The sequence below is a fragment of the Adiantum capillus-veneris genome, chromosome 14 (assembly GCF_014529385.1).
Source record: "Adiantum capillus-veneris isolate H3 chromosome 14, ASM1452938v2, whole genome shotgun sequence".
In the NCBI taxonomy this organism is placed as follows: Eukaryota; Viridiplantae; Streptophyta; class Polypodiopsida; order Polypodiales; family Pteridaceae; genus Adiantum; species Adiantum capillus-veneris.
The window spans coordinates 154,559,798-154,631,886 of NC_140944.1; the positions used below are offsets into that span (position 1 = coordinate 154,559,798).

Sequence of the window (72,089 nt, forward strand, 5' to 3'; positions counted from 1 at the left end):
TTTGTCTAGTCCTACTCGTTCAAGTTCTTGCCATACATCTTATGCATCATATTGTTATGCTTTGGCTTTGCCTAGCTTACATGATGTTGAGGAACCTCTATCTTTTTTTGAAGCACAGAATTCAAAAAATTGGATGACTGCCATACAATCTGAATATGATGCACTTATAGAAAATGACACATGGACTTTATGTGATTTGCCTCCTGGCCAAAGGGCCATTGGTACGAAGTGGCTTTACAAGTTGAAACGCAGGCTGGATGGTGAGATTGATTGCTATAAGGCTCGACTTGTTGCAAAGGGTTATGCAAAGCAGAAAGGCATAGATTATGAAGAAAATTTTTCTCCCATTTGTCTAATGACTACTGTACGTTTTCTATGTGCATTGGCAGCTCATTTTGGTTTGGATGTATATCAATCTGACATTGTTACTGCTTTCTTGAATGGTGACATATTTGAGGAAGTTTATGTAACATAGCCTTGCAGTTTTGTCAAGAAAAGACAAGAGGATAAAGTGTGCAGATGTAAGAAAGCTTTGTATGGGTTGAATCAATCTCCTCGTTCTTGGTATGAGAAGGTTGACACTCATTTATTCAAACGAGGCTTTCGTAACAGTCCAACAGAAAGCACATTGTATGTAAAGCGTGAGAGTGATGTACTGCTCATTGTGGTTCTCTATGTAGATGACTTGCTGATCATTGGACCAAATGAGAGACATATTGTTGAATTTAAGGCTGATTTGAATGTTATGAAAGATTTGGGGTTGTTGCATCATTACTTGGATATACAGCTTAAGCAGTGTGATGGTGGTTTTGCCTTGTGTCAAAAAAATTACATAGAGACATTGCTATGTAAGTTTGGACTTAAGGATTGCAAACATATTGCCACTCCCATGGAAACAGGTTTGAAATTGAGTCTTCATGATGTTGGTAATCCTGCCGATGTCACTGTTTACCAAGCTGTTGTTGGTTGCATTGGCAGGCTATCAAGAGGATTTTTCGCTACTTGAGTGGCACTATACATCTTGGCTTGTTTTATCCCAAGGGGAGATCATTGCTGCCAGACTTACATGCTTTTTTCGACTCAGATTGGGCTAGTTGTTTTGACACACGAGTGTCCACAAGTGGTTTTTGTTTCATGCTTAGCAGTTCATGCATATCATGGTTGAGCAAGAAGCAACCTACTGTGGCCACTTTCAGTTGTGAGGTTGAGTACAAACCAGTCTTCACAGCTAGGGTTGAGTGTGTATGGCTCAGATGCCTTATGGCTGATTTGGGTGTGGGGCAGGACACTTCCAACACTGTCTTCACTGACAGTCAGAGCGCATTGGCAGCTGCGAGGGGCCCAGTTTTTCATGCTTGCACGAAGCACATTAAGGTGCATTACCATTATGTCAGGGAGAGGCTCTCAGCAGGAGAGATCATCTTGGCTTATGTGCCAACACAGGACAACCTTGCAAATCTTTTTACAAAGGCATTGTCTTGTGAGAAGTTCGAAGCTTTGGGCTTACTCCCCTTTGTGGATTGATCATGTCCTCACAGGGCATGGCACTTCCCTCTACTCTAGGTGCCAACTCTCGTTCAGGGCATCACTCCTAAGGGAGATTTGTTACCATATAATGTGGTAGTGATGTGTGTGAACACACTTAGGACTGTCGAGCCATTTTTCCCCTCACTAGGAGGTTTTTTCCACGTGCATTGTATAGACACCCATCATTCTAGGGCTATCTATCTTTCCATCGCACACTAAGTAATATACTCTCTGTTGTGTGCCTTGAGCTTCCTTCGTCTTCTCCAAGCTGTGTGTGTTTTCCTACAACCTTAGTTCCAACAGCGTTTAGGGTTTAAGAAGGAGGGTTATACTATGGAATCTTGAAGAACGCCATCTTCTTGATTCATGCAAGACTTTGCAAGAGCACAAACATGTACTGTAACAAAGCTCTCTTTTGAAGAGGATTATAATATAAGAGTTTTTGGAGAGAGGACCCGCTCCAACTAAATCGGGTCCTGATTGAGTTATGAAAACAACCTATAGTCTCCTCTCTGTCTTTCTCTTAAGGGAAACTGTCTCATTTCAAAGTTAAATTCCGATGAATCGAAAAGTAAGAGTTAGATTCTCTCACACCAGGTTTTTCTCATGGCATGCTACATTGGCATTATCTTCCAAAACAAATCTTGATTGCATCTACCCGAAGGTGAATTTTTTGCTTCTAAAAGTCTTTTGAGCTTTGTTACTTGCCTCTCGTGCAATTCTAGGAAGCAAATGTAGAGAGAGACTCTGGATAGATGGATTATATTGCCATCTTTCACAATATATTATGACCAATCGGACAAACTGAAAGATGTTACTTGCTCTATTTTGAGTGTCCTCAATGACTCATGATGCTTGAGAATGGTGAAGAGTGTGGCGATTGCAGCCCACAACCATGGCTAGGAGAGAAATGTATGTAGGGAATGCTTTGAGCTGAAATTTTGAGGAAAGCATGCTTCCAAAGTGATCAGATGTTGAGTACTCCATGAAGGTATGATAGCAGACAAGAAAAATGGTCATAATATGTAGAGACAAAATATATTGAGCTCAAGTCTATGGAAAAGTTGTGGAGTACATGGAAAAGACATGCTAAGGCTCTATATTTACAACTTCCTAGAGTTGATAAAAAACAAGCAAAAAAGGTCAAAAGATGCATCACAGAGACAACATATTGTGCTTGCAAGTGGCTTGAAAGTTTGCATGCAATACGCGTGATTCATGATGCATCACGAGCGCCCATAATGAATGAGGATTTTTCACAATGCCCATGTATTCCAATGTGGGAAATAGTTGGAGCTTTCACCTTGCACAATACACGGTTGCTTCTAAAAAAAGTTGGTTCTTATCTGAGAGAGAGAAGATCGTAACCACCTATACCTGCTTGAGCTTACAATTTGATCCACAATCTGCATTATGGTAGCAATCCCACATAGGTCCCACTCCCTTTGGTGTGAGACAATTCGGACACTAGAAAAGAGTCCCCTTATCTATGCACATTGTCCCTTGTAAATTTAGCTGCACATGAAGAGCTTTGGCACATCTTTATCATCTTGCTCTTGCACATCTTAAAACTCTTGCCAAGTGGAGTAATTAAAACTACCACCCCATATATAAGTACAAGAGAGACCAAGTGGTGAAAAGATATTTCTTGAGTGTCCAACATTTTGTATCTCCTCAATGATACATAACTTAAAATGCATCGTAGGGTCTCTTTCCAACTTCAAGCCAGCACATAGGACATCATGGCATTTTTCATTCGATCGAAGCTCAAGTCCTCAAAACTTTTATCACTTTGTCTCTATATTTGTTAACAATTAATGGTTTCTCCTTGTTGACAGCTCACCCACATATAACCCTTGTTTTTAAAGCATTCAACATCAAACTATGAGAGCAAAAGTGTTCAAGCACAATCAAGACCTTTGTGCATCCTCTAGAGTATGAGCCAATAGCAATACATCATCAGCATATAGCCAAAACTTGATGAAACATTACAAATAAGAACTTTTAATATTTTTCGGGTGCATATACTCAACCATGAGGTCATTCAAAGAGAGTTGGTGAAAGTGGCACACCAATGTTGCTTGAGGAGAATTTATGAAGTTTCCCCTTCCAATAGGATTTGACATATCACTTTTGTTGTTGTACATACATTCCTTATTTCATGCTGATCACATCCGATTGTGTCAATGCTTTCTGCCTTCATCGCATGGTCATTGTCATATTTGCTCATTCATTCTTTTAGAGCATTCATAACAACAAGAGCATGTCTACCTTATTTGACTTCATCCACAAGTTGCATTATACAAGCTTTTTTTTTTTTTTTTTTTTTGTGCGCGGGGGTGGGGGTGGGGGGGGGCACAACACAACATGCAATGTTGTGTCATGTCCCAAACTCCAGAGTACTCAATTGTTCATGAAATAAAAGAACTTCAGTGGTGATATGAGCCCCCAAGTGGCTTCCATATGCTCCTCTTGTTAGCAGTATTTGTTGATACCTTTGGCAAGGATACATTATGTTACATCCCACAACATTAACCACCAAGGCAAATGCTTAGTCCTAAAAATACACAAAAGAGTAGAAGTAAATAATGTTGATCTTGGAATCCTTGGGGACCCAATGAAGAAAGCCTAAATAGAATCTTACCCTATATTTGATAGTTGTACTTGTTCAAGTAGTACAGGTCTCAATCGTCATGACAATGGCACCCACAAAAAGTGCAAAGCACCACATACTCACCTAAAATGACTGTAGCATGTATTGCCTCCGTCCACAATCTAGAAATAGTATAAAGTGACGCTTGAGAGCTTTCAATCGACTAGATGTCGCAAGAAACAAGATTTATGAGCTCATTCTAACAAAGATGCTTAATATTGATCTCAAATGCAATCCTTGGTTGGTGGCTATCATGGTCAACTTCAGAATGAATCTTGGAGAGCCCACCTTCTCATACGAAAATATACCATGTGCATTCATCAAAAGGGACTTTTGAGAAGAGAAAATTTGCATAAATTTACCTAAAATAACTTGCATGATGGGTGTTTAAAAAAAGATGCGCAAGTTTTATGAAGAAAAGGGCGTTTCCTTGCTTGAATTCATCAGTAAGGGAATATTTAATTACCACTGAATGACATGTTGTATATGGGCCTTGTATTAGCCTCAAAGGATATGAGGTTGTTAAGCTCATATAGGCAATTACACAACTGGCACAAAACTTTGGGCACACCATAATCATACGCCGGGAATCGCATATGTGCATTAATGAACACAAACACACACACATCTTCTCGCAATACACATATCTACCAACATGCCTATAAGTATTCTTAGATGACAAACTTGATCAAAATAAGGTTAGTACAAGTAATGTATAGTAGAATTGAAATACATGGTTATGCTAAAACACCAAAGTGATCATACTATGACTAAAATTCTCATTAGTTTATTGTTGATGTTTTTACCCTCACCTTGTGGACGTTAGACATACATGATATGATGGCCACGAAAGGAGACAGGGCTTTTAAAATTTAGACTACAAAGAATTAGTGTACATGTGTGGCGCCGGGGCATATCACTTGAGGTAAACTGCTGTACAACCATAATTCATTGGACTTTCTTGTTCAAACTTCAACACCAAAGGATGTCCTTTCAGCCTCTCTAAAACTGCAGCTCGCAGTGCTCCTGTTCCTTCCCCATGTATAACGAAAAAGATGGAGGAGCGTCTGTGTTTGAGAAATGCAAAGTCAAGATTCATTAGAGCTTCATCCACCCGCATTCCTCTCAAGTCTACACTGTTCCGCGATGTCTGGAGGACAAGTCCACTCCGCACCTCCTCTTCAGGCGGCTCAGCAGCGACCCTTTTCATCCGTTGTTGTGGGCCCACCTGCTGATACCATGTGATGAGCAATGAGGACCACTGCTACAAGGCATTTACTTAGCTCTGAAAGAATGTATAGAAATCTGATTAGAGAAGCCGCTAACATGACACCCTCGACGGTGTAAGCATGCGTATCAACACGTGACACTGCAGTGGTTTTTCGACCCCTTTGTATCTTGTTTTGCCTCCCAGATTTCTGTACTATATTTTCGCAATCATTAAAATACACCATCTCATCTAGTAGATCACCTCCCTTTACCTTGTATTCTTCATTACTGCTCTAACATTACTCTCACCGTCTGTAGTGCCTAATCGCACGCTTGCAATTAGTAGTGGCTTCAGGGAGCAGCAAACTGCGCAGACATCAAGAGCAAAGTTCAAACACGGGAACTCCACTATTTGCGTAAACCATTGGCTGCAACAGTGCATTGCCTACAACTGTGTATTTACAACTGTGCACATGTACAATGGTTCCCTTAACGAACATATATACAGGGGGTAGGTGACGGGGAGGATGGTGAGTGAGGGCCACACCGTTGGGAGCTTCGACGCATTGAGGGAGACTTTCAGACAGCGGGGACTGCTGAGTGGGCGTCGGCTCATGCGTATCTGACGGTGGCAGTGCTACGCCCCAGACCCACTGTCGGCGTTCGCCTCGGTGGACATGTCTAACGTTGATGCGTCGTAGGCAAGTCCCAGGGAGGTCCTCGCTGTTGTCGGAGTCTTCAATGTGGCGTCGAAACACTGGATGTGTCGACGGGATAGTCGCCACGTAGTACCTTGCCGAATCGCTGCCGCGAAAGAAGATACTCCTCCAAACAGAAAGGAACACGAAACCATCAATGTCTTTCTACCTGGAGCAAACCTAAAGTCGAGGGTTGCGAATTTACCCCGGGGCCAATTTATTGTACAGTGTGATGATGTGGCATTTTTTCAGGGCGCCCCCATTTATCTAGGCCATAGGTTGTTTACTTGGGTCGGCGGGCAAGTCAATAGAAAAATCATTCAGAAATTTGTATATCTTTTGCTAAATTTAGATCTACTTGCAATTTATTTTCCTTCATTAAGTTGAAGGGTAGCCACATAAGCAGCTAATGAGTAGTCACAGGTTATGGTGGACCCAATCAGTGGGTTAGAACATAGATAATGCACACTCCCACCTAGCTAACCAAAAAGGGACGTTGGGCTAGATCCACCCGAACAAACAGTTAAAATCAATAAGCTGGCATGATGTCACGTGACACATCCAACCCCATGTGTCCGTGGACAAGCTACAGCATGGCCAGGGTTCAGTTCAATCAAGTCAGTCTAGAATAGGAAGTGATCTGGCACTTTTGTGAGTCTGTTCGCAGAACGTGCATGTCCACGCACTTAGAGTAGATGCATATCCTCTGGTTGCACACAGCATGATTATCAAATTTCCATCAGAACCCATCATGAGCATTTTTACAATGCATAGACCTATTTTCCCTATTTTTGACATTTTTCACTTATTATTTTTAAGTGACTTTTGTTGGGAATTGGGTAGGGCAATTTTGCTAAGCTTGTATATAAGAAAACCTAGCGCTAGCACTTTCTGGCAAAAGAGGCAACAGGAGCACTTGCTCAACAGGCAACTTCTCAGCAGAACCCCCAAGAGGCCTAGCGTTTTCGCATCACAGCAGAAGGCTAACGTTTTTGGACAAGATCAGCCAGTGTTTTTGCTCTTGCAGATTCCTGGCAATAGCAGACCAAGCAGAAGCCCCAACGTTAGCAGATTCTCCACAGCCTGACCATTTTCAGCCCTAGCGTTTTCGGTTTGCAGATCAACCTCAACATTTTTGCAGATCTTCGCGACGGAACCAGCCCTAGACTCAGCGTTTTCAGTTTTCAGCAGTCAGTACCCGAAGTAGAACCCCCGAACCTCGCAGATCTCACCTTCCCACAGCAGATCCTCGCCGCACGGTCAGATTCCGCAACGTTTACAGATTCACCCCGGAAAACACAGATTTCAACATCTTCGTTTTCAGCGCGTCGTCGTTGCATCGTCGTCATCGACATCGTTACCGACATAGAGTCGAATTCAGCAGATAAAGATTTGCAGATTTCAGCCCTTAGCGATTTCAGATTTCAGCCCATCTCCTCGTCGTCCTCATCATCGTCGACATCGTCGGCAAGTCCAAGTGTCACGTGACACATCCAACCCTACGTGTCTGTGGACAAGCTACAGCATGACCAGGGTTCAGTTCAGTCAAGTCAATCTAGATTAGGAAGTGATCTGGCACTTTTGTGAGTCTGTTCGCAGACCGTGCATGTCCAGACACTTAGATTAGATGCATATCCTCTGGTTGCACACAGCAACCATATGATCCCCATCAGATCCCATCAAGAGCATTTTTACAGTGCATAGACCTATTTTCTCTATTGTTGATATTTTTCACTTATTATTTTTAAGTGATTTTTGTTGGAAAGTAGGTAGGGCAAGTTTGCTAAGTTTGTATATAAGCAAACATAGCACTAGCACTTTCTGGCAGAAGAGGCAGCAGGAACCAGTGTGTTCACATGCAACTTCTCAGCAGGACCCCAAGATCCCTAGCGTTTTTGCTCCACAGCAGATGGGCTAGCGTTTTTTGGACAAGAACCCAGATCAGCCAGCGTTTTTGCTTCTGCATCAGCCTGGCGACAGAACCACAGCAGATCAGCCTAGCGTTTTGCATTGCAAGACAACCGGCTGCAGCAGAAGACAGAAACCAGCCCTGGCGTTTTTGGATCAGCCTGGACCTCAACGTTTTTGCAATTCCGGCACGACAAGGTAACAAGAAGACCAGCGTTTTCAGTTTTCAGCAGTTAGCACCAACAGTAGAGTCCCCGAACCTCGCAGATCTCACCTTCCCGTAGCTGATCCTCGCCACACGATCAGATCCCACAAAGTTTGCAGTTTCAGCCCAAAAAACGCAGATTTCGCATCTGCGTTTTCAACGCGTCATCGTCGTACCGTCGTCATCGACATAGAGTCAGAATTCAGCAGATAACGATTTGCAGATTTCAGCCCTTAGCTTTTTCAGATTTCAGCCCGTCTCGTCGTCGTCCTCATCGTCGTCGACAACTTCAGCAAGTCGAAGCATTGTAGAGATTTGTGCAACATAAGTAGACCGCTCTCGCCATAGAGAGTGGGGCCTTCGGAGGAGGGTTTGACAACATCTCTGGTGTCGTATTCTTCTCTCTCTATCTCTCAATCTCATGCACCTTCATTCACAGTGTTCACCACTTTGTTTGTGTCCATTGCACTCTCTCACTAAAGGAACGGAAGGCTCTCCCTTTCGTAAGTAAAAGGATTCCTTGAGCACAGTTCGGAGCACTCATCTTGAGCAAAGCTCAATATTCATTCCGTTGCACCTTACATTGGTATCAAAGCTTTTGCAGTGTTCTGTATCACTCAAGGAAAGAACCACAAGAACCACATATTTTTTTTGCTTGTTGAGGTCGCACGAACCCAAGTTCACTTGGGTGTGTTGATTCCAAATTGTGTTTTTGAAGAGTGACAGGAAACCCAAGAAAGAAGGGCTTGTTCAGCCTCCCCTTGTGCCTCTTTTCACTCATTGAGAGCAGACCATGCACTTAGCGACCGGCCAATCGACGTGAGGTGGGAAAAAGCAACCTTGGTGTGAGCGCAAGGCCGCCAAGAGGTGCGCCCGCGGAAAAGAGCAGAACTCGGGTGAACAGAAGATCCTTCTCTAACGCCGATTGCAAGCGAAAGAAGAACCTCAAGAACCTGAAGAACTCAAGACCGCTAAGAACCCAAGAACCACAAGAACCCAAGTTCCTCGTGACCCAAGACTTCAGTGGATGGTCATCACCCGAAGCGGAATGGATACTTCGCATGGAGGTGGTGAGCACGGGAGTGGCAAAGAAGAGTTTTCTCCACCAGGAGGTTTTTCCGACCCTCCCCCTTTCCCATGTACGACAAGGATTGCACTTGCCACTAACTCCTATGAAGGCTTTCGACAAGATGATGATGCACAGTAAGCTAGAAAGCGACGAAAGAATAGCAGCCATAGAACATAAATATGAAGAACGAATGGCAGCCATAGCACGTGAACGCGAAGAAAGATTGGCAGCCATCGAGCGTAAGTACGAGCAAGCACGCTTGGAAGACAAAGCAAGACAAGCAGAATTTGATCGCGAGAACAAAGCAAGAAAAGAAAAGAGCGACCAACACATGAAAGAGTTCTTGCGACTCTTTTCTATTGTGCAGGCGCAGTTTGCACAGAATCAGGAACAGGAGACTCCCTCAGTCTCTTCTTCTCCAAAGCATGACACAGGATTTGCATGATGATAAGCATGATGATTTGAATGATAATGATAAGCATGCTGATTTGAATGACAATGACAAGCATGATGATTTGCATGATGATCACGATGTGATTTATCACAAGCATGATGATTGGTAGGAAGATGATGTGATTGTTCACAAGGATGATGTGTTAGTTGATACTTTCTTTAGTGAAGCTAACCTCATTGCAGATTCGATTAAACACGAAGAACCAATCTTGACTCTCGAGCCTAGGTCCAAAGAACTCCCACAAGAAGTATTATGTGTTCAAGTGATTCGTCAGCACGCATTGTTTGAGTGTTTCATTCGTAATTGTTTCCTGTATTTTAGTCACCGTCTTTATGTGATCCCTTTTCCTACGCATGACATATTGTTCAATGAGCACGTTTCACTCATGAATGAGCACGTATGTATGCGGATTATTCATGAAAAGCTAAAAAGTATGCACCCAAGGAAGTCACATTCCATGTCTCTTCCTGGGCACGACACAATCGTAGAAAGAACACAAGAAAGTATGAGCCCCAAGCATGGGCATTTCCGTTGTGAATTGCCACAGTTGATTGATTTAGATCAACAAGACAAGATTCGATCTTATTGTTTGCATGTGTTTCATGAACGGTTTGGCACTCCGTCTCTTTGTTCATCTACATTGCATGCACAGTCTTTGAGGAAGACAAGATTTTTTCCAGTCACTTTACATGGAATAGGTATGTTCATGTTTTTGTGTTGGAAGTGGTTTCATAAATTTTCAGCCATGGAGATTCTTGAAGAAGGAAGAAGCATGACTCTAGACAAAGTTGAAGCATCAAAGGAGCCACAGAAGACTTTGTGTCGCTTTCGGCGCGGCCCAAAGAAGCAAGCTTTGCAGACCTTCATGAAGTTCAACTACCGCACGACCCACACATCAGAGTGGGCCGGCGAAGAGTCCCTTCCAGGATTTCGGATGCTATTGGCGATCTCCCTCGACGCCATACAATTCGGTACCAGTACCTCACTTTGAAAAGGAGGGGATGTCATGTGACACATCCAACCCTATGTGTCTGTGGACAAGCTACAGCATGACCAGGGTTCAGTTCAGTCAAGTCAGTCTAGATTAGGAAGTGACCTGGCACTTTTGTGGGTCTGTTCGCAGACCGTGCATATCCAGACACTTAGATTAGATGCATATCCTCTGGTTGCACACAGCATGTCACGTAACACATCCCAACCCTATGTGTTCGTGGACAAGCTACACCATAGCAGGGTTCCCGTCAGTTCAGTTAGTTAGATTAGCAGTGATCTGGCACTTTGTGAGTCTATTCGTAGACTGTGCATGCCCAGTCACTTAGCATAGATGCATATCCTCCGGTTGCACACAGCATGATTATCGGAATTCCCATCAGAATCCATTAGCATCAGTTAGGGAAATTTTCCAGTGCATTTAGCCTATTTTCCCTATTTTTGGTTATTTTCACTTATTATTTTTAAGTGACTTTCCAACAAAAGTAGGTAGCGCAATTTTGCTAAGTTAATATATAAGCAAACCCAAGTTAGCACTTTCTGGCAAAAGAGGCAGCATGAGCTTCCCGCTCAACAGGTCACTTCTCAGCAGTACCCCCCCCCCCCCCCCCCCCCCCCCCCCCCCCCCGGAGCCTAGCGTTTTGGATAAAGACCTCAGCCGGCGAGTCCTCCTGCAGTACCTCGGCAACACCAGATGCCCGCATCCTTTCCCCCTTGCATCATCGCCAAGACCATCAGCATTGTGGCGTTATTGTCTCAGCATTTCAGCGTTTTCATCAACAATCACTAACGCTAGGAGTGTTGCCTATTCCAGCGTTTTCCACAGCTTGGCACCTCAGCATATGCAGCGTTTACAGCAGGTGCAAACCTCTCTAAAAACGCAGACAAAGAAGTCCTACAGAGCCCAGCGTTTTTGGCAAGAACAAGACAGCATCAGCGTTTTTAACTTTCAGCCTTTAGCACATCAGATCCACAGCATTTCTAGCACTACGACGCAGTAGAAGGACCACCCCAAGACGGTTGCAGATGTTCCCCCATTTTCAGCCATAAAAACGCAGCCAAAACAGTCATTTTCAGCCACTGAAACAGTCCCAGAATTCAGCGATTAGAAGATCTCAGATTTCAGCCATCAAGTCGTCGTTGTCGTCGTCGTCATCGGCATAGTCCAACTTGCATTTGTCCATTGCATTCGCATTGTACATCTTTGTGCAATCAAAGTAGACCACTCTCGCTGACGAGAGTGGGGCCTTCGGAGGAGGGTTTTACAACCTCTCGGTGTCGTATCTCTTCTCTCTCCTTCTCTCAGTCTCATTCACTTGCACGCACAATATCCACTCACTTTGTTCGTGATCACAGCACTCTCCATAAGACGGAAAGCTCTCTCTTTCCCTAAGAACTAAAAGGAACCTTGAGCAATAAAGATCACTAATCTTGAGAAAATACAACATTCATTCCGCTGCACCTTACATTGGTATCAGAGCTTGGAAGTGTTCTGCATTACTCAAGGAAAGAACCACAAGAATTTTTTTTTGCTTGTTGCGATCGCACCAACCTAAGTTTACTCGGGCGTGGCGATTCCTAATCGTATTTTGTTGAAGAGTGACAAGAATCCCAAGAAAGAAGGGCTTGTCCAGCCTCCCCTTGTGTCTCTTTTCACTCATCGAGAGCGGACCGTGCACTTAGTGGCCGGCCAATCGACGTGAGGTGGGGAAAAGCAACCTTGGTGTAAGCGCAAGGCCGCCAACGGGTGCGCCCGCAGAAAAGGGTAGAACTCGGATGAAGATCCTTCTCCATCGTGATTTGCAAGTGAAAGAAAACCTCAAGAACCCAAGACCCTCAAGACTCAAGAACCTCAAGAACCCAAGATTCTCACGAATCAAGGACCTCAAGACCCTCAAGAACCCAAGTTCCTCGCGAGCTTAAGACCCCAAGATCATAGTGCATGGTTGTCACCTGAAGCGGCATGGATACTTCGCATTCAGGTGATGAGCATGAGAGAGGCGACGAATGATTCTCCCCACCAGGAGATTTTTCCAACCCTCCCTCTTCGCCATCTACGCCAGACCCTATGGAGGCAATGATGAAGCAGATGATGGCCATGATGGATAGACAGGAAGACAAGCGCCTTGCTTTAGAACACGAGCGCGACGCAAGAAAAGAAAGAAAAGAACTAAGGAAGGAAGAAACGGCAGCACGAAACACAGCATTGGAGGCCGATCGCGCCGCTCATAGATTGGCTTTGGAGACCGAGCGTGAAGCTCGTAGATCGGCTTTGGAGACCGAGCGTGAAGCTCGACGAGAGCTACGCACTCAAGAATTGATTGCCCAAGTCCTAGCCTCGAAGACCGAACCACCCAAAGATCGTGGAAGTTCGTCAAGTGGCACAAGCCATGACGCGGATTCCAACCATCCAGTTACAGAAAAGTTGATTTTCAGCAAGTATGACGGTAAGATGGATGCTACAGTTATTCAGTCTTGGTTGCATCACGACAACTAAGAAGACAGGAAATAACAAAGTTTTGACGGCAGCTATGTACCTTGCCGGTGACGCCATCAATTGGTACCACGTATGGCAAGAGGCACAGCTAGCCGCGCACATAGAGGCAGCCGACGATTTCACGCCCCTCTCTTTTAGCTGGGCTGATTTCCAAGACAAGCTCAAGGCGCGGTTTATGCCACCTCAGTACCTCGCACGGTTGAAAGACGATTGGCGCGCTCTCAAGCAAAATGGTATGCCGGTTATGTCTTTTTCTAATCGTGTTTTGCAGCTAGGTACCCAACTACGCATGTCGGATGAAGAGCGCAAAGAGGCTTTTCTCTTTGGATTGGACGAGTATATCAAATACGATGTCGAGGTACTCGATCCAATCGATCTCAACAAGGAGGTAGCGATTGCTCTCGCACAAGAGATGAAGCACAACAAGGGAAAGCCTAAGGAGAACAAGACTTCCACAAGTACCTCGCAGACTCCTCAGAACGGTAAGAATGGTAAGAATAATAACTCTTCTAACCAATCTACCAACAGTATCTCATCAAAGAATTCTTCCAATGAATCTAAGGATAAGGCTAACACAATTGCTAAACCTAAGCTTACTCCTCCAGATGAAAAGATAGCACAAGGAATTGTAGGAGGATACATCACTTCGGAAGAACAAAGCACTTATTCTAAGGAAGGTCGTTGTTTTCATTGTCACATTAAGGGTCACATAAAACGAACATGTCTTAAGCTTGAATCGAATGAATCTAAAGACCCCACAGCACCCACTATATCTGTCAATGCAATGAATGATAACACGATTGTGCCCAAAGTTTCTCAGGACCCTCCCATTGATGATTCAGTCATTAAATGTTATGGTCGTACGTCGGGGCACCGTTTTGTCATATTGTTTGACCCAGGTAGTATGCATGATGTGATCAGCCCCTCTCTTGTTGAAAGAGCCCGCCTCGAAGTTAGTCCGAGATCTCCTATCGAGGTCTCTGGCTTTCGTCCTGGTATGGACGCTCTCATCACGAAGGAGTGCCTTGATGTGTTGTTTGCAATTCAACAGACTGCCTTCACTAGAAGATTTGTTGTTTCTCCTCTCTCAGGATGTGATATGATTTTAGGCATGAAATGGTTTCGTGAAATAAACCCTCTCGTTGATTGGGAGGCTAACACTTTTAACTCTCAATGCCAAAAGTGATTCTCCTATTGTTTTTCATGGAGTGGACACTGCTCCTTCTCCATCTCTCATTGCTAATATGCAGGACAAGGTTGAAAGGATTCGAGATAAGGAGACTCTCTCAGTCTCTTTTTCTCCATAGCATGACACAGGATTTGCATGATTATGAGAAGCATGATGATTTGATGGATAATGATTTGCATGATGATTTGGATGACAATGACAAGCATGATGATTTGCATGATCAAGACGTGATTTCTCACAAGCATGATGATTTGCATGATCAAGATGTGGTTTCTCACAAGCATGATGAGTTGCATGAAGAAGATGTGATTGTTCACAAGGATGATGTGTTAGTTGATGCTTTTTCTAGCGAAGCTAACCTTGTTGTAGATTCGATCAATCACCAAGAATCGATCTTGGCTTTCGAGTCGAGGTCCACAAATCCCCCACAAGAAGATTCGATAGATCCCAAAGAACCACTCTTGGCTCTCGAGCCTTGGTCCAAAGAACCATCACAGGAAGTATTGTGTGTTCGCATGATTGATACGCACGCATTGTTCGAGGGTTTCATTCGTGAAGGTTTCCTGTATTTTAGTCAGCATCGTTATGTGATCCCTTTTACTAGGCATGACATATTGTATGTTGAGCACGTTTCTCTCATGGATGAGCACATATGTATGCGGATTTTTCGTGAAAAGCTAAAAAGTTTGTATGTAAGGGAGTCGCATTCCATGTTTGAAACCGGCCCGTAGGGCGGAAGGCGTTGGCTTTCACCCGAAATTCTTTACTTTAGACACACACACAGAGCACTTTGAAAAGGAGACCTGTAACAGGAATTAACACTTAATCACACACACGGCTCGGAAGCTAGAATACTCCGAGCAGACACCGACAACCAGTAGGCCCCAAAATTGGCGCCCCTTTCTGTATTTCTTTATTCTTTATCAAAGGGAATAAAACCTGTGATCTCCCACAAGCTGCCCCGCACAATCTAGGCTAAGAAACACTTGTTCTGGGCCGATTTCGGCAGCATAACTGTACTAGGACACTTCACAGTCAATATCCCCACGCAATAGGTGACTTTCCCGACGCATATGGACACTTTGCAAAACCTGGCGAGAATCTGCAGCACGCGGAATTCTCTGTTTTCTGCCTCGAAAATGCGCCAGTTCACCTGTACAACGGTCCCCTTGCGTCCCCGAACCTCTTGGGGGGATTTGGGTCCGTTTAGGGCCGAAACCCTAAACCTGCAAAAATACACAGCAGGCTGTAATTCCCTGTTTTGGGCTCCGTTTCGTGTGCCGGTCGCATCAGTAGCAAGACCTCGAGCTCCCGCACCTGTAGGGCTACTTGCCCTTTGAATCGGACGAGATTTCTAGCGTGAAACCTCTCCGAATTCACCTGTACTTGCGGGGGATTAGCTGCTAGCTAATCCAGTACCTGTGCAAGAGGCTCTTGCCTCGGCAATCGCGCATGAACCCACATAATTGTACATTGGTCAAATGAAAAGCCCACTAGTGGGGCATAACATATTGCTCGTAGGGGAGAGAGAGGGCAGTGCGTAGCGTGCAGGGCATCACTCCTGGCACCGCACTGTACATAAGAGGGAAAGGAAGCACTCCATAGCTCTTAACCTGTGAGACAGAGAGTGAATGAGGCTCCTCTCAGCTTAAAATTCAGCGCCCATTTTTCCTTGCATTGGAAAGTGCACAGAAATGTGCCACTTGGCGCATTTACAAGCATTTTCCCGTTTCGGGTTCGCCGCTTACAAATATCTTGACCGGTTGCCCAATTGACTTCGCGGCATAGTTGTAAAATGTTCCCCTAGTCATACCGGAGGTAATGACGCGAACACATTTCTCGGCCCAAAATAGCAGTTCCCTAAATTTTAGGAGATGCTTCCGTTGGGCTCCCACTGGTCTTCTGACCATCTATCCTCATTGGGACCGCATCCAAAAATGCAATGTGGCCCAACTATCGGATACTTTCAGTTGGTAGTCACACCTTGACGTTAGGCCTTTATTGAGTTCACTTCCTAGTATCCACCAACTTGCTAAGTGCGACGGGGGGACCTATATGATCTTGCTTTGAGCCTAGACATCTTCTTACCATACGAATTCCAGTGCCGACCACTTTCCGTCTGCGGGTGAATGTACCGTTCACATTGGCCATACAATGTCCGACCGTTTGCTACTTCAAAAAGAGGGTCTCAAAACAAATAAAATAAACCCCATTGGAAAGAAACCAACAACCAAGGTTAGCAATTGCCACATCTTTGTGACATGGTTAATAACTGCCACGTCCTCGTGACATACCCCCCTCTTGAAATCACAAACGTCCTCGATTGCATACAATAAATACACGCCATTGATGATCTTGTGCTATTAACACTCTTTTATCATCGCATGTATCTGCAAGAAAGGTCATAACATACATAAATACAAATGACCTAATGAGACCTTCATACTTTTGCCATTTCCATCTATGGCATTGAATTCATATGTACATTTGATGTACTAGCTCTATCATTACCCCTCCTATTCACACGTTGGGTTGGGGCATAAGTAGGCTGTAACCCAAAGGCTTCAAGGTAAAGCTGCAATACATTTGGTGACTCTGACAATTCATGCTCTTCCATCCACTTTGCATCCATAGGCGGATAGTTCTTGAACTTCACCAAATAGCGTCTTGCAACTTGTCCTTTAACTTTTCTGTCCTTATGTGCCAAAACTTGCTCAGGTACCAGGATCTCATCAAGTTCCTCAACTTCTGGCTGATCCTCATCTGGCATATCTTCTGGCACATCACCCACGAAGGGTCTTAGAAGACTCACGTGAAACGCATTATGAATCTTCCATGCATCAGGCAATTTCAGCCTGTAAGCCACATCGCTGATCTTGTCAAGCACTTGAAAAGGCCCATAGTAGCACATGCTGAGCTTAGGAAACAGCCGTTCCTTGCCCTTCATCTTCTTTAACCTTGCCTTTTCGAACCTTAACACAACCCAATCACCAGGTGATAGTAGCAATTCACAACGGTGATGATCAGCAGCCTTTTTTTGCTTTGCTTGAGTCTTCTCCAAGGCAACTTTGATCTTCTTATACATCTCATCCATGTTCTCAACATATCGATCTGCCTCAAAGATCTTGTCCTTTGTATGCAAAATGGGAGGAACCTTTTTGCCGCCTTCAACAATTTCAAAAGGTGCTTTGCCAGTAGACGAATGCACCGTATTATTGTATGCATACTCCAGCATTGGCAAATACTGTTCCCACTTGCCCTTATTATCTGACACAGCATTTCAACAGATCTAAGACAATAGAATTAGCCTCTTCTGACTGTCCATCAGTTTGTGGATGAAACGAAGACGAGAATTTGAGCGTAGTGCCCATGTTCTCAAACAATCCTCTCCAGAACAAACTGGTCATGCGAGGATCACGATCACTGATAATCGATTGTGGCATACCATGGTACTTAAACACATTGTACATGAACAAGCGTGCCATCTGATTCGATTTTATCTTCTTCTTGACAGGGATAAAATGGGTCTGCTTGCTGAACCTGCAGATAATGGTCCATATACCATCACTCCCTGTTGGCGTCCTTGGAAGATCAAAGATAAGTCCATAGCAATGCTTTCCCATGGCTTATCCGGAATCGGCAGTGGTTGTAACAACCCTGGTGCCTTTTGCCTGTCAAACTTGACCTTTTGGCAAACTATGCATGCTTTCACAAAGGCATCCACATCTCTCCTCAAGGTAGGCCAATAGAAGAACGTCTCTACCGCTTTAACTATTGCATCAATGCCACAATGCCCTGCATACGGTGGGACATGACTCTCTTCCATGACCTTATGTCGCAGTGGCCTAGTGACACAAAGTCTGCCATGCATCATCATAAAACCATCTCTAACCATCTCTGAGGAGGTAGTGCTCGTGATGTTGCCCCTCTTGTAACTGTTCAAAGATCCTTGCAAAATCTTCATCAGCAGTATATTGTTCCTTCATGTCATCTAACTCATGATGATAAGGAATTGACACAGCTGAAATTTGTGGCTTTCTTGATAACGCATCAGCCACAACATTCTTCTTGCCTTCCACATGCATAATCTGGAAGTGGAACATGGAAAGAATGTTTGCCCATCGCATATGCTTTTCGGATAACTTTGACTGTGTCAAGAAGTATCGCAAGGTTTGATGATCGGTTTGGACAACAAAATCAGCACCTAAGAGGTAGTGCTTTCAGCTAGAAAGCGCATGAATCACGGCCAAGAGCTCTTTCTCATAGACTTGCATAGTCCTCTCTAGCCCTTGCAAAATTCGTCTTTCATAAGCTACTACCCGTCCATCTTGCATTAGCACTGCTCCGATGCTACTGCCACACGCGTCACACTGGACCACGAATGACTTCCTTAGATCTGGCAAAACAATAACTGGATCTGAAGTCAACTTTTCCTTTAAGAGACTAAAAGCTGAAATCTCTTTTTGGGTCCATCTGAAAGTGACCTCTTTCTTTTGCAATGCGTGAAGAGGCGATGCTATCTCTGCAAAATTTCTGATAAACCTTCTATAGTAGGAACACAATCCCAAGAAGCTTCTGACATCGTGCACAGTCTTCAAGTCTGGCCATGTCTTGATAGCTTCGACCTCTGCGGGATCCATTCTAACACCATCCTTTGAGACTATGTGGCCCAGAAAGTGGATCTCTTCGAGGAAGAATTCACTTTTCTTAGGATTGACAAGTAACCTGTGACTGCGCAGCTCTTCAAACACAATGGTCAAGTGACGCCTATGCTCCTCTTCATTCTTCGAATACACTATCATGTCATCGAAGAACGTTCCAACAAACTGTTGATGCGAGCGAAAAATCCGGTCCATCATTCTGTTGAACGTGGCAGGAGCATTTGTTAGCCCAAACGGCATCACTAGAAACTCATAAAGACCAAATGTCGTTCTAAACGCAGTCTTGTGCACATCCTCTGGCCTTATACAAATCTGATGGTACCCACTCTTAAGGTCTATCCTGCTGAAAATTGTAGCACCCTCTAAACGATCGAGAATATCATCAATTCTAGGAATAGGGAACCTATTCTTGATGGTATTCTTATTCAACGCACGGTAATCAATACACATGCGCCATGAGCCATCCTTCTTCTGCACTAGGAGCACTGGGGAGCAAAAGGGTGAAGAACTAGGCTGAATCAGTCCCTTCTCTAATAACTCCTCATCCTGGCCCATAATCTCTTTCTGCTGCGCCGCACTAACCCTGTAGGGAGGTCTATTTGGTGGGCTACACCCTAGCACCAAATCTATCCGATGGTCCTCAGGTCTCTCTGGCGACAATTGTGACGGTAATGAATCAGAAAAACAGTCACTAAACTTTTGCAAAAATGCTGACCTTTCTTTATCTAACACAGATAAATTTGACTGATCACTATCTGAGACATCACGTGCAAAAATCAAGTACACAGAAAGATGATTCTTTATTACAGAAGTGATAGCAGAAGCAGATACAATAGGGACTGACTCTCCTTTAAGCTTTACATCCAAGATGTGAGTTTTGCCCCTATGCTGTACAGTGATCTTTTTGTTGTAGGCTTCCAAGACTCCATACACTCGGAACATCCACAGGATCCCCAACAAGGCGTCACAACCTTCCAGCGGCATGATGTAAAACTCTTCAATGTCCACATACGACTGAATATGCAGACGCAGTTTTCCAATGATGGGAGTAACACACTCTGAGTGGCAAGGACATGCCAACCCTGCCTCTGCTGTGTACCCCATCTCTTCAGCTCTGATGCCCAGCTTCATAGCTAACTCTCGTGAGATAAAGTTGGCTTTGGCACCTGGATCAAAGAAGATGTGTGCCGTCTGATCCCTAACTTCACCCCATGCCCTGCATAACTCACTAGCATCTTTGTTGGGCCTGTCACCCACCATGTCTGGCACTAGACCTGCCGTGGGTTTTGGCTTCTTACCTTTCTGGTTTTCTTTATCCTCTGAGTCAGCTGGCCTTTTCCTTTGTGGACAATTGATAGAAAAGTGACCAAGCTGCTCGCATATAAAGCATTTGTTCTCAGCCACTAGGACCTTCTTTTCCTCGAGCGACTTGTGCACAAAAGGCTTCCTTTTCTGTTTCTTTACCTGCGCTCCAGAAGTGCCGACTGAATCCTTGTCTTTGGTGGCCTTTTCTGACCCCTGTGACGCATCAGGAGCCGTTTTCACAAAGGGCTTCTTCGCTGAATTTTTCTTTTGCTGCCCTCCTTTGTCACTGCTCGGAAATCCACTGTCCTCTCCTTTCAACAAGGCAAGACCAGTGTTCGCAACTTCCATAAGCTGAGTAAGAGTAGCCACTCTGTTCTTTGTACAGTAATCGCAAAGCCCTTTAGGCAGCCCACAACAGTAGTTCTCTATCTGCTCTATCAGTGGCACAAATTTGTAGGTCACTGAGAGTAATGCTTTACAAAACCTCCTATTGTACTCCAGCAAGCTCTTGCACGAAGCTGAAGTAAGCTGGTGCCAATCTGTCAGGACGTCGGCTTCAAATTCATTTGATAGCCAAGCAGATGCAAACATTTGCTTGAAGCAAACCCAAGTGGCGGGTGCCTGTCCTTGCATTAACAATGTCGTCCACCATGTAAGTGCATTGTCCTTTAAGAAAGTGGTAGCTTTCCTGACCTTCGAGGCCTCTGTAAAATTCCCTCTCGCATAAGCTGTATCAAACTGCTGGAGGAAAGTGAGGGCCTTTGTCTTATCCTCAAAACCACTGAAGGTACTGAACTTTACCGCTACACCACCTTCTTTGTAAGCCTTCGGCTTCTCTAGTGCCCCCAAATTGTCATACGGAATGGTCTGCAACATGGGCACTGTAGTAGGCATGATCGGCATGCCTTGGCCATTCACATTTTGCGTCAGTGGTGCGATATCTGGCTGCTATCCAGAAAAACCAGCCATGCCAAAATGACCCTGTGGCACCCCAAACTGACCCTGGTTGCAGTGGAAACCTTGCTGCATGCCGATACTACCATACATGGGGTTTGGCATGATGCCTTGCATACCCCCGAACACTGTTCCTGGCATGTACGGCTGACTTCCAGGCGCATAACCAGCCATACTTTGGAACACTGATCCACCCCCGAAATACCCAGGATGTACCGTGGGTGGTGGAAAAACTGAGTGCATTGCCTGATATCCAACTCCCTATCCATTCAAGACAGCATGCTGGCTCTGAAAGGTGGCGGGCTGAACTGGCATAACCTGTGGAATAGGCATTCTAGCCACCTGTTCAAGCACGGGAGGAACCTGCTTTGGAGCCCCCGACTCTGCAACATGCGAGTGTTCCCTTTCCTCCTGTGCCACATGAAGTACCTGGGCTTGAGCATCAACAAGCTCCGTACGTGGCGTAGGTTGCCTATTTTGCTGTTGCACTGGTGGCGCTTGCAAGAATTTCATAAACCTCGGATTCTGCACCAGCTGCGAAAAGACATTCACCGCGGCAACTAACTGAGTCTTGAACGCGTCATCCTCAAGTTGCCCTGTCATAAAGCCCTCTACTACTAGAGGGACATTCACGTTGACAGGAGGTACAGACTGACGTGGCCGTGAGCTCTCGCCAATCTCAAAAACCATAGGAATCTCCTGCCTGTCCTTTGAAGAGGAACCCTCTTCCATAATTCCCTTCCCCTTGTCGGCCATAGTGTAATCCCCACGTTCCTGCACTTTGTGTTTTTACCCTAAACAATCCAGGCTCACTCTTTAAGGAAAAAGTGATTGATGTCCCCGCGATGGAACCATGAAACCGGCCCGTAGGGCGGTAGGTGTTGGCTTTCACCCGAAATTCTTTACTTTAGACACACACAGAGCACTTTGAAAAGGAGACCTGTAACGAGAATTAACACTTAATCACACACACGGCTCGGAAGCTAGAATGCTCCGAACAGACACCGACAACCTGTAGGCCCCAAAATTGGCGCCCCTTTCGGTATTTCTTTATTCTTTATCAAAGGGAATAAAACCTATGATCTCCCACAAGCTGCCCCGCACAATCTAGGCTAAGAAACACATGTTCTGGCCCGATTTCGGCAACATAACTGTACTAGGACGTTTCACAGTCAATATCCCCACGCAATAGGTGACTTTCCCGACGCATACGAACACTTTGCAAAACCTGGCGAGAATCTACAGCACGCTGATTCTCTGTTTTCTGCCCCGAAAATGCGTCAGTTCACCTGTACAACGGTCCCCTTGCGTCCCCGAACCTCCTTGGGGGATTTGGGTCCGTTTAGGGCCGAAACCCTAAACCTGCAAAAATACACAGCAGGCTGTAATTCCCTGTTTTGGGCTCCGTTTTGCGCGCCGGTCGCATCAGTAGCAAGACCTCGAGCTCCCACACCTGTAGGGCTACTTGCCCTTTGAATCGGACGAGATTTCTGGCGTGAAACCTCTTCGAATTCACGTGTACCTGCGGGGGATTAGCTGCTAGCTAATCCAGTACCTGTGCAAGAGGCTCTTGCCTAGGCAATCGCGCATGAACCCACATAACTGTACATTGGTCAAATGAAAAGCCCACTAGTGGGGCATAACATACTGCTCATAGGGGAGAGAGAGGGCAGTGCATAGCGTGCAGGGCATCACTCCTGGCACCGCACTGTACATAAGAGGGAAAGGAAGCACTCCATAGCTATTAACCTGTGAGACAGAGAGTGAATGAGGCTCCTCTCAGCTTAAAATTCAGCGCCCATTTTTCCTTGCATTGGAAAGTGCACAGAAATGTGCCACTTGGCGCATTTACAAGCATTTTCCCATTTCGGGTTCGCCGCTTGAAAATATCCTGACCGGTTGCCCAGTTGACTTCGCGGCAGAGTTGTAAAATGTTCCCCTAGTCATACCGGAGGTAATGACGCGAACACATTTCTCGGCCCAAAATAGCAGTTCCCTAAATTTTAGGAGATGCTTCCGTTGGGCTCCCACTGGTCTTCTGACCATCTATCCTCATTGGGACTGCATCCAAAAATGCAATGTGGCCCAACTAACGGATACTTTCAGTTGGTAGTCACACCTTGACCTTAGGCCTTTATTGAGTTCACTTCCTAGTATCCACCAACTTGCTAAGTGCGACGGGGGGACCTATATGATCTTGCTCTGAGCCTAGACATCTTCTTACCATACGAATTCCAGTGCCGACCACTTGCCGTCTGCGGGTGAATGTACCGTTCACATTGGCCATACAATGTCCGACCGTTTGCTACTTCAAAAAGAGGGTCTCAAAACAAATAAAATAAACCCCATTGGAAAGAAACCAGCAACCAAGGTTAGCAGTTGCCACATCTTTGTGACATGGTTAATAACTGCCACGTCCTCGTGACAATGTCTCTTCCTTGGCATGACACAGTTTCCGAACGAGCACATGATAGTATGAGCACCACGCATGGGCATTTCCATTGTGATTTGCAACAGTTGATTGATTTCGATCAAACAGAAAAGATTCGATCTCATTGTTTGCATGTGTTTGATGAACGGGTTATCATTCCATTTCTATGTTCATCTACATTGCATACACAGTCTTTAGCGAAGACAAGATTTTTTTTCTTCACTTTACATGGAATGGGTATGTTCATGGTTTTGTGTTGGAGATGGTTTCACGAATTTTCAACCATGGAGATTCTTGAAGACGAAAGAAGCAGGATACTCGACGAAGTTGACACATCGAAGGAGCCACATAAGACTTTGTGTCGCTTTCGGCGCAGCCCAAAGAAGCAAGCGTTGCAGACCTTTATGAAGTTCAAGTACCGCATGACCTACACATCAGAGTGGGCCAACGAAGAGTCCCTTCCAAGATTCCGGATGCAGTTGGCGATCTCCCTCGACGCCATACACTTCGATACCAGTACCTCACTTTAAAAAGGAGGGGATGTCACGTGACACATCCCAACCCTATGTGTCCGTGGACAAGCTACACCATAGCAGGGTTCCCGTCAGTTCAGTCAGTTAGATTAGCAGTGATCTGGCACTTTGAGAGTCTATTCGTAGACCGTATGCCCAGTCACTTAGCATAGTCACTTAGCATAGATGCATATCCTCCGGTTGCACACAGCATGATCATCAAAATTCCCGTCAGAATCCATTAGCATCAGTTAGGGGAATTTTCCAGTGCATTTAGCCTATTTTCCCTATTTTTGGTTATTTTCACTTATTATTTTTAAGTGACTTTCCAACAAAAGTAGGTAGGGCAATTTTGCTAAGTTAATATATAAGCAAACCCAAGTTAGCACTTTCTGGCAGAAGAGGCAGCAGTAGCTTCCCGCTCAACAAGTCACTTCTCAGCAGTACCCCCCCCCCCGAAGCCTAGCATTTTGGATAAAGACCTCAGCCGGCGAGTCCTCCTGCAGTACCGCGGCAACACCAGATCCCCCGCATCCTTTCCCCCTTGCATCATCACCAAGACCATCAGCATTGTGGCGTTATTGTCTCAGCATTTCAGCGTTTTCATCAACAATCACTAACGCTAGGAGTGCTGCCTATTCCAGCGTTTTCCACAGCTTGGCACCTCAGCATATGCAGCGTTTTCAGCAGGTGCAAACCTCTCTAAAAACGCAGACAAAGAAGTCCTACAGAGCCCAGCGTTTTTGGCAAGAACAAGACAGCATCAGCGTTTTTAACTTTCAGCCTTTAGCACATCAGATCCACAGCATTTCTAGCACTACGACGCAGTAGAAGGACCACCCCAAGACGGTTGCAGATGTTCCCCCATTTTCAGCCATAAAAACGCAGCCAAAAGTCATTTTCAGCCACCGAAACAGTCCCAGAAAGATCTCAGATTTCAGCCATCAAGTCGTCGTTGTCGTCGTCGTCATCGGCATAGTCCAACTTGCATTTGTCCATTGCATTCGCATTGTACATCTTTGTGCAATCAAAGTAGACCACTCTCGCTGACGAGAGTGGGGCCTTCGGAGGAGGGTTTTACAACCTCTCGGTGTCGTATCTCTTCTCTCTCCTTCTCACAGTCTCATTCACTTGCACGCACAATATCCACTCACTTTGTTCGTGATCACAGCACTCTCCATAAGACGGAAAGCTCTCACTTTCCCTAAGAACTAAAAGGAACCTTGAGCAATAAAGATCACTAATCTTGAGAAAATACAACATTCATTCCGCTGCACCTTACACAGCATGACCATCAAATTCCCATCAGATCCCATCAAGAGCATTTTTACAGTGCATAGACCTCTCTATTTTTGACATTTTTCACTTATTATTTTTAAGGGATTTTTGTTGGAAAGTAGGTAGGGCAATTTTGCTAAGTTTATATATAAGCAAACCTAGCGCTAGCACTTTCTGGCAGAAGAGGCAGCAGAAACCAGTGTGTTCACAGGCAACTTCTCAGCAGGACCCCAAGATCCCCAGCGTTTTTGCTCCACAGCCGATGGGCTAGCGTTTTTGCTTCTGCATCAACCTGGCGACAGAACCACAGCAGATCAGCCTAGCGTTTAGCAGCAAGACAACCGGCTGCAGCAGAAGACAGAAACCAGCCCTAGCGTTTTTGGATCAGCCTCGACCTTAACGTTTTTGCAATTCCGGCGCAACAAGGCAACAAGAAGACCAGCGTTTTCAGTTTTCAGCAGTTAGCACCCGCAGTAGAGTCCCCGAACCTCGCAGATCTCACCTTCCCGTAGCAGATTCTCTCCGCACGGTCAGATCCCACGAAGTTTGCAGTTTCAGCCCGGAAAACGCAGATTTTAGCATATGCGTTTTCAGCGCATCGTCGTTCTACCGTCGCCATCGACATCGTCATCGACATAGAGTCAGAATTCAGCAGATAACGATTTGCAGATTTCAGCCTGTCTCGTCATCGTCCACATCGGCAAGTCCAAGCATTGTAGAGATTTGTGCAATCATAAGCAGACCGCTCTCGCCATAGAGAGTGGGGCCTTCGGAGGAGGGTTTGACAACATCTCTGGTGTCGTATTCTTCTCTCTCTATCTCTCAGTCTCATGCACCTTCATTCACAGTGTTCACCACTTTGTTTGTGTCCATTGCACTCTCTCACTAAAGGAACAGAAGGCTCTCCCTTTCGTAAGTAAAAGGATTCCTTGAGCACAGTTCGGAGCACTCATCTAGAGCAAAGTTCAACATTCATTCCGCTGCACCTTACACCAAGCATTGTAGAGATTTTTGCAATCATAAGTAGACCGCTCTCGCCATAGAGAGTGGGGCCCTTGGAGTAGGGTTGACAACTTGTCTGGTGTCGTATTCTTCTCTCTCTATCTCTCAGTCTCAGCACAGTGTTCACCACTTTGTTTGTGTCCATTGCACTCTCTCACTAAAGAAACGGAAGGCTCTCCCTTCCGTAAGTAAAAGGAACCCTTGAGCACAGTTCGGAGCACTCATCTTGAGCAAAGTTCAACATTTACTTCCGCTGCACCTTACATTGGTATCAGAGCTTTGGTAGTGTTTTGTATCACTCAAGGAAAGAACCACAACAATTTGTTTTGCTTGTTGCGGTCGCACGTAACCCAAGTCCTCTTGGGCGTGTCGATTCCTAATCGTGTTTTTGAAGAGTGACAGGAAACCCAAGAAAGAAGGGCTTGTCCAGCCTCCCCTTGTGCCTTTTACCGTCCTTATGTGATCCCTTTTCATAGGCATGACATATTGTACGTTGAACACGATTCACTCATGAATGAGCACGGATGTATGCGGATTACTCATGGAAAGATGAAATGTTTGCATCCAAGGAATTCACAGTCCATGTCTCTTCCTTGGCATGACACAATATCCAATAGAGCACAAGAAGGATTGAGCATCAAGCATCGGCATTTCCATTGTGATTTGCCACAGTTGATAAGGATAGATTAGAAAAACAAGATTAGATCTCATTGTTTGCGTGTGTTTGATGAACGATTTGGCACTCCGTCACTTTGTTCATTTGCATCGTATGCACAGTTTGTTCGAAGGAATAGTATTTTTCCAGTCACTTTACATGGAATGGGTATGTTCATGTTTTTGTGTTGGAATTGGTTTCGGGAATTTTCAGCCTCGGAGATTCTTGAAGAAGGTAGACACATGGCTATAGACGAAGTGGAAGCATTGAAGATGACTTTGTGTTGCTTTCGGCGCAGCCCAAAGAAGAAGGCATTGCAGACCTTTATGAAGTTCAAGTATTGCACCAACCCACACATCAGAGTGGGCCGGCGAAGAGTCCTTTCCAGGATTCCGGATGTTATTGGCGATCTCCCTCGACGCCATACAGTTCGGTACCAGTACCTCACTTTGAAAAGAAGGGGATGTCACGTGACAAATCCAACCCTATGTGTCCTGGACAAGCTACTTCATGACAAGGGTTCAGTCCAGTTCAGTCAGTCTAGAATAAGAAGTGTTCTGGCACTTTGTGAGTCTGTTCGCAGACTGTGCATGTCCAGGCACTTAGATATCCTCTGGTTGCACACAGCATGACCATCAGATTTCTATTAGAACCCATCAGGAGCATTTTTACAATGCATAGGCCTATTTTTTCCTATTTTTGACATTTATTATTTTTGAGTGACTTTTGTTGGAAAGTAGGTAGGGCAATTTTGCTAAGATAATATAAAAGCATGTCACGTGACACATCCAACCCTATGTGTCCGTGGACAAGCTACAGCATGATCAAGGTTCAATCAGTCCAGTCAGTCTAGATTAGAAGTGATCTAGCACTTTTGTGAGTCTATTCGTAGACCGTGCATGCCCAGTCACTTAGTGTAGATGCATATCCTCTGGTTGCACACAGCATGATCATCAATATTCCCACCAGAATCCATCAGATTCCATCAGGGGAATTTTCCAGTGCATTTAGCCTATTTTACCTATTTTTGACATTTTTCACTTATTATTTTTAAGTGACTTTTGTTGGAAAGTAGGTAGGGCAATTTTGCTAAGTTTGTATATAAGCAAACTAGAGTTAGCACTAAATGGCAGAAGAGGCAACAGGAGCCAAGCTCAGCAGGCAACTTCTCAGCAAGACCAAGCCTTGGTGGTTTCCCTCCAAGCAAAGAACTTCATCCTCTAGCGTTTCCATCAAGCATCATAGCCTGGAGTTTTGCACCAGCACAATCGCCAGAAGACAACAGCAGATAGCGTTTTTGCATCAGATCTCCCCGCAGCATCGCACAACTTCTAGAGTTTTTGAAGAAGCAGACAAGCTAGCGTTTTTGACATCAGCAGCCCTAGCGTTTTTGAAGATCTCCGCATTTGCAGATTTCAGCCTTCGCCGATTTTCAGCAATAGAAGAGTAGCAGATTCAGCCCATAAAGAAGTAGCAGACTCGGGCCGGAAAGACCATCAGTTTTCAGCCTAAAGACACCTCAATTTTCAGCCCTAAACTTGCAGATTTTCAACGTCAAAGACCCACAGAAAACAGCCCCCAAATCAGCGTTTTTGGACTAGTAGCAGATTTCAGCCCATAGCGTTTTTGAACAGCAGTAGAAAGATTGCAAATTTCAGCCCTTATGTTGACTTCGTCATCCCCGTCATCATTGCCGCAATAGCCTAGACTTGCATCAATCTCTTGCATTCAGTTTGTACCAGATTGTGCAATCATAAGTAGACCACTCTCACCGACGAGAGTGGGGCCTTCGGAGGAGGGTTTTACAACGTCTCTGGTGTCGTATTCTCTTCTCTCTCTATCTCTCAGTCTCATACACTTGCATGCACAGTGTCCATTCACTTTGTTTGTGATCATAGCATTCTCTCATTAAGAACGGAAGGCTCTATTTTCCATAAGAACAAAAAGGAACCTTGAGCACAGTTCGGAGCATTCATCTTGAGCAAAGCGCAAACATTCACTCCGCTGCACCTAACAAAGCAACCCAGAGTTAGCACTTTCTGGCAGAAGAGGCAACAGGAGCACTCGCTCAATAGGCAACTTCTCAGCAGAACCCCAGATGCCCTAGCGTTTTTGCTTCACAGTAGCCAGATCAGCCAACGTTTTGCTGGCGACAGCAGACCAAGCAGAAGCCCCAACATTAGCAGATTCTCCACAGCAAGACCATTTTCAGCCCTAGCGTCTTTGCATCTACAAGACACTTCAGCGTTTTTGCAGATCTTCGCCATGGAATCCCCACAAGCATCAGTGTTTTCAGTTTTCAGCATTTAGAACCCGCAGAAGAACCCCCAAACCACACAGATCTCACCTTCCCACAACAGATCCTCGCCGCACTGTTAGATCCTGCGTAGTTTGCAGATTCAGCCCGGAAAACGCAGATTTCAGCATCTGCATTTTCAGCGTGTCGTCGTCGCATCGTCACCATCGACATCATCTCCGACAAAGAGTCAGAATTCAGCAGATACAACATTTGCAGATTTCAACCATTAGCATTTTCAGATTTCAGCCCGTCTCATCGTCGTCCTCGTCGTAGTTGACATCGTCGGCAAGTCCAAGCATTGTAGAGATTTGTGCCCAGAAAACGCAGATTTCAGCATCTGCATTTTCAGCGTGTCGTCGTGGCATCGTCACCATCGACATCGTCTCCGACAAAGAGTCAGAATTCAGCAGATACAACATTTGCAGATTTCAACCATTAGCATTTTCAGATTTCAGCCCGTCTCGTCGTCGTCGTTGACATCGTCGGCAAGTCCAAGCATTGTAGAGATTTGTGCAATCAATAGCAAAGACCACTCTTGCCATCGAGAGTGGGGCCCTTGGAGGAGGGTTTGACAACTTCCCGGTGTCGTATTCTCTTCTCTCTCTAACTCTCAGTCTCGTGCACTTCCACTCACAGAGTCCATTCACTTTGTTTGTGTCCATTGCACTCTCTCACTAAAGGAACGGAAGGCTCTCTCTGCCGTAAGTAAAAGGAACCTTGAGCACAATTCGGAGCACTCATCTTGAGCAAAGTTCAACATTCACTTCCGCTGCACCTTACAAATCATCCTTCATATGTCCAATTTGTCCACACTTGAAGCATCTTCCTTCGCTAATGTAGGTTCTCAATTCGGCAGGAGAGGTATTTCTCTTTCTTGGGTTGATTTGGCTTTGCTTCTGCATCGGAGGCGGTTCTTTTCTTCTTTTGAGAAGAAGTGGAAGTAGGCTTTTCATGGAGAGCCTTCCCCTTGGCATGATAGGTGCTTTGCTCCACCTTCCTCGGAGTACCCTTGTCATGTATACCGTCAGCTATACGAGCTGATTCAATAAGTATCTGCAAGTTACCTCGAGGGTAAAGCATCATAGCCTTTTGCAAGGCTTCATGCAATCCTGATTCAAACTTGCGTATCTTCTCCGAATATTCAATCTTCTTGCGCGGGGTGACTTTCAAGAGAACGTCCCAAAACCTATCCACATAGCGTGGAACAGTTTCGTTCTCTGACTGTGAGAGTCAATCCCATTCTTTCTTTACTTCTTCCTCGTAGTCTGGAGGAAGGAATTGTGCATAGAACTCCTTGAAAGCAGTCCAATCTTGGGGCTTGCGTTTTTCTAGGATCAGGGTCAGCCACCAACTGTTGGCGGTGCCTTTTAGGTACATACTGACATGGCGAAGCTTGGACCTTTCCTTAAAGTTCCCTTCTGCAAATGCAACTTCAAATTGGCGGAGGAAAGCCAAAGCTGTCATTATCATGCAGTCCATTGTAGGTGTCAAATTTTACATTTTTGTCACCTGACTTGAATGTTTTCTGCTTGTGATGCTTCTTCTTACGATGCTCCTTCTTTCTATGCTTCCCTGTAACTATGAGATTCAAAGCGAACCGCCAAAGTACCTACGAACCTCGACGTCTACCTCGCGCTCCTGTCTACGAGCTTCAGCTTCAGCCACCAATCGTTCCTCTCACTCCACCGCTTCCACGCGCTCTACTCGACATGCTTCTTCTTGCCGCATCATCTCCATCATCATCCACATCATGGAATCCATGGAATTTGGTGGCAAGGATGGAGGGGTAGGGGGAGGACTCATGGGAGGATTTGTAGGTGAAATAATGATGGCGCCCCTTTCGATATTTCTTTATATTGCTTCAACACGTTACAACCTCTGTGGCTCTACTCTACATTTGCCCCGCAATAGAATGCCAGAGAGAGAGAGCCCACGATTCAATTTAAAGGTCCCAGGTCTTCTAAACGCAGTACATATGAAAAGCATCGAACTCAAAAGCATCTGGTCCAAATGCTGGCGCTGGAAAGCTGTTAGTGCAAAATCCAGAAATCTGTACACCCCGTCGGATGGGGTGTCATAAGTTGGGAAGACTTTTAATATTTGGCCCACTCCGTGAGGATCTGTAAGTTGGTGAGAATTTTGTCTTCTTCTGCTTTTGCTGGGGTTTGGGCCCCTTGCTTGGGATCTACAAGTTGGCTAGGGTTAGGCTCGGGGAGCCCTAACCCGTTAGGTCTTAACAGACTTGACACGTAAGCAGTTTGCAACACACACCCCCCCCCCCCCCCCCATTCCCGTCCTATTCGGGACCCTCCTGTTCCCATTCCACGTAACTTTGACATGAGGAGGAAGAGCATGAGCCGATGCAGGACCTGAAATGCTAATGTGGCAGCTGTAATTTGGATGGTCACGTCAGCTCGGAGTATGGTCCCACCATAAAAATTTTGCAAATCTTCTCACTAAGCCTCTACCTCGACCTAGATTGGATTATATTCTTTAACGTATGGAGTTGGACTGTCACAAATGGATGATGTGCCATGACCCTAAGGGACCTAAGGAGGAAGAGCATGAGTCGATGCCACCGAAATGAAGGACCCAAAATGCTGACGTGGCAGTTATTAAAGCAGTTGACTTTCAGAGCTTTTGGGTGCGCCAGTTTTTTAAAAACTATAGACTTTCGTGCACTTGTATTAAAGGGCTTTGAATATGTGCCTTGGGGGAGTTATTTGCAATCGTTGTTTGGACGAGTGGCTCCTCTCAGCACTTGTTTCTAAGAAGATTAATAATAAAGAAATACCGCACGGGGCACCTGGATAGGTGCCACTGCATCTTGGAGAGGAACTTCGCCACTCTATGTCTAGTCTCAAGTGTGAAGTTTTTTTTCGATTCAAGTGCTTAAGTGTTAAAAAAAAAGGTTATGACAAATCTCCAACACTTTCCCTTCAAGGCTTAATGGGTGGTCCATGTAACCAGAAGGGCACCACGTACCAATTGAAAATAGCAACGGGAACATCTTAGTCCAGTTTGGTCTATTGTTGTTGTCCTTTCCTTTTATTAATCAATTGACCCTTTCTTCATCCAGTTGCCCAATTTTCAGATGAGGTGCCTTTTTATGCCACTTGTCATTATGATGTGGCACTATTTTGATCAGTCAGCCCTAAAACAAGGCACCCCCTTTCTATAGGACTCTAGGTCACTAATTAGAAAATAATTGATGTCTACCCCCTCATTCTCATTCATCCAGTTGTATGGGCACTCTCTTAAGTTATTGAGTTACTGCTCTTAGGTCATTATCTCTCTCTGCCTCTCTCTCTCTCACTATTTGTCTCCTCTATCTACTCTCCTCTCTCGACTCCTTCACAAATGAATTTTGGGGATCAAACAGCAACCTGTACGCAGCATTGACAGTCCTATGTGCCATGATGTTCAGAGAATAACTAACTCATAAACCAGTCAATAATTTTTCTCAACTGACTCATAAACCCTGTCCACAGTGTGCAAGAAATATCACAATCGTCATTCCCAGAAAACATAATATGCATGCTTGACAGGCATCGTACCTTTTCAGGTTTCAAAAGCTTTGTCACTTCACTTAACTTTGCCCGCACTTTCAGACCACCAAGCTGCACAAGAAAGCTTTCATCATCTTCTGTTGGGCCCTCAATGACTGTCGCCCGTTTCTTACCAAGGCTTCTAATAAGCACAGAGTCCCCCACAGATGGTTTGTTAGCTGCTTCGAGTTGTACTCTTGCTTTTGCAGGTGCAACAAATGTGTTCATATAGGAGTCAACAACAGATGCAATGGCGCTAAGAGCCTCACCCATGGACATGGACTTCTCATTTTTGTCTAGGCCTTTTGAGGAACTTTCAAAGTTGGATACAATCTCATCCATATAAGACTTGGCTACATGTACTTCCTTTTTCACTCTATCTTCTCGCTGCAATCGTAAAGCACCAATACGTGTCTGCAAGCTATCAGCCTCTGCTTCTAGCTGTTATGTCAGGTGAGATTCAAGATGAAGTCAGAGATTAGTCTTTCAGTGCACACACAGCTTAATGAAACACTTTTTTCTGAAGAACAAATAACAGGCATACCAGAAAACCCAAACTAAAACAACAGGAAAGCCATACTATAGAAAGATAAACTGAATTTTGAAAGATATAAGATGCAAATTCACTACCATTGAGAAAGCTGAGCATGCCATGCATTGTCTGCCGTGCACTACAAAACAGCAAAAGAGGATTAAAAAAACAAATGAAAATATCACTGACACCACACGAAGCCACAATTTCGGTGCTTGCTCTCGTGCACTGTGATGAATTAGTCATAAAAGCATCTCCAATAATCAAGAGTCAAGACTCAATCTAAAAGTTTGAAACTTCAGAAAGCAGAGGCCAAAAATTTAAGAATCCAGACCACGAAAGTACTACCAAGGAAGGAACTTCAGAAGTACCACTATGAGTCGCTTGTTTTTGCCTTTCAATTGCATGAGTTCTAACTTCCTATGGTAACAGCCCCACATTTTCCATGGCATGGGCTTGTTTATCCTAAGCCCTCCAACTAGAATTTGTAAAATCTCCTGGTCATTTTGCCTTGTCAATCCACAATAAGTTTGGACATTTGTGAACTGCCCCTCCGCCACTTATCTAGGCTTGGGTGACCACTCGCTTCCTATGAGGGTACAAAGTACCTCACTCAAAGGAAAGACTAAATCTCACGTAGTATGAATATACAAACATTTTGCCTTCCACAACAGAGAAGATACTTTTCTGCTCGCTGATGCTCCCCAGGGCCCACACAATACTTGGGCCATGTGGTCTCACAAGAATAGTTCAGAATTCGAAGTTAAACATAATCTAGCCATGCAATGACACGCTCTAGTAGCAGTGGTCTTAGATGTAGCTTAGGACAGACTGATGCCATTCAAACAGAGGGTAGTCTGATGATACACATAAACGTTGCTTTAATGCCCAAAAGAAAAGAGACATTGCCCAATACGACACAATTCAGTGCATTGACTTTGCAATTTAAGAAAGCACTTGTAAACTAACCTCATCATGCAGCCTTTTTGCATTAAAAAGTACCAGCGCAGCAGCCTCTGCTTGAGACTTTAAGGTGTTTCTTTGCTGTATCAGAGGATCCATTAGCTGAGCAGCTCTCTGTTGTTCATTCTCAGGGGCCAACATCCTCATCCAATGCCTGGCACGAGTTAAGATGTCTTCACCAACACCAAGTGAACATGCTATGTCCAGTGCATTTGATTTCCCTGCAACACCCCATAAAACTCTGTATTTGGGTCGTAAAGTTTCAATGTCAAACTCCACTGATGCTACCTCAAATCGTTGGTCCGTCAAGCTGCTCAACTTGGAGAAATGAGTTGTGACAATAGTGAGGCATGCATGGTCAGCCATGTGCTCCAGTATTGCAGAGGCCAAAGCAGCACCTTCAGAAGGATCTGTACCACTTCCTATCTCATCAAAAAGCACTAGTGACTTGTAACTTGCAGCTTCCATTATTCTACATACTCGACGAATGTGTCCACTGAAAGTAGACAGACTTTGTTCCAATGACTGGCAAAGGAAGTAGAAACAACAAAAACAATCCATGACATTTTCATATGTACTTGTATGACATTACAGCATCCTGAATGTCCAAAGAGCATGACAATACAAGGGTTTTACCTGACTATCCCCAATATCCGCTAGGGCTTGGTCAAACCACGGAAGTACTGCCATCCCTTTAGCTGGAACAAACAGTCCAGCTTTAGCCATCAGTGTAGCCATTCCAAAAGTCTTCATCGAAGCTGTCTTTCCACCCGTATTTGGCCCGCTTATTACAATGACACGAACACTGGACTTGACTTTAAAGTCCAATGGAACTGGAAAACTTGCATCCTCCTGTTCTTCCCTCCGCAGAAGAGTTTGCTCTAATAGCAAAGGATGAGATAGCCCCTCAATGTAGACCCAAAATGCATTAGAACCTTCAGAAACCCCTTTATCCTGTTTTCCACCAAAATCTCTTGCAAGGCTAAAAATAGGTTTTACTGAGCTAAGCCAGCGGCCATGTCCAGCCTTTGCACATGCAAGATCCAAGTGAGTCATCTTCTCCAATAAACTCCAGATGTCACCTGCAACATCAGCCAATTCCTGGGTCAGCCACTCTAAGATCAGAGACTCTTCTGCTCTCTCTTTGGATGCGAGTTGAACCTCATTGTTGTTCAACTCAAGAGCAGCTTTGGGCTCCATAAAAACAGTTGCCCCTGTGTTACTCATGTCAAGAACCACTCCACCAGGTAATAGATGCTTGTGTGATGCCCGAACAGCTACACATTGTCTGGCCCTCCGTGTGGTTACAAAAACTGAATCCATCCCCCCCGCTGCAACAACCTTGCCACCTATTTCCAAAAGCAATCTTTCCAGAGTTTTCATATTCTCTTTACGAGAAGCTCGTATGGCTAAAAGATTGGGACTTGCCGTGTCGAGTATAGCCAAAGAGGAACTGTCGAGGGACATGTTGAGAGATTGCACAAGAGACGTGCAAAAATTTGCATTCTCCATGATGGACAAGAGTGGAGCTAAAGCACTGCTTGTGGATCTGCTGGAAGACACAGGACCCGTTTTTGGCTGACTTTTGCATACTTCAGCTGGAGATGCTGCTGGTGTGCAGTTATGCAACTGGTCATAAACACGCTTGCTTGAAGACAGCAGCTTCCCTACCATACAAAGCTCACTTACATTCAACACATCACCTGCCATCACAGACCTTAAAATGGTGCTCACATCAACAACACCGCTGAAGTCAAGGGATGACGGTATGAGCAACGCAGAAGCTGTTTGCTCCAAAAGTTTCTCACTTTCTTTCTGATTTCTTCCAAAAGGTATGCATCCCTTTCTACAGATGTCTCTAGCCATATGGGTAGAAGCAAACCTTGAGACCTGCTGGCAAACCGGTAACCACTCCAAAAGCTTGAGCGATTCTGCTTCGACACTATCCTGACCACCTCCACCCTCAACCTCCAATTCTTCATCCTGGCTGCTTCCCTCCTGAAGCAGCTGTATCTTACTGCCTGGTTCCACCAGCGCCTGTTGATTCTTTCCAAGCAGCTGCACACTACTAGGCTGACTTGCTGGTGGGTGTGGGTGTAATGCACGAAAACTGTAAATAGACTTGTGCCTCAAGCCCGTTAGGTGGGAATGTCTTGTATGATTGCTGCGCTGCAGGAAGAAACACTGCCGGAGGAGGACGCATTCCATATTGGCCAACTGCCGCACTCCAGGGAGAGCGACTGACCCTCTCCACCTAGCTCTCGCACCGCTCCCAACGGTGCCTGTTGTGCGTGACGTCCGACAGGCCGGGTGTTCCTCACGCCCACATGGCATCCGGCCAATCAACGGCCATCCAGCAACCTATGAGTGACAAGGTGCCTTACGCTGGGTTCAGACGAACCCGGCCCAGCCGTTCGCATGGTGTGCAGGAAGACCTCGAGATTACAACACTTGCAGTGCCTTCAATCGTTGATGAAAGGGCATCTCATTTCCGGGGGCCGGAAGCCCCTCTCTTTTCCTCATTGTGTGCTTCATGTACCTATGTTCATCTTTGCCCTCGCGTCATCCGAACCCGGCCTAGGATCGCCTTCACATTATTAGAGGTCTCCTCTGTGTCACTATATCAGACTTCAGGTGCGGGCTTGATCTCCATTATTGGATCACAAGGTAAACTAGGGTATTGTACACTTGACGTGCCCACATGGACATGCTGCGTGTGATAGTGTGGTGGTAAGGCTTTCATGTGGGGACCATGAAGTCATGAGTTCAACCATGTGTAATCAGAGGGAAAACTTAGGGGTGCCATTTTCCCCCCTCTTGGGAAAATTGGACGTTCCAGATCACCTAGTGATATAGGGCCATTAACGTGGTCACCTCAAACCGTGTTATAAGACCTCATAAGTCTTCTAAACAAAAAAAAAAAATTACTTTGAAGAAATTCAGGACCCACGTGAGATAGTAACGGGGCCACATCAAACCGTGTAATAGCACTCGGCCTTCCAACTAAAAAAGGACACTTGGAAGAAGTTCAAAGGGGTGTAGAGTGTCATACTAGTTGTGACAACTTGCTAGAGAGTGTTAACAGAGTACACGATGCAAACTATGAGGGCCCGTTGAAAATATAGAAAGCCATTTCCTTCCAAAGGCTTAAAAGGCTCACGTAAGAGCCACTCTTTCGTCTTGGGCACTTTCAAAGGTTAGGTCCACATGGTTAAGTATTATAAACTTCATGTGTCTTTTTCTTAATGAATTCATGAGTGAAAAATATCCTAAATTTATGTAAAATGAAGCACCTCTCATGTTGTTTCTTTATCTCTTCCATTCCATTTACTTCTCACTATGAAGGCCCCCCTATGAAGGCCCCCCGTAAATCTACCTCCTTAGCTTGAATTTTTCTCTTCAATAATGTTTAGGAGTCTTCATAACCTTCCTCATAAAGATGAGATTCCGGCATTTAGCCACTAGGACATAAAATCTACAATTTGAAACTACATCATTTCCTTTGTCACATTACTCCATTTTCCTAACTTTCTTCAAATGCCTAAAAAGGTCAAGGTACTACTTGTGAACTCTCACCGCAATTTTTAGGTTTAAATGAGTTCTGCAAAGCTACTAAAGCTAGAATCATTACGAGAACTTTGGAAACAAAGTTGTTTGACTTTTTCCATGGCAAATTTATTGCTTGATCGTTGACTCACAAAATTCCAAATGTTACAGCAGGATGGCTATCCTTCACGAGCATTTACTCAAGCCCTTGATGGCAAGGGACTAAACAAGAATTTGAAGTGGATAAGAGAAGCTTATGGTCTTTAATGAAATTTTTAACTTTCCTTTTAACTGAGTGTTGCGAGGGAGTTATTTAGAAAACTAAGTGTTACGAACGAAGGCACCCCATTGTTGTCTAGCTTCAATGTTCTAAAGTGAAGCTCTACATCAAATGAACCAATCATAAGAAAGTAGCAATTGTGTTTCAATGGTAGAAAAAAAAATTTGTAATGCTTATGGTGGATAGACCAACAAGGCATTCATCATGATGAGAGCTTCATAACAATTAGGAGCAAATATATGAGAAGAATATACTCAATGAAATGAAAATGGATTTGTTTGATTGACCAAGATAAGAGAGAAAATTACAAGTTAAGCATGGTGGCCTTATATAGGCTCAAAATGGAAGTTGGCGATAAATTCTAGAAAGTGATATGCACCACATGTGAGAATGTGGGCTACACCAAATAGAATGGGTGGATAGGAAAAAAGTACTTGTGAGGCTTATAGGTTCCATAGGAAAAAATGTGACTATGCACATAAATGGTGCATGCTTTGCTTAAGGGTTTGTTATCATCGTCATGGTATAAGCTATAGGCTTACCTCGACAAATGGCCCTGTAAGTTGAATCTTACACAAGTGCCCGTGTCTCTCTTCTCTCCTCTCCTCTCTTCTCTCTTGTCATGCCGGTGTGGCACTCCGCTCTAGGAGGTGCATCCACACGCGCTCCCTTGCTCTTTGTCTCTTTCGGATTGTGCATAGCCTCAACGATGTGGTGTACAGTATGCCAGGTATGAAGATCTTTTGCAATTATTGTTTGTAGCATGTTATTTTCTATGTTTTGCAGGCACGCCTCGTCTTCCGTTTGTTGGACCAATCAATTCCATCTCACTTTCTAATCAATTGAAGGCTAATCATAGTAGACATCAGTAAGTAATTAGTATAATTTTGTCTCTTACATTGAACTATACAATCAAATCGGATGTGGTTCCTACATTTTACGTTTGCTTGTGACTCTACTTTATCTATGCTATTAAGTTAGCACTGTAGAGTTTTTCTTCTCATTAAGTTGTCTCTCACATTTTAGTTTCAGCAAGGTTATGGATAACTTTTTTGTTTGTGTTCCACTTTAATTTATTTTTAACATTGCCATTGCCGAGTCAAGGTGCCACAACTATATGTTCTAAATGTGCAATCAAACACTAATATTGAATCAAATTCTAGATAGGCACAATATTGTTTTATCTCATTGCCAATTACTAACAAAAAATTAACACATTTTGGATTCGTTAACTATACTTTGGTGTAAGTTTGACAGTTGCAGCTTTCTCTTACTTGTGCCTCTCTCTACACGCATACACTGGTATATATATTTTCAAATACAATATACCATCCAGGTGCGTACATCCAATAACTCCTTGCTTTCTTATCTTTCAAGCTATAAACCTAGCCATTTCTCATATGGTGGCTTGAACTCCACACTAAATAGAGTTTTTACCGAGAACATTTGACATTACGCTCTGAAGATACTCCCACGAGCTATGATACTTGCATTCATGTACAAACAGTTTGTAAGTGATTCGGTATACTCCAAAGTAGTGTAACAAATAGTAAACATTTTTCTCTTTTATGTCTTGTCTGGTCCATTGGTCACATGCACCAGATTTGCCGATTTAGGCAGTGTGTCAATGCTCATCCTGGTGTAGATTCGCGGATTTAAGCAACACCCCTTGTCCGTGCAAATCCACCGATTTAGGCAGCACGACTGCAGATTCACCGATTAAGGCAACACAACAACGAACTACAAATTCACGCTTTTTAAACAATACCAAATGCAAATTCATCGACTTAGACAATACGTCTTATTGGTGTAGATTAGTCGATTTAGGCAACACCGATCTCACAGGATCATGCTGCAGTGGCTGGCCACCACTGTCCTTAGTATGATTTTGTTACCAGGGTATATGTTGGTAGATATTTGGATTTGGATTCATATTTTGGACTTGGAATTCGATTTAGAATTGGTATATGATGATTTTATGTCGCGACAATGTTTATGGAATTTGACTTGAGATTTATGAAAATTGAATGATGAGTGTGACCAATGATATCCTGATTCATCAGGGTATGACATATACTGCTTATTCTAGTGGTATGGGACACTAGAATAGGTAGTATGTGGATGCGGCAGGCATAAGCAATGTTGTTTAGTTTAATAAATTTTTCTTTCATAAAGTGATATTTGACACAAAATACTAATCACTGTTTCTGACAAGTATCGTTTGCAGATTCATACTTTGCAACTGAAAACAATTGCTTTCCAACGGAGAGGTATGTAATGGAATTGATATTTTGGTATTTACTATAGCTGACAGGTGAAAAAGGCTTGACCGAGCTAGGCCTATGTGAATGGATGTATAATTTATGTACATTTTATTATTCAAGTGCTCTTTATGAGCTTTGTCCATTTATGACCAATCGGCTAGTTTGTACTCATTTTTTAGCATCAAGAAATCTATAAGTAAATACATGCAAGAGGGAAATATTCACTCTTGCATGGGGGGAGATTGCACCCAATGCTCGTGTCTTTCTTCTCTCTTGTCGTGCAGGTGTGGCACTCCGCTCTAGTAGGTGCATCCGCACGTGCTCCCTCGCTCTTTGTCTCTTTTGGATTGTGCATAGCTTTGATGATGTGGTGTACAATATGCCAGGTATGCAGATCTTTTGTAATTATTGTTTGTAGCACGTTATTTTCTATGTTTTGAAGGCACGCCTCGTCTTCCGTTTGTAGCAGAAACAAAACATAATCAAGCAAGTCTTAATGAAGGAAAAAAATGGCACACATTCTAATGCTCTATTTCAAATTATCTCTAATCACTTGGTTAGGGAAGTGGCCATGTAGACATATCCAAATCCAAGGAGAGAAATAATTAGGCTTGAGCTTATTTGACCTATTCCTAAAGAGTTATGGATTGTCTTAGTGCTTAGAGAGATAGAGCACTAAATCTAGCATAGAGACCTAATTAGTGTAATTAGGAAATGCTGATTATGCATTAGCTATGATACCACATGTAATGCCTATGGTGGATAGACCAACGAGATATTCATCATAGTGAGAGCTTCATAACAATTAGGACCAAATAGATCAGAGAGAATGTACTCAATGAAATGAAAATGGACTTGCTTGATTGATCAGGATAAGAGATCTAATTACAAGTAAGCATGGTGGTCTTATATAGGCTCAAAATGGAAGGTGGCTATAAATGCTGAAAAGTGACATCACCATATGTGGAAAAAGGTCAAGTAGCATGTGGGTTACACCAAATAGCATGTGGCTATAATTGTGTAGCATATGCGTATAGTAAAGAAGCATATGTGAGGATTATAGATTCCATAGGGAAAAATGTGACTGTGCACATAAATGGTGCATCCTTGCCTTACGGGTTTGTTCTCACCGTGAGTGCAAGCTACAGGTTTACCTCAACAAAAACAATAGCATCTTAGGTAGAGCAGCATCAAGTGTTGAGGCAAATCAACGTTATAATGAGATGTGTTATGATAAGAGAATAAAAAAATGATTTGATAAATTTTTAATTCACCCAAACATTCCGTTGTTGGCAACCGAGACATAGAATCTTAGCATATCTCGACCCTGAAAGGCACCGTTGGCTATCATTTGGCACCATGCACTTAAGAGTCCATTTGCAACTCTCACAAGAAAGGAGGCCTTGAAACTCACCACAACAAAGGTAAAGATGTGAGTAACTTACCACTCAACATTTTCAAAAAACAACTATACATAAATTGAAACTAAAGTCTTAGTCCCTGAGCAAGCCTTTTGTTTCACTTATACTAGAGAAATCATTTGGAAATTACACTAAATCTCCACCCAATAAACTCCTTATATAGTTTAACCTTGCTTCCTATATATAGAATTCCTTGTTATGTTAGCATCTACAAGAATAGGACTACTCCTAAGCCCCATTCCCATAAGTTCCTAGCCTTTAGGCTCTTAGTTATAGTATGAATTTTTTTAGACATTACTTCCCCCTTGGAGAAATCTTTTTTCCTCAAAAACAAAACTGGGAATTCTCTTTCTAAGAGCATTAATGTTTTCCCAAGTACAACATTCTATAGGTCTATCCTTCCACTCACTATTCATATGCTCAAATCATAGGCCTATCAACTTAAACCTTATAATTGCAAGCAAATTGATAAATATCAGGTAGAACCATAAAGATAGTTTTCCTCTAGTCGAAAGAGATCTCATGTGATTATAAGACCAACTCCATTTGGAGGTACTTTATTGTGAAAAACTTATTGCCCAAAAGCCCAAGAAATTCCTTTCAAAAGCTTGGAAGGCTTACCATCAAATCCAACTTTGAGGAAATTGAGTGCATTATTAGCAATTGCCATGTGTGGGATTAACCTCTTCCTTGTGTGGATCATTCATTTGAATGATTGGCACTTGGACTTTCTTATGATAGAAATAAAAAGTTTGCACTTTGTGTCTAAGTCCATGGTCCACTTACCCCTGGCTAATGCAGAGTTTGTGTGATAGTAAATTGGGTGCACCTTTGCTTAGTCATACTCGTTCAAGTTCTCATCATGCTTCTTATGCATCAAAGTTTTATGCTTTGGTTGTGTATAGTATGTATGATGAGGAAGAATCTTTGTCATTTGAGGAAGCACAAAAAAAAAACAATCGATAAGCTACATTGCAATCTGAGTATGATTTTATCATGAAGAATGATGCATGGCCTTTGTGCGCTTTGCCTTGCATCAAAAAGTCAATCAATACTACTAAGTGATTTTTCAAGCTGAAATGTAAGTCTGATAGTATTTTTGATTGCTATAAAGCCAGACTTGTCGCAAAAGGTTATGCTCGAGAGAAGGTAATTGATTTTGAGGATTTTGCCCCCACTTGTTGTATGACTATCATTCGTAGCATTTATGTATTGGTAGCGCATAATGGATGGAATCCACATCAGGTGGACGTAAAGATAGCATTTTTGAACGATAATTTATATGAGTATGTGTATGTACCATAGCCTCGTGGGTTTTTCCAAAAGGGAAGGAAAGGTGTGCAAGGATAAAAAGTCTTTGTATGGTTTGAAGCAAGCTTCACATGCTTGGTATAAGGGAATACATGTTTATTTGGCTACTTTGGCTATTAGAAGTGCCCAATTGAGAGCACTTTGTAAGTCAAGTGTTGGAGCAGGAGCTATGGTGGGTGAAGGCAATGCGGTGCCATAAAGGAGAAGAGAGGGAGAGAAGAAGCTAGTGTAGTAGAGGAAAAGAGAGGTAGAGAATGCAAAATTCAAAATCAGAGAGTTTTCATTAGGTTTTCAAAGCCTTACAAAGCGTTCACGCACAAATGACCGCCCAAGTTCGGATGAGCCCCAACAATCACCCCCTTCAACCAAACTGGGACAAATGTCAAAAGTACTTGGTGGTGGGTTCTCTTGGATACAACATGGTAGTTCTCATTGGATTTAGCATTCACAGTTCTCATGGGATACATCATGGTGAGTCTCAATGGATTCAAAACTCATGAATCTCTCGATACATCATGTCACACAAGCATAGCTCATTAGGGAAGGTCTTACCTTCGGCCTCATTCAATGGTAGCTGGGGCAATGTCTAGTCTATTAAAAAACATTGAAAACAAGGGTGTAGCTATACCTCATACATATCAAATGAAGAATCGTTATCAAATAGATTTCACATGTAGAATCATGTGAATCGCCTCTTAAGCAAAAAGAGAACTATTTTAATGAAAATAATGGAAAACACACACGTTAATAATGCATGGAATTGGATATGCGTTGGTAAACATGGTGCCTATGTTCTCCTTGCATTAGTGATGATGCCAAATGAACTTGTTGAGCTGTCGTATGCCTCCCATTGGATTCCTACTTGCTTTCAGTTAGGTTTACCGTCTGTTGACGGAATGTTGGATGCTTGCCATCTCAAGCTTGCTCGTACCATTTTCTACCGTGCATACACCATCATTGATTGGGCTTTCAACTCGCTATGGCATGGGTTGTCACTTTATGATGTTTTTTTCTGTAATTGGTATGCCATGGACCCAAGCCTATTGGTTGTACCCGAGCATGCGGTGTGAGCTCTCTGTTGCATGGGTTGTTGCTTTATGATGTTGTTTTTTGTAATTGGTATGCCATGAACTTGCTATACCCAAGCCTATTGTCTGTACTTGAGCATGAGGTGTCAAGCTAGGCTTCCATTTTGAGGATGGAACTTTTGACGAATAGATAGCTCCAAGCTAGTGGTCTCTATTTGCATATCACCAAACACCAGCTCTAGATTGTTTTCCACAGTCGTTCGCTATTGTGTGTTACCATATACATGTGGTAGTGATGTGTGTGAACACACTAGGACCGCTAGGGCATTTTTTCCCTCTTTAGGAGGTTTTTCCCCCCGTGCATTGTATATACGCCCATCACTCTAGGGCTATCTATCTTTTCCATTGCACACTAAGTAACACACTCTCTATTGTGTGCCTTGAGCTTCCTTCGTCTTCTCCAAGCTGTGTGTTTCTCTGCAACCCTAATTCCAACAATTGGTATCAGAGCAGGTCACGTCCTCCCGGGCTTAGTCGCTAGCTGCTCCAGCACATGCCTGCTCACCTTCTCCGATTTCAGTGAGCTTTGGCGAGCGTTCGCAGGTCGACAAAAATTTTGGGATAGCTCGAAGAGCTGGGTCTGCTCAGAATTTTGATTTGGGCTCATTTCGGCCTACGTTTCCACAACAGGCAGTACTGCACAAGCTATTTCGTCATTTTGTGCAGAATTTCTGTCAGTGCCGTTTTCTGCATAACATGTGCCTTATAGTCTTCTACGGTTTGTGCTATATAGCACTGGTTGTTCCCGCTCCGTTTCTTCTATTTTCGGGCAGTTTTCACATCAGGTGCAACATTTACCATGGCTGACAACAACAACACAGATGTGTTCAAGATGTTTGCTGTTGAGGACAGGTTGGATGGGGACAACTACCCTATGTGGGCTTATATGATGCAACATGTTCTTGTGTCAAAGGGTGTCTGGAACATTGTGCAGGGCATTGATGTACGTCCTGGTTCTGAGGATGTAGGCGATGTTGAGGATGTTGCAGGTCTTGCTGCCAGGATTGCAGCTGTTAGAGTTGTTTTGCCTACGGCAGAACAAGCTCGTTGGGATGTTAAGGATGCGCAGGCTCATGCATTGATTGCGTTGTCTGTGAAGCGCACCATTGTTCCTCACATCCGTTCAGCAAAATCAGCAAAACAAGCTTGGGATATTTTAGCAGATCTTTATGCAAGCCGCAATGAGGCTAAAATTGCTTTGCTGCGTAAAGAGCTGGAGTCGAAGATTATGTATGAGGAAGATGATATGGACACTTTCCTTGCTAGTGTCAAGGATATCAATGAGCAGCTTATTTCTGCAGGTGAAGTCATTTCAGACAGTTCCCTTGTGCAGATTGTTCTTGATGCCTTACCAGATTCCTACCAGACTTTTGCTAGTACTTGGACACTGATGACCCAAGGAAATCCTGAAGTTGTCAAGTTTGATGCATTATGCACATTGCTGTTGCAAGAGTCACTTTCCAGAAAAAATAGGACTAGGCAGCGTGCAGTTGAACAGGCTTTTATTGCCTCTCAAAGAAAGGGTGGTAACAGTAATGCAGCCACTTCTTATGGTTCTGCTGCGAGTAGCAAAACTTATGTTCCTAATGCTTCTGCTGGTAGCACTTCGTCTGGAAATTCTGGTGATAAGGGCAAAAAGAAGATGCGTTGCCATTATTGTAAAGCCAATGATCACTTGATCAAGTCGTGTCCTAAGTTGAAGGCCAAAGAGGCTAAGAAGAAAGAGGGTGGTTCCAGTCCAAATGCTGGTTCCACTACAAATGCAGCCATTGTTGAGTCTTCTGTGAAAGGAGACTGTGTTGCTGATGTTGATGCAGAATGGGCTTTTAGCGCAGAGTGCACTTACAATCCTGCTGTCCATGATGCATGCTTGTCAGTTGCTGCAGATTTACATGTGTGGTATTTCGACAGTGGTGCTACAAAGCACATTACCTCACATCGTGAATTTTTTACCTCTCTCGAGTCAGTCCCTCATGGGAATTCAGTCACTTGTGCCAACAACGCCTCTTATCCAGTTCAGGGAGTTGGAAAGATTGTGCTCACTGCTGCTAATGGCAGTTCCTTCACACTTGTTGATGCACTTTATGTACCTGGGATCAAGAAGAATCTCTTGTCTGTATCCGCACTTGCTAGACTTGGACTTGTAGTCAAATTTGTGGATGACAGATGTACAGTTCATGATCTTAGTTTTGGTGATGAAATTGTTGCATCTGGCCTTTTGTGCCGTGGGCTGTATAAGCTCACTTTGTATGACAAGTGTGGACAAAATTTTGCAAATGCTGTTGCAGATTCAAGGGCTATTTCAGATTCAAGGGCTATTTCAGATGCAAAACTTTGGCATGCACGTTTTGGTCATCTGAATTTTGTCAGTTTGCTGCGTTTGCAGAAATCTGATATGGTTGCTTCTTTGCCACCTCTTGAAGCACATGTCAAACATGTTTGTGAAGGCTGTATTTTGGGTAAGATGCAGCGTTCTAAATTTCCAAAAGATGGTTCAGTTCGGGCCACATGCAGGTTGCAGCTTGTGCATAGTGATGTTTGTGGGCCCATGCAAACTCCGTCCTTGGGCAATTACCTGTACTTCGTGACTTTCATTGATGATTACTCCAGGCATGCATGGGTATTTCCGCTTAAAGCGAAGTCCGAAGTTTTTATGTGCTTCAAACAATTTTTGGCTATGGCTGAAAATGTCTCGAAATGTTTTATGGGCACCCTTCGTTCCGATCGAGGGGGGGAGTATATGTCTCATGAATTTAATGCATTTCTGGCTAGTCGTGGGATAAAACACCAATGTACAGTGCCTTATACACCTCAGCAAAATGGTGTTGCTGAGAGGAAAAACAGGCCACTGACGGAAATGGCACGATGTATGGTCAAAAGTCAAGCTTTGCCGCATTCTTTTTGGCTTGAGGCCATTGTGTGTGCCACTTATGTACTTAACAGGTGTCCTACGAAAGCTTTGCAGTCTATTACTCCATATGAAGCATGGCATGATAGAAAACCTTCTATTGAGCACATGCGTGTTTTTGGCTGTTTGGCATATGCTTTGGTGCCACAAGTGCAGCGCAGAAAATTGGATGATAAGGCTGTCAAATGTATTTTTGTTGGTTATAGTGTTGAAAGCAAAGGTTATAGGTTGTATCATCTGCAAACAAAACGTATTCTGGTTTCTCGGGATGTAGTGTTTGTGGAAGATTCTGTTCAGCCCTTGCTGTCATGTACTAGAGACAGTAATGTAAGCTCATAGGACATTTATGACACTTTGTTGCCTCTTTTCAATGGTGGAAATACGAATGTAAGTTCCAATGAGGCAAATGTACAGCCTATGGGGGTTTCTGAAAATGTTTTAGGTTAGCCTATTACTGATGCAGATGTACATGATGTACTTGATGAGGAAAGGGCTGAAAATGAGCAGGCTAGAGGTATGCCAAAATGGATGGTGCACACTTTGCGTGACAGTAAATTGGATGCACCTTTGTCTAGTTGTACTCGTTCAGGCTCTCGCCATGCATCTTATGCATCAGATTGTTATGCTTTGGCTATGTCTAGCTTACATGATGTTGAGGAGCCTCTGACTTTTGATGAAGCACAAAATTCAGAAAATTGGATGGCTGCCATGCAATCAAAATATGATGCACTTATAGAAAATGACACATGGACTTTATGTGATTTGCCTCCTGGCAAAAAGGCCATTGGTACGAAGTGGGTTTACAAGTTGAAACGCAAGCCGGATGGTGAGATCGATCGCCATAAGGCTCGACTTGTTGCAAAGGGTTATGCATAGCAAAAAGGCATAGATTATGAAGAAACGTTTGCTCCCACTTGTCGTATGACTACTGTGCGTTTTCTATGTGCATTGGCAGCTCATTTTGGTTGGGATGTACATCAATCAGACATTGTTACTGCTTTCTTGAATGGTGACATATTTGAGGAAGTTTATGTAACGCAGCCTCGCGGTTTTGTCATAAAAGGACAAGAGGACAAAGTGTGCAAATGTAACAAGGCTTTGTAAGGGTTGAAGCAATCTCCTCGTGCTTGGTATGAGAAAGCTGACACTCATTTGGTCAAACAAGGCTTTCGTAATAGTCCAACAGAAAGCACATTGTCTGTAAAGCGTGAGGGTGATGTACTTCTCATGGTGGTTCTTTATGTTGATGATTTGCTGATCACTGGACCAAATGAGAGACATTTTGCTGAATTTAAGGCTGATTTGAATGCTACTTTCAAGATGAAAGATTTGGGGCTGTTGCATCATTATTTGGGCATACAGTTTAAGCAGTGTGATGGTGGTATTGCCTTGTGTCAGAAAAGTTACATAGAGACATTGCTATGTAAGTTTGGACTTGAGGATTGCAAACCTATTGCCACTCCAACAGGTGGCACTTTACATCTTGGCTTGTTTTATCCCAAGGGGGGATCATTGTTGCCAGACTTACATGCTTTTTCGGACTCAGATTGGGCTGGTTGTTTTGACACGAGAGTGTCCACAAGTGGTTTTTGTTTCATGCTTGGCAGTTCATGTATATCATGGTTGAGCAAGAAGTAACCTACTGTGGCCACTTCGAGTTGTGAGGCTGAGTACAGGGCAGTCTTCACAGCTACGGTTGAGTGTTTATGGCTCAGACGCCTTATGGCTGATTTGGGTGTTGGACAGGACACTGCCAACACTATCTACACTGACAGTCAGAGCGCATTGGCAGTTGCGAGGAACCCAGTTTTTCATGCTCGCACAAAGCACATTGAGGTGCATTACCACTATGTCAGGGAGAGGCTCTCAGCAGGAGAGATCAGCTTGGCTTATGTGCCAACATAGGACAACCTTGCAGATCTTTTCACAAAGGCATTGTCTCGTGAGAAGCTTGAAGCTTTCCGCAAAGATTTGGGCTTACTCCCCTTTGTGGACTGATCCTGTCCTCAGGGCATGGCACTTCCCTTTACTCATGTGCCAGCTCTCGTTCACCGCATCACTCCAGGGGGGATTTGTTACCATATACATGTGGTAGTGATGTGTGTGAACACACTAGGACCACCGGGGCATTTTTTCCCTCTTTAGGAGGTTTTTTCCCCCGATCATTGTATATACGCCCATCACTCTAGGGCTATCTATCTTTTCCATTGCACACTAAGTAACACACTCTCTATTGTGTGCCTTGAGCTTCCTTCATCTTCTCCAAGCTGTGTGTGTTTCTCTGCAACCCTAATTCCAACATTGTGTTGATTTGGAAGCTCCAAGGTTATACTTCTAGCCACCTACGTTGGAAAGGCTAAGAAGTCTCCTCCTAATTACTATTCGATAAGCTGCTTTGGCAACACTTTTGTAGCTCTTAGAAAAGCGTATGTGAGCCAATGTGCATCCTCTCAATCAGCTTGTTAGCACTTGTTTCGGCCTTCTCTAATCACCACTAAGATCTTCTCACCAAGGATGTGAATCCCTCTGCTTTGATACGAGTTGTTGGAGCAAGAGCTATGGTGGGTGAAGGTGGTGTGGTGCCATAGAGGAGAAGAGAGGGAGAGAAGTAGATAACATATAGGAAAAGAGAGGTAGAGAATGCACAACTAAAAAACGGAGAGCTTTCATTAGTTTTTCAGAGCCTTATAAAGCCTTACAAAGAGCTCACACACAAGTGATTGCACAAGTTGGGCTGAACCCCAACATCAAGCATGTGGATGATCTATTTATTTTTGGCGAGCTGGCCTTACTTCCTCTTCAAATCCCTACAATCATATTTTCTTGAATGACCTTAAGCAACATTGCTTGTTATTGTTAGGAATGCATCCGTGTTTTCAAACGTTGACAATCCTATTTGGTAGCTGATTGCACCTTGTGTGCTTCAACATCGAAGGAATCCTTTTAGATGCAACACCACATAAATTGTCTTCTTTCCCTCAATGGGTTTGGATTATTTCTCTTCATTGGCTGAGAGTGATAGAGCCTTCTTCTTGTTGTCAATAAGATTAACACTTAAGCTTAGGAAGCTTAATTCTAGTGTATCCTTTAGCTTGCGGCTCTAAAAATGTTTTTTCAATATCCAAGTAGCCAACTCATGATATATAGCATATTTTTATAAGGGGTAAGCTTCAATGTCTTTAAGTATCATATACATAAAAATTCTACCAAAATGAGCTCACAATATAGAGGCATTTGTGTTTACCGGTAATAAGTTATTAAAGCTTGAGAGCCCACAATACCATCCAAAATCCTACATCTATGGTTAAGGGAAAACTGATCTTCCTTTGAAGAGTCACAAAAATGAAAGTGTTTGGAGATGCTTGCAAGAATAACAAGGGGTATTTTGGGAATTCTTGAAATTGTGGGGTAGTTTTGAGAATTTCCTTTAAATTTAAGGGTTTCGCTTTTTCTTTTAACAATGGAATTTCTTCTTCTTCTTCCCTTCGTTGCCAAACTTCTGAGAACTATCTTTGTTTAAAGAAGAATCTATTGCCAAGGCACACATACTTCTTGAAGAAGCATTAGATGTAGTGGTGATGGTATTCTTCTTTTGTTGTGTAGCCACGAATGGTTGTTCAACATGTGCTACCTAGCCTTGTTTTTTCTATATTGGTCCTCTGGCAATAATATAGAGACAAGACTTGCAGGCTTTGCATTCTCAAGCTGATTCCTTGTCTCAAGTTTCAAAAATCTAACGAGAATCTGGCTGTGCAATAATTATTCACAGAAGAGAGGTGTCAACAAGAATGTCCTCACCAATGGAAATTAACTTCTCATGAGATCTTTCATCTCCATAAGAAATTGCATCCACATCCTCCTTCTCATGCATACTCTTTGACACTAACTCCTAACATAATTCAGGTCCTGCATATAAAGAATCTAGCCTGTACCATGCTTTTTTTGTTTTTTGCAAAATGGAACACTTTTTTTGTTGCTTTCACAATGGAACACTCACAATCAACACATGAGCATGTGCATTATTATCATCCGAATGTGCATGCTCAAGGATAGGAAAACCATCCTACCAATAGAGTTGCTAGAATCTACGCCAACTTGGCCTTACATCCCACACAAGTTTCCAAATGCTCTTTGCATTAAGAATATGGTGCATCATATATGGTCAAAGTGTGTAGCTACTTTATCTCTCCCCCCTGCTCAACAAAGTTCTCACCTCCCACCAGCATGGATTCATAAGGAGATAACATGTGGAAAACATCATTGTTTCTATCCATGGCCAAATGAAGGTACCTGATCCAAGAGTTCAAAATGCATATTTTGCAAAAGATAAACTCTTACAAAATGACAAAATTGCATGCATAGTATTGCCAATATTGGAGACGAGAGCCGAAATGAGTCAATATCAAAATAACGACAATACCAAGGTCTACAAGCTTGGTTGAAGGATATTTGGATTTGAAAACACTTACAAAATATCGACTCCAAAATGCACACAAAGGTGGAGAAAAAGCTCAAGATCACACAACATAAGAGGTACTATTATTGAGTGTACTAGTACAAAGGTAAGTTTTATCTTTGAATGATGGGAGTATATACAAGCTTTGGGGGGGGGCTCCTAATGAGGGGGAAAAGTTCCAAAATGGTCCTAAGTGTGTTCACGCACATCACTACTATAAAATAGTAACAAAACCAAGATATCAAAGTAAACAAGATTGAGGGAAAGTGTTCGCACATGTGCAAAATGGTTCAATTTCACCTCATGACAGAGGGTCTTAGGGATATAGTCATTGGTGAAGAGGAGAGGCTTGATATGGACCCCAATGAATAGCTTGATGGGAATGGAATATAGAAGATGCCAAATGGGGTGGAAAAGGTAACAAAGCATTTGACACTTTATTCTTTGCACTTCATGATGACTACATCCACTGTGCATGATAGTAAAAGCTCTTCCAAAGCTTGGCCTTCCGTTGAAAAGAAATTTGAAATCTCTCAAAGAAGGATCTTCTTACAAAGTTATAAAGCTCAATCACGGAGACAAACAAATGGATTCTCATATCAACCATTTGGCGAGTTTCATGAACCAACTAGCTACCAGAGATATGCAACTCAATGTTGATCATGCTATAGTTATTTTATCAGCTAGCCTTGATGGAGATTTTGACAACCTTGTCATTATTCTCACCACTCTTCCCAATATAACATCAAAGACGAAGGCTTGGAATGGCAATAATGGATAATAAGCTTACTTCTTCAAGTACACAAAGTCATCCAAGTCAAATGCACCCACCATGAAAGGTACATTCAAGTAATGCACAACATGTAAGATGACCAATCATGTTGAGAAGGACTTCTACTTCATGCCAGAGAACCATGCCATCATGGTTGGTTGAAAATGTCAAAGAAGAACAAGATCCAAGACCTTCACATGAAGCATCTAGGACCTTCACTTGAAGCTAATCTCATACAAGAATGGAATTTTCAAGCCTCCTAAAACCCCCCACTAAATGATGTACAAATTAGCCAAGATCCTTATCCTATTGGAAACCATAAAGGCATCTTGTAGTATTAAGTGATCATAAAAATAGATTTTAATAATCCAAATACAAAAGGCCAATGCCAAATTTTGTCTTCAAATGATACACCTACTGAGGCTTGTTCATCATCATAGACTATTGGAAATTTATGTCCACATCCCAAATCGGGAACAAGCCACTACACCTAGGAATCCAACTAAGCATTACACCTAAGCTAATCTCATACAAGAATGGGATGTTCAAACCTCCTAAAACCCCCCCACTAAATGATGTACAAATTAGCCAAGATCCTAATCCTATTGGAAACCATAAAGGAATCTTGTAGTATTAAGTGATCATAAAAATATATTTTAAAAATCCAAATACAAAAGGCCAATGCCAAATTTTGTCTTCAAATGATACACCTACTGAGGCTTGTTCATCATCATAGACTATTGGAAATTTATGTCCACATCCCAAATCGGGAACAAGCCACTACACCTAGGAATCCAACTAAGCATTACACCTAAGCTAATCTCATACAAGAATGGGATGTTCAAACCTCCTAAAACCCCCCCACTAAATGATGTACAAATTAGCCAAGATCCTAATCCTATTGGAAACCATAAAGGCATCTTGTAGTATTAAGTGATCATAAAAATAGATTTTAAAAATCCAAATACAAAAGACCAATGCCAAATTTTGTCTTCAAATGATACACCTATTGAGGCTTGTTCATAATAGACTATTGGAAATATTTATGTCCACATCCCTAATTAAGAACAAGCTACTACACCTAGGAATCCAACTAAGCATTACACCTAAGCTATTGGAGATATGGTTTCACAAATGCACACATAGATTGAGAAAATAAAGGAAAAGCTCAAGAGCCCACATTAAAGGCATTAGTATTAATAAGTGTGCCAATACAAAGATATTCACAAATATCTCTACCAAAGAACAAAACTTGAAATGGGAAAGAACACCTTTTCTAAAAAGTGCAATCAAAAGGATACCATAACCCTTGTAGTTACTATAGAATATGGTAACAAATCCCTCTCGAAATGATGTTGTGAACATGACATGGCACTCATGTATAGGAAAGTGTGAGACCTTATGTGATTAGTCCACAAAGGGGAGTAAGCCCAAAGCTTTGTGTTTCTCGATAGGCATGTGAAAAGCTCAGCACGATTGTCTTGCGTAGGCACATTAGCCAAGCTCACCTCTCTTGCATAGAGTCTCTAACTGACATAATGATAATGCAACTTGATGTGCCTTATGGAAGCATGGAACACTGGGTCCCTTAAAATTTCCAAAGCACTCTAACTATCAATAAAGATCATGGTGACAAACTACAATCCAACACCCAAGTCAAGCAAAAGGCATTTGAGCCAAACAATCTCAACAATAGCTATTGAAACTACCATGTACTCATCCTCACAACTAGAAGTGGCCACTATAAGCTATTGTGCCTCCACTATAAAAAACCCGATTATACCATTTGCGTTCAAACAATATCATAAAATAACCCCTCTTCACACCTTTAGAACCTAGATATTGATGTTGATGTCAACCTGTAGCTTTCTTAAAATTAAAAAACCCTTTGATGAACTCACGTGCTACAACTACATATTTTAAGGTGGACCCCCCGAGACTCAACCAAGGTATGCATGAGCTACCAAGCATGAAACAAAAACCACTAGTAGAGACTTTTGTGTCATAGCACGTGACCCAATTCAAATCAAATAAAGCATGTAGATTTGACAACGATGATTCCCCCTTGGGTTAAAACAATCCCAGAGGTATAGTTCCGCTCAAGTAGTGAAAGATCTACTTACTTTGTAGAACCTGGGCTATGAAAAAATATGCTCACTAGGAGGATACATACTCGACATTTGGCCTTGCATTACCTACCTAATGCAAGCAATCAACATCTTGTTGTCGAAAGAGAATGGCATCAAAATAATCTTTTGGCATCATGAGGGACCAAGCCTTAAAATTTGTTTCCGTGGGAGTAGGAATAGGTTTGCAATCTTCAAGGTTGAATCTACACAACAATGTATCAATGTAATTTGCCTCACACAATGCAATACCTCCATCAACGTGCTTAAATTGTATTCCCAAATAATGATGCAAAAGCCCCAAATGTAATATATGAAAAGAGGCATTCAAAGAAGCCTAAAATCAACATTATGTCTCTCATTTGGTCTAGTTAGCAAAAGAAGTTAAAATGTCATTATTGTAGGGAAAATGGTCATCTCATCAAGCAATGCCCTAAGCATAGGACTAAAGAGGCTCAAAAGAAAGAGGCAAATGCAACCATAGACATTGTAGATGCTTCTACCAAGGCAGTCATCATATATTATGCAAGATGCAACATGGGCTTTTAGCATGCAATCTCAATTTGACCGATCTATTCATGATGCATGTATTGCAGAATCTACGAATTGTGTACAATACTTTGACAATGGTGCAACTAAGCACAATATGTCTCATTGTATTTGTGTTTACTTCTCTTGAGACTGTATGTAACGAGAATAATGTCATGTATGCCAATAATACCTCTTTCTAGTTTAGGAAATTGAGAAGATTGCGCTTACTGTTGCAAGTGGCAACTCTTTCACACTTTTGGATGCTTTGTATAAACTTGGGATGAAGAAGAATCTTTTGTCTATTTTTTCACTTGCAAAACTTAGTCTTGTTGTCAAGTTTGTGGATGACAGATTTATTGTGCATGATCTCAATTTTGCTAATACAATTGTAGTATTTGATACTTTGTTGTGTGGGAAATACATGCTACATATCGGGTGCATGGAGGGCCTACAAAATACCAAAAATATTGTAATACAAACTACAGAAAAATAGATTTACATATGTGGCATATCATATGAGCACTGAACCCATGATGAGACTTATGAGAGAGAGAGAGAGAGAGAGAGAGAGAGAGAGAGAGAGAGAGAGAGAGAGAGAGCACCTGCAGATGCACCTCCAAGAGAGGAATGCTACACCGACAAGAGAAAAGAGAGGAAGAGAAGAGAAGAGAAGATCAACACAGATACTAGGCGCAATCTCCCCCGTGCAAGAGTGAGCATTTTCCTCTTGCGCGTATGTATGTATAGATTTCTTGAATGCTAAAAAATGGATACAAACTGCTAAATCGGACATAATAATGATCATAGCTCATAAAAAGCACTTGAATAATAAAATGTTCACAAATGTAATATCATTTGGCAGAATCCTCATTTACTAAGATAAGAGCCTACAACTCAAACTTGTCAGAAACAATGGTTACTATTCCGTGTGAAAGAAAAATTCATAAACTTAAACAACATTGCTTATGCATGTCTTCAACTACATACTACATGTTTTAGTGTCCCATACCACTATAATAAGTAGTATATATTTCATATCCTAATGTCTCAGAATATCATTGGCCACACTCATCGTTCAGCAAAGCAATTCTCAAGTCAAATTTGGTAAACATTGTTGCGACTAGACAAGGCATAAAAAGACAAAACATTTACTACCTGTTTGATACCAAATTGGAATAGGTTGGGGTACTTAAGTATTGTGAGAGAATTGACAATCATCTTAAGTCACTTGAGCTCATGTAAGCGCTTATATGACAATCATCTTAGTAGAGGTTCCAATTAATGTAAGTACAAGCCATGATGCTATAAATAATTGATTTTGCAACTTATAACACAATGTAGACAAGTAAAGAGCCATATGTTCTAAAAGCATTACCGATATTCTTGATTGTTGCAAAATTTCTTGAGTGTAGCTTGTTAGGATATCTACAAAGAGAGTCACTTAAAAGAAATTATATAAAGTGATCATTAATGTATCAAACTGAGTATATTAAACTGAGAAATTGTTGTATAAGAAGATGTTATAAAAGGTGATGCAAAATTTGGAGATCTTAAGATAAGGAAGGAAGTAGAACAAGCATTAGGGTGATGTATCATATATGGCATGTGGGTGTAAAGATACATATAGCGAGGTTATTCATCACAGATAATTGAAAGGATCTTGCTAGGTGTATATAATCAAAATGCATTGAGAAATTTCATACATGGAAGTTGCTTGATATGATAGCATTGTACTTAGCTTTATCTGCAAAACTGTTTCTCGAAGACAAAGCACTAAAAACAATTTCTTGTTAAATTTATAGATAATTTAACTGCACACTAACTGATTAATATTTTAAAATTGGTCAATGATAAAATTGATACAAAGTTAGGATTGTTTGCTAGTAAAAGAGACTGAAAGTAGGCAACTTTGAGTATAGACGAGCGGATAATGAGGGTGTTATATAAATATGTAGAATGGTTTATAAGGCCAAGGTGATCAATGGATATTGGTCTTGTGTCAATGTAGTGCGGTACTAAGCTTAATCAATAACTATTAGGATAGGCTAAAAAATAGGTATCTAACTTCAAATGGTGCTATAAATAACTGATGAGAATTGCCATCCACTTTTGGCAACAACATCTATCATCATTCCAAGATTCCTTAAGATCAATTTGTTGGGCATAGTTTCTCTTCATATTTTAGAGATTTTACATTTTTTGAGTAATTAAGCCTTTTTTTTTGCAGATTACACTTTCAATTTTGAAAGAGACTGGGTAGGAGACATTTTATTGACCTATTTGCAAGATATAAGGAAGGCTTGCCTCATCTTAGCCTAAGGATAGTTAGAAAAGACTTTGGGTTGTTGATTTTAACAAGTGGGGTCATAATTGCTGGGAGATGGAGCATGCCATGCTCACTCAGAGTTGTTATGAGCTATCAAATGACCCCACCAAATAATATACCAAATCATTTTACAATGGCCAACCCGTGGCGAATGGAGTAATTTTGTCGTCTCCCAAAATACATACAAGTTCAAGAGCAACAAGTAGAACCTGTGTATTACCCAACTCCCTGATGCCTTATATTGGAGGATCTACAAGTTTAAGGAGGAAGTTTCTTGTATCAAAATCTTTCCATCGGTTTCCCTCCAAACAAAATGTTGACTAAAGAGTGGTTTGTACAAGCTGTCGCCAATGACATGATGAGGATGTACACTACAGTATCCAAGTTTTTCATGCAGTTAATGATGAAATTCATAAGGGTACTGACCTGGCTGGTTGAACAAGGCTATGCACTTGATTAGATACATGCTCATAACAGGGGAGCAAGGGATGGACTTCGAGCTAGATTACATGTTTACAGAAGAGAAATAGTCCAAGGTTTCTTTGCATGACCTTAGCCTTTCCCCAACCCCTACCTCCTAGCCTTGGAAGAGATGGTCCAAACTGGCTTCTTTCAATACATAAATCATGCCACATTTAGCAGAGATGCATAATCATTGCAACATCTTAAAGCTTTGAAGCAAGCACTAGTAGAAAGACCATTATACCCAAAGTGGAAGGAAGACAACACAAGTTGAAAAAGATATGATGAATTCAACCGAGCTTTGGCATCACTTGAACCCGAAGTGGTACCAGCTGCTCAAGTCTCAACAAAAATCCTAAACAGGATCTAGTCTTAAATGCAACGACTTGAGCAGGGGGCCATAAAAAGGGCTACAAGTAGGAGAACATCTATGAGAAGAGAAGCCTATATGCCTAAGTTGTCTAAAAAATCATCAAAGCCTCTAGTAAAATTAGTGACTGCACCTAAAACCCAATGACATCAACATGTTGGAATTAGGGTTGCAGAGAAACGCACACAGCTTGGAGAAGACAAAGGAAGCTCAAGGCACACAATAGAGAGTGTGTTACTTAGTGTGCAATGGAAAGATAGATAGCCCTAGAGTGATGGGCGTATATACAATGCTCGGGGGAAAAAACCTCCTAAAGAGGGAAAAAATGCCCCGGTGGTCCTAGTGTGTTCACACACATCACTACCACATGTATATGGTAACAAATCCCCCCTGGAGTGATGCAGTGAACGAGAGCTGGCACATGAGTAAAGGGAAGTGCCATGCCCTGAGGACATGATCAGTCCACAAAGGGGAGTAAGCCCAAAGCTTTGCGGAAAGCTTCAAGCTTCTCATGAGACAATGCCTTTGTGAAAAGATCTGCAAGGTTGTCCTGTGTTGGCACATAAGCCAAGCTGATCTCTCCTGCTGAGAGCCTCTCCTTGACATAGTGGTAATGCACCTCAATGTGCTTTGTGCGAGCATGAAAAACTGGGTTCCTCGCAACTACCAATGCGATCTGACTGTCAGTGTAGATAGTGTTGGGAGTGTCCTGTCCAACACCCAAATCAGCCATAAGGCGTCTGAGCCATACACACTCAACCATAGCTATGAAGACTGCCCTATACTCAGCCTCACAACTCGAAGTGGCCACAGTAGGTTGCTTCTTGCTCAACCATGATATACATGAACTGCCAAGCATGAAACAAAAACCACTTGTGGACACTCTCGTGTCAAAACAACTCACGATGTGAGGTAATGTGCTTTGTAGCACCACTGTCGAAATACCACACATGTGAATCTGCAGTAACTGACAAGCATGCATCATGGCAAACAGGATTGTAAGTGCACTCTGCGCTAAAATCCCATTCTGCATCAACATCAACATTATAGTCTCCTTTCACAGAAGACTCAACAATGGCTGCATTTGTAGTGGAACTAGCATTTGCAGTGGAACCACCCTCTTTCTTCTTAGCCTCTTTGGCCTTCAACTTAGGACACGACTTGATCAAGTGATCATTGGCTTTACAATAATGGCAACGCATCTTCTTTTTGCCCTTATCACCAGAATTGTCAGACGAAGTGCTGCCAGCAGAAGCATTAGGAACAGAAATTTTGCCGCTCGCAGCAGAACCATAAGAAGTGGCTGCATTACTGTTACCGCCCTTTCTTTGAGAAGCAATAAAAGCCTGTTCAACTGCACGCTGCCTAGTCTTGTTTTTTCTAGAAAGTGACTCTTGCAACAGCAATGTGCATAATGCATCAAACTTGACAACTTCAGGATTTCCTTGGGTTATCAGTCTCCAAGTACTAGCAAAAGTCTGGTAGGAATCTGGTAAGGCATCAAGAACAGTCTGCACAAGGGAATTGTCTGAAATGAATTCACCTGCAAAAATAAGCTGCTCATTGATATCCTTGACACTAGCAAGGAAAGTGTCCATATCATCTTCCTCATGCATAATCTTCGACTCCAGCTCTTTACGCAGCAAAGCAATTTTAGCCTCATTGCGGCTTGCATAAAGACCTGCTAGAATATCCCAAGCCTGTTTTGGAGATTTTGCTGAACGGATGTGAGGAACAATGGTGCGCTTCACAGACAACGCAATCAATGCATGTGCCTGCGCATCCTTAACATCCCAACGAGCTTATTTTGCCGTAGGCAAAACAACTCTAACAGCTGCAATCCTTGTAACAAGACCTACAACATCCTCAATATCGCCTACATCCTCAGAACCAGGACGTACATCAATGCCCTGCACAATGTTCCAGACACCCTTTGACACAAGAACATGTTGCATCATATAAGCCCACATAGGGTAGTTGTCCCCATCCAACCTGTCCTCAACAACAAACATCTTGAACACATCTGTGTTGTTGTTGTCAGCCATGGTAAATGCTGCACCTGATGTGAAAACTGCCCAAAAATAGGAGAAACGGAGCGGGAACAACCTGTGCTATATAGCACAAACCGTAGAAGACTATAAGGCACCTGTTATGCAGAAAATGGCACTGACATAAATTCTGCACAAAATGACGAAATAGCCTGTGCAGTACTGCCTGTAGTGGAAACGGAGGCCGAAATGAGCCCAAATCAAAATTATGAGCAGACCAAGCTCTTTGAGCTTGCCCAAAATTTTTGTCGACCTGCGAATGCTCGTCAAAGCTCACTGAAATCGGAGAAAGTGAGCAGGCGTGTGCTGGAGCAGCTGGCGACTAAGCCCGGGAGGACGTGACCTGCTCTGATACCAATTGTTGGAATTAGGTTTGCGAAGAAACACACACAGCTTGGAGAAGATGAAGGAAGCTCAAGGCACACAATAGAGAGTGTGTTACTTAGTGTGCAATGGAAAGATAGATAGCCCTAGAGTGATGGGCGTATATACAATGCTCGGGGGAAAAAAACCTCCTAAAGAGGGAAAAAATGCCCCGACGGTCCTAGTGTGTTCACACACATCACTACCACATGTATATGGTAACACAACAAAAGACACCATCCCGACCACCCTCTCCTCCACCTAAAGACCAAAAACACCACTAGAGGATCCTTTCTCATTACCAGAGGTAAAATCACAAATGGAAACCAATTCACACATGGAATGCAGACAGGCACAAGCACCAAGATCCACCACCTTGTATCCTGCAAAGGATTAACAACATTTGAGGACGGAGTGCCGGCTCAGCAAAAGGAGTTGAGTGCCCACAAAAACACAAAGCTGAAGTGTATGCCAAAGCTGTGGAAAAGTTGCTGGACAGAGACTAAAGATGAAGGAAATGGGCTAAAGAAAATGGTAAAGGTCCAAAGATAGCCACAAGTTTGCACCAATTTGCCCAATAGCGACTATGTGATTGTAGCTAGTAGAGCCCATTTATTCAAACCCATGCAATTTTAGACATGTAAAATCCCATTTTTTGGTATAGAAAGCCTTAGGAGTTGATTGGGAACCTATGTGATTTTTTTTTGTAATTATTTGATGCTCACAAACCAAGGCATGGGGACTATAATTAACCAGTTATGGCCGATCAAATGTGAACCCTAGTTTTTAAGCCTCATTATGAAAAATAGATAGGTTTAGCTCATTTTGAGGGTTGCATAGTGGAGGATCTACTCACATCAAGCTTGAGATTTGTGAACACCGAGGAGCTTCCATAGCTTCCACATCCACTCAAAAGAGCTATTCTCTTGTACTCTTTTGCTCTCACATGCTCCCTTATGCATGATGGTTGGGAATATGAATAGAAATGGACGTACTTTGTGTGTAGCGAGTGATGATAATGGCCCAAGCTTGCTCACCTTTTGGAGACAGTTGTTAGGAGATTGTGGAAGAGGATGCCCTAGTTTACATGGGACAAGTTTTGATTGTTTAAGTAGGGAATCTTTGACGATTGACCATAGGTTTTGCCATTAGGTAGCCTCTCATTTCGATTTGCCAAGTATCAAAACCCCCCATATTTCCCTTAGGAGTGGTCTAAACAATCTTTTTAGAGTCTCAAAACGATTGCCAACGTGTAAGGTCCCCTATAGTGGCAAAACAATCAAACAATTCTTGAAAATGACAATGACATACATGTCCATAAGTTTTAGGTTTTCTTGGATACACAATTTCTTAGAATGAGACAGAGAATGTGTGAGAAATAAGTTAATGAGAAAGATTTTACCTTGGAAGCTTTGTTTGATGGTGAATATTTCCCTTTGCAAATTTTTCTTGTTGTGGCTTCTTTGAAAGCTTTTGTGATATTGTGTGTGACTACATTATAATCAGGAAATTGCTCTCTGCATACTCTTGTGCAATAGATGCCACCATTTGAAATGCGAGAACCTTCTTTGGCATCAATGCTCAAACATGGAGAGAAGAAGCTCATGGGCTTTAGGGACCCAATTGGTAAGTCAAGTCAATTTGAGAATTCCTTGAAGTCCATTCTATGAGTTGAAAAGGGTTTTTTCCATGATGACCACTTCAAGTACACCCAAGAGACTCAAAACTCCAAGTTGGTTTTGACCCCATGACCTTACACTCTAATAATAAATAGAAAGGCCTCTAGCCAAGATGCCTTCATGAGATTCTTGTTGTGGTGAGACTAAATAATTCTATAAACTAGAGTCTCTCTCTCTCTCTCTCTCTCTCTCTCTCTCTCTCACACACACACACACACACACACACACACACACACACACACACACACACACACACACACACACACACACACACACACACACACACACACACACACCATAATTGCACTTGGCTAATGAATTAATTGATTAGAGAATTATAGTAGCACGAGTGCTAATTAGTCCTAATGGGTTAGCAATGAACTAACCCTCCTTATTCTTTCATACCTTTTGTCAAGTATGGAGCTAGGGAGGATTAAGCAAAGTAGCATTCAGGATTAACATAATTATATATACCCCCAACAAGAGAGAGTGAAAATGAAAGTAGAATTTTATTATTAAACTAGTTGAACTAGCATCGAGAGTATAAGGGGGCTCTCTTTATAGCCATGAGTTAGGCTTTGTGCATGGCTAGTACAAAGTGTAGTACACTTGCTAGAGGCCAAATGCATGTGAATAAGCATCCTTAAGAACAGGGGTTTACCCTAGATTGTGGGAGTTGAAAATGGAAATCAACAATGCACCTAATTTTCATCTCATGTGCATTTCCTAAAGGAAAATTCATAGGCTAAAATCCCATTCTCATCAATTTTGGCCTTATGACATGAAATAATGTAGTAGGTATAGGCCTAGAGGTCACCACTTGTTTTGTTTTGTAATTAGTAAGATCCTTAGTAATTTGTTTTGTCCAAGGCACCTAAGATAGAGATTTGTCATCAAATTGAATCAGCTATATAAAAATGAGAGCAATTTAACCAAGATTACGGGCTTTTTTAGGTAATGTTTGTAAAATGCAAGGACCTTTGGTAAAATCTCCTTCAATTTAACTTTGTACGTTTTTAGTATGTCCACGTGATCCTTCAAGATCTTCAATAGAGGACAATGGATTGGACACGTAAAAAAAGAGAGAGAGAAAAAAAGGGGGGGGGGGGGGGGGGACTAGTTTCTATTATGACTACCCCAGCCAAAAGATGAAGTATATTGGTACAAAGGTGAATTCTATTTGACTCTCTTCTCACCTCCTTAACGCCTGAAAAATGGGGCCACCACATGTTGCATTTTAGCCTGTAAGACAAATTGGTTGTCTGTGTGTGCCACCACATGTTGTCTGTGCACCCTCTCTAGGCCTTCTTCGCCCATGAGGTAGCTACAAAAAATAAAAACCTTCACCTTGCAAACCCAACAAGCCTACCTGAGCTTGATCTCATGCCCATTCTCACGAGCAAGTGTGTGTAAGCGGTAGTTCCCACTTCATGCTTGATAGCATGCCTCATCTTTCTTCTCAACCATAGCTGATTTGCATGCAATTTACATGGCCTCATTCATGCCTTGCATGGGGAATTGAGATGGCCTCCATCAAGCCCTCTTGTAGCCCCATCCCTCCATGCCCAGGCTACAAGCATCGCTCTACCCTCTCCTTCCTCCTTTGCCAAGGTGAGAGAGGGAGAGAGAGCTCTGATACCAATGTAAAAGGCCAAGAATTGTCACATGCTCTTCTCCACCCACCCAACCACGCCATATATAGGCCCCCCATACCACATGTGGATCCTAGCTCTTGGTGTGCCCTGTCCTACCTTAGGCTTGACAATACATCATAAGGCTAGGAGACATATGGGAATAGAGAATGGAGATACACCTATTTCAAGAGATGTAAAATGGAAAGGGGTCCTACATATAGGGGCATGACTAGCCTACATAAGGAGTTGGTAGCTTTGGTGTACTTTCCACCAAACTTAGAGTCAGAGGTTGTGGAAGTCTCGATAAAGGACCTGTCAATGGGACCACAGCTTGCTACTTTCTTCTTCTTGTCCTCCTATATGGGACAACCTATTTGTGCAATCTCTGGACACCTGATGTCAAAGTCTACTTCCATAGGCCATGTGCGGTTAACCTCTTGTGCCGAGAGAGGGGTCAAGTGGACCTTCACTATTTCATGCAAGATTCATGCCATATAGGTATGCCATGGAAACCATAAGGATTTTTGTTTCTAGGTCGTGCCAAATCGGCCTCTATTGACCATGAACAATGACTCCAACTCACATTGTTTGTAAGCAGCCATCACTCATTGTGACATTTTCTTTCATATTATCACGACACAAGTATTATGGATACATGTATTTGTGATTATGACTCACAAACTACATCCTTGGGACTCAAGAATACACATGTTCATAGCTTTTGGTTTCTATGAGACATCAACATGAAGTGCATGTTGACAATACTAGGAAAGATTCCAAGGGTATCTTTAGTTCTAGTTGGTGTTCAAGAGGCAAGGAGGCTTAATCTGTACTTATTACAAGTTATGATCTTTTTGGGAATGAGGATTTCACATGTCAAGATATCTTGGTGGTACTCTATGATTACAAATATCAGATTTTGATGAGTCCATTTGGTATTAACTCTACACTGAGGCATGCAGTCTGACTCACTTTGATTATAGGAATGTATTGGCAATGTTAAACAAATTGCATGGCTCACTACAAATTGATGCCAATCATGGTTTCATAGTAAGTAGCCTTTAAAACGATTGTTTATGCATTTTTGGTGGTATGGAAGGCCAAGATTGTATGACTTAAAATCGATTGTTTATGCATTTGTGGTGATATGGAAGGCCAAGATTGTATGACTTAATTAGACTTCAAATCATTATAAGAGAATTTGTAGGCAAGTTGAAGACCGTCTTTATAGATGAGAAACTTCATCAAGTGTCCTTCACAGAGGAGGAGTTGGCATTTTTGAAGGTTCCCCAGGATGGTTATTCATCAAAAGATCCCTATATCATGTGCGTTCAACATCTTACTAATAACACATTAACGTTATTTTACACAGTGTGTCTATTTAAAAACACCAACCCCTCTAATGTATACATAAAAGTATATCTTTTTAGTATTAATAATCCTCTTAAGTTAACTCACATGCTATAACACATACTTTGAAAAGTGACTGTCTCAACACCAACCCCTCTAATGTATACATAAAAGTATATTTTTTTAGTATTAATAATCCTCTTAAGTTAACTCACATGCTATAACACATACTTTGAAAAGTGACTGGCTCAACAAAGGTTCCAAAACTTTGAGAAATTCTAAAACTAAACCTACACTTAAGCTTTCACCATGGTATTGTGGCCCGTTTCAATATTCTTGAGAAGATTGGTGAGACGCTTATAAATTGGATTTACTAGCACATTCATGGAGTCATCTTGTTTTACATGTTAGTAGTTTACACAAGCACTTTGTAGAAGAAGACAATGTTGTTAATCCAAAAATTGGTTGACATAATTGAGCCTCTGGTCAACCTCATGAACCAAAGAAGATTATCACAGTTTATGAACCAAAAATTGTGTTCATAAACAAGTTTTACATTAGTGAAAATATAGGTATGAAGAAGGATCCACTTGAAAACACATTGGTGCTCTTCATAAAAAGAGAATTCCTACTTTGGTTTTTGAAGACCAAACTCTCTTTCAAGGGGGAAGTAGTGTAAGGACATGAGTCCTAAGGGACATGGTCCTATGGATTTGACCGTAGGATCAATAGAATCTCATTTACTGTTGTGGAGGCAAGTCTGCACAATCCACTCTTTATAACAAAGGACATGCCACCTGCGAGCAAAAAGTTTTGAAAAATCCCCTATTTAAAACCAGTATAAAATAATTATGCTCTCAGCTTTAGTGAATTTTTTTAGTAAACCCTTATTTTATGTATAAGGTTTTGTATGGTTCTTTGGAAACAACATATGGCTAAATATGTTTAGAAAAAATCTCTTTTGTGTTTTTAGACATTAGTTTATATTTGTATACTTTCGTAGGATTCTGCTTATTCTTAAGCTTCAAATAACCTTAACACTATAAGAGAGAATAAAAATCAAGAAGTATTCACTAGGTAATCCTCAATGGTAGAAACTCGAAGTGATTTCTATGAAAAGTTTAGGTTTTGTAATATCAATTGATGAATTTAAAGTGATATAAGAGAGAATTTAAAAAAAATGTGCACAAGTATTTTCCTCCCATATATTTATCAAACTCTCTATCTCTATATATCAATGTCGATGTATGTTATTGATAAACTAAACTTTAGAGAGAGAAAATATATTTCTCTCCTTTCAATACATTTTTGTCTCTTTGCCTTCCTCTTTTTCCCTCCCCCCTCTAGTGAGACTTATATCACAAACCCCCCCCCCCCCCCCCCCCCCCACGCGAAAAACCAATAAAATTAGAAGGAAAATTATTGGGGATGTAAATCCTCTATCTAGCCTTTTGAAAACCTCTTAAATTATTAGGGATCTACCCCTACATCATACATTTATCTAGCCTTTTGAAGGCCCCCCTACCCTGCATGAGAGGACAAGTAATATTGCTTGCCTTTTTCCACCCAACCATACTCTTTTTATAGGTCTCCTGGATTACCTTTAGATTTTCATGCCTAGTCGGTTGTGCTAGAGTCGTGACCCCTTGGTCCTACTCTTGTTGTGACATTACTCCCCCCTTGAAGGAAGTTTTTGTCCTCAAAAACATCAATGAAACAACTCTTCTTAAGAAGACCGATGTTTTCCTAATATAAACTTGCATCAGGTTAACTAAATCACGTGATAATTACCAAAGCTAATACTCACGTGTAGAACTATCTACTCGTAGCAAAAACTGAATCAAATGTCCTATGAAGAGACTGTTCCTTTGGCCAAAAGGAACCTCAAAGTGGATCTCATACTACTAGTAGAGCCTACATCAAATGAGACATTGAAAATGAGCAAAACTTATTGTTGTCACTGATTAACTAATAACAGATCCTATCTCAAGCGAGACACTCTAATTGAGAACTTATTGCTCTCATTTTTCTACTAATATTAGAGCCTATTTCAAGTGAATTGCTCTAACTAAGCAAACTAATTGCTCTCATTTCTTTACTAAAATCAGAGCATACTCTTAAGCAAAATGCTCTAATTGAGCAAAATTATTGCTCACTCTTCTCAATCAATTCCTTTCAAAAATTGGAATGCTTTTCACTAATGGATATCAGTCAAGAGATAGATGAGTATTTGGACTTGCCCGTGACACATAACAAAAGGTTGGTGCTATGTGTTTATGTTCATGGGTACATAAACTTTACCCTCCACATGGGTACAAATAGAATGTCGTCGTGATAAGATATTGTGTAGATAAACAAGCAATAAAAGAGTACGGATGAAGATTGATAACAGTAAAGAGCAATTGTAGAGCGAAAAGTGTAACTTGTGAACTGCTGCAATGATGGAGCTTTTGAGTGCTCCGTTGATTGAAGGGGGGGTAAAACATCAAATCACTTGATCAAAATACTATAGGATCACTCATCTTCTGTATGGGAGTTGTCAGAGCACGATTAAGCCGCATGCGCGATGCACTATTTTGAAAGTGCTTTTTTTCCCCAACATAGAAGTAACTTGCTTTTACTTGAACTCCAAAAAAATAGTTGAAGTGGGATTCTATTTGCATGAAGAGTGTACGCTACAGAATTACACCATTCAATTGTTTACAAGAATGATATGAATATTTAGATATGTGAAATAAAGAATCATAGTTTAAATGCTTAATATTGTCCAAAATAAGTAAGTTTGTTAACAACTTTTGCTGCCATCATGGGCTCCACAAATTGCTCTAATAGAGAGGTACTCTTCTCTTGGCCCGTGAACACAATGAGCATCACCTCTCAATAACATGGGTGTTCCATCCACTTTTACAACGCAAAACGCGAGTAGTGAGGGGGGTTATCTAAAGGTCCATATGATTGGATAAAAACTAGATTTGAGTCTTACCAATGCAAGCAACAAGGAGCAATGGCTCTCAAGCCACCCCTCGACAGCCTTATGCCAAAAATTGGTGAGAGAAGTGTCCAATAAGGCGGGTTGAGACTGCACAAATGCAGCCATGCTGTCCCCCCTGTGAGCATACTTGAGAATAACGTAGATGTGCCCTTGCATCTGTGGCATCAACGAGCAGAATTGATCACTACACTGACATAGTTGTTTGTTACGTTTAGTTACCTTCCTCGGGCGTCTATCCATCTGAAAACAGGTTTGGATAGGGAGCATCCTTGTGAAGGGTTAGATGGTGTAAGTGCATGGGGCTCATTTCTATGGTTGGAATGGAGTGCTCCTAATCACTACACCGGCATACTTGTCTTCCCATTTCTATTGCTTAAATCAGATTTTCACTTCTTAAGTTGGGGATTGAAGAAAATGACCACCACTAAGGGTTGGGGGAAAAATTGGCAAAGTAAGAGACTTAAGTGGGGAGAATAGCTCAAAAGGACCAAAACAAGTTCAAAAAGGGGCTAAGGGTTACTTACTAGGCCTATAAGACAAGTGTATGTCATTCCAAGATGTACAAGTTGTCGCATGACTTTTGTAACATAACTATCTAACAGTGTCATAATGTCACTCAATGAAGTGACTCAGATGGGACACAAAGACTCTTTGAGGGTGTCAACCTCAAGAAGTGAACCTAGCAAGCTAACCTATCATCCCAACAAGTCAACCACCAATCTCGGATTGAAAAATCTGCCTATGTCTTATCTTGCCACTCTAGGTCATCACTCCATTTCAATGACCAAACGGATTAGGATCGTTTATGACAATTTAGGGGAAGCTATATTAGGTCTAAAGACACATGTCTACAAAGTCTGGTGGTCATCCAACAAGGTACCAAAATCCCAATCCATCATGCTCTAGATAAAAAAATTTACAATAGAACAATCCAGATACGTTGCCCTAAGGTATAATATCATCTCCTATGGTCAAAGTGTCAACGAACAATCATTTAAGCAGTCAAATTTGCAAATAAGGCTCATAGATGTGTAGTCGCAAACCACATCAAAACTGTAAATGATTATACTTAATTGAAAGGGCAAGAGACAAGGAATACAATGCACTTCGCGAAATCAAATTTGGATTACCAAATCATGAGAAGCTAAATTTGAATAGCCGCTCACAATCGTATCTACAAAAGCTTTTCAAAATTCAAGATAATGTTCCACTGATGTTCAAACTAAGGGTTTTTGAGTTTTATACCTAGGGCTTTTCAAATGGCCAATGGACATCTCACATGGCTTTGGAACTAGGACAACATATTACAACTTCGTGTATGTTCGGCTTAAAATTACAGGGACTCTTTTACAAGTCTTTTTGAAAGAAATAAATTGAATTACATCAAAACCTGGGCTTCCACAAGGTGTGATCAACTAGGAGGGCGCCTGTTAGCTGCATAGATCAAACATTTCTCCCTTCCTAGATGTTGTACATCCTCGTGTAAGTCTTGGTTTCTCTTTAGTAGTCAAATTTCCATTTTCCCTGTGTCTTTGTGATTCAGTCGAAATTTGCGACTCTGACGATGATGTCCACTTTGATGGACAAATCTATGAACGGATTATTCAATAGTGTACTCTAGTATGCCACATGCATGGCTTGAAAAGCTTTGGTGAGCGGGTTGCAGATGGTGAAATATGTCTTAAAACCCCACCTCATGAAAGCCTCTTTGAAAGTTTTCATGTAGTGTGATAGGAGGAATATCAACTTGGCATACATCCCCATAATGATATTTCTAGAGAGGGATTCTATTTCCATGGTCTAGTTGATTCCCTTCATGCATTCTACCATGGGTGTTCAACCTTGTTAATATCCTCAAAGGCTTCTATGCATATAAGTATCATCTTAGCTATTTGGAAGGTCATTTGGCAAGTTAGATCATAGTGATCAATGCCTTTAGAGTATGGACCATAGAAGCCATTGTCAGTTTATGGTCTTGTGGAGGTTAGGTAATTACTAGATAGTTCAAGATAGAGGACCTCCTACTACTCCATGTATAGTAAGTCTCCCAGGATTGTTGTCTTGGAATTGGATAGTATGTTAGGTTGATATTTACCTGTTGGGGATAATTCCTGTATGTCATCTCATCTTGGGGGCCTCTTCTTGAATCATTTCTTTTTCTAGAGTGAGTGGCTCTCCAGGATGAGGAGAAACTGCTCAGTTTGTGATTTGAACATCTCCATAGTCACCTTTGGCATTCGGCTCTAGAGATGGCAATAGCTTTTTCTTCATAAGTAGTGCTTCTTGTTTCATCAAAGGTAGGGACACTATTTCATGGGCAATTTTTTTGACGTGCTCATAAGGTTTGAGCATCAGAAGGGCCGTCAACTCTAGCACTTTGAGTTTGTATTTAATGTACTCCTTGTCAGATACTTCTGGCATCTCTTCTATCCAACTTTGGAGCTCATCTTTGGCATCAGTAGGATGCTCTTTTTCTTCTTCAATATCATACATTTATCCCCTAGATGATGTACTTAGTAGATCCATTGGGGGCATGTCACTGCTTTCAAATTCCACCAGCTACTGTGTCCAAGTCATGGGAACAATTGCTTTTGATTGGAGAGCCAATCCCGACATGGGGAGGTAGTGACAATAAATACCAATACTGGGCTTTTTCAAGTCTAGTAATTGGAATGAGTACAATCTAAATCCCTTAAAGAGGATCCATTGGAGGGAAAGTCTGGTGCCAGCAGCCGTGGTAATTCTAGCTCCAACAGCGTATATTTAAGGTGTTGTAGTTAAAAAGCTCGTAGTTGGATCTCGGGGCGGGGCAAGGGGTCCGCCTCTTTTGGTGTGCACTGGTCGCTCCTCCCTTTCTATCGGGGACGCACTCCTGGCTTTAATTGGCTGGGACGCGGATTCAGCGATGTTACTTTGAAAAAATTAGAGTGCTCAAAGCAAGCCTATGCTCTGAATACATTAGCATGGAATAACACGATAGGACTCTGGTCCTATTGTGTTGGTCTTTGGGACCGGAGTAATGATTAATAGGGACAGTTGGGGGCATTCGTATTTCATTGTCAGAGGTGAAATTCTTGGATTTATGAAAGACGAACTACTGCAAAAGCATTTGCCAAGGATGTTTTCATTAATCAAGAACGAAAGTTGGGGGCTCGAAGACGATCAAATACCGTCCTAGTCTCAACCATAAACAATGCCGACTAGGGATTGGCGGATGTTACTTTCATGACTCTGCTAGCACCTTATGAGAAATCAAAGTTTTTGGGTTCCGGGGGGAGTATGTTCGCAAGGCTGAAACTTAAAGGAATTGATGGAAGGGCACCACCAGGAGTGGAGCCTGCGGCTTAATTTGACTCAACACGGGGAAACTTACCAGGTCCAGACATAGTAAGGATTGACAGATTGAGAGCTCTTTCTTGATTCTATGGGTGGTGATGCATGGCCGTTCTTAGTTGGTGGAGTGATTTGTCTGGTTAATTCGGTTAACGAACGAGACCTCAGCCTGCTAACTTGTTACATGAAGGATCCTCTTCGTGGCCAACTTCTTAGAGGGACTATGGCCGTCTAGGCCATTGAAATTTGAGGCAATAATAGGTCTGTGATGCCCTTAGATGTTCTGGGCC

General features: G+C 42.5%; 1 protein-coding gene and 1 pseudogene across 5 annotated transcripts; one reads left to right on the forward strand and one right to left on the reverse strand.

Moving 5' to 3' along the window:
• Nucleotides 1-4,870: 4,870 nt before the first annotated feature.
• On the reverse strand, nt 4,871-37,074 carry LOC147443392 (DNA mismatch repair protein MutS, type 2). Of its 5 annotated transcripts, none has more exons than XM_086529264.1 (4): nt 35,176-37,066; nt 34,546-35,064; nt 33,054-33,485; nt 4,871-5,411 (listed from the first exon to the last, which is right to left on the reverse strand). In XM_086529264.1, exons 1-4 carry the CDS (start codon nt 36,871-36,873, stop codon nt 5,097-5,099), a joined length of 2,964 nt encoding a protein of 987 aa, XP_086385390.1. In that variant the 5' UTR covers nt 36,874-37,066; the 3' UTR covers nt 4,871-5,096. The 5 variants fall into 5 exon arrangements, with proteins under 5 accessions (XP_086385390.1, XP_086385391.1, XP_086385392.1 ...); XM_086529265.1 differs by having other exon boundaries at nt 4,871-5,408; nt 35,176-37,064; XM_086529266.1 differs by having other exon boundaries at nt 5,330-5,465; nt 35,176-37,070.
• A 33,902-nt stretch (nt 37,075-70,976) lies between these two features.
• Nucleotides 70,977-72,089, forward strand: part of LOC147443393 (18S ribosomal RNA) — a 1,460-nt pseudogene continuing 347 nt past the window's right edge.

Coding starts and splice junctions, on each gene's coding strand:
- LOC147443392 (XM_086529264.1), bottom strand. CDS start 36,873: ATGCCATGTGGGCGTGAGGAACACCCGGCCTGTCGGACGTCACGCACA. Junction 35,065..35,175: donor CGGATATTGGGGATAGTCAG/GTAAAACCCTTG, acceptor TTCCTTTGCCAG/TCATTGGAACAAAGTCTGTC. Junction 33,486..34,545: donor CAAAAAGGCTGCATGATGAG/GTTAGTTTACAA, acceptor CTGACATAACAG/CTAGAAGCAGAGGCTGATAG.